The sequence below is a fragment of the Odocoileus virginianus genome, chromosome 14 (genome assembly GCF_023699985.2).
Source record: "Odocoileus virginianus isolate 20LAN1187 ecotype Illinois chromosome 14, Ovbor_1.2, whole genome shotgun sequence".
NCBI classification, from domain to species: Eukaryota; Metazoa; Chordata; class Mammalia; order Artiodactyla; family Cervidae; genus Odocoileus; species Odocoileus virginianus.
The window spans coordinates 46997635-47069723 of record NC_069687.1 but is presented as its reverse complement, the minus strand read 5'-3'; the positions used below and the strand labels follow the sequence as shown (position 1 = coordinate 47069723).

Here is a 72089-nt window from a genome sequence, read left to right as displayed (position 1 = left end):
CAAATACACAATAAGAGCCTTCAGACTCTATGGTGCAACATGGTTGTTGTTCACACAAGTTTAATGTGAGGCAGACCTAGATTTTCCTTTTCTGCTTTATCCCTTGCTAGCTATGGGAACTTGGGCAAGTTGCTTTCATCTCTATGAACCTGTTTTCTCATCTGTCAAAAAGAGATGATTACACTTTCATCATAGGGATGTTGAGAGAATTAAATTGAGCAGCAGATAGAGAGACACTGGTCTAGTGGCTGGCAGATTGCAGTGAAAATAAAAGTTAAACTAGATGAGTAGCAATAGTCTTCCCTTTTGCTATGTTCAGATTATCTATTTCTGAGGTGATAGCAGAAGGACCAGTACTAGAAGTGGTTATAATAGCAGTATTTACTATTCATAGTATGAATACTCTGTCATATTACATACTTGCATGTATCATATTGAGTACTGCCTATTTGGAGATATCATATTTCATGCTTTATATAAATGATTTCGTATTTATATAACCTCAAATTTACCTTCATGGGCTCAGGTGAATTCAGAGAGATGAAGGAAATTGTTTGAGGTCACACAGAGCTAGTAAGATGCTGAGCTCAAACTTAAACCCAGGTCTGTCTTACTCTAAAGTCTAGAATATTCATTATGTGATTCCTAAATAGTAGGTAAACATAGCTTGGATTCATACTGCTTCTGACCAACGGAACTCATAAATATTGCACAAAACAGACAGTATTTGAGCAGTCTTAGAGGATGGAGACCTTTTCAAGGTAGAAAGGGCATCCCAGGCAGCAACTAACGAAATCATGAACACGTTTAGCATGGACCTCAGGTGTGAGGATCTGAGCCCATCAAAGGGAGCCAATACATGGGTCTTCAAAAGTGCCCCAGCATTGATAAGAGAAAACAAAATATTGCCATTTGCTGCAACATGGATGGATCTACACAGTATCATACTGAGTGGAGTAATTGAGACAGAGAAAAACAGATATGGTATCACTTATATGTGGAATATAAAAAATAATACAAATGAATCTATATACAAAATAGAAAAAGATTCACAGAAATAGAAGACGTAAGGTCACCAAAAGGGAAAGAAGGTAAAAGGAGGGATAGATTAAGAGGTTAAGATTAACAGATAAGCACTACTATACATAAAACAGATAAATAACAAAGACCTACTTTATAACACAAGGAACTATATTCAATATCTTTTAATAACCTACAATGGAAAAGAATCTGAAAAATTATATAACTGAATAATTTTGCTTTATACCTGAAACATTGCAAATCGATTATATTTCAATAAGAAAAAAAAAAAAGTGCCACAGCTACCACCAGAGAGTCACGGGATGTTGAATGTAACTCTGTTGCCCTGGAATTTTGGCAGAGATGCAATGGCCAGGAACAAAATAACAGATAGCACATATCTACAAAGTCTAAAGTAGGGTGTTAAACTATCTCAGAAAGATTAGAAGAGAACTGGCTACAAGCCAGTGCTACCAGGACTAGGTGATCACTTTCTCCAACTATATAAAACTATATAAAAGGTTGAGGTTGAAAAAAATCCAAAGGGAAAATTTCTTTGGAAAAAATTGCTGCGTATTTACTTCTCCTTGGAGAAGGTAGAGACGGGCTGAAGCCTCCCTCCAGACTTAGTGTAACAGGTTGAAAAGTGATGAATGAGAGAGCCTGGACATGCATCTCCAGGATTATGGGGGACACAGTACTGGTGTTTGATGTTTAGAAAACGCTAAAAGGTGAAAGATTGGACAGTGAAAAAGGGAAAGAAAGACTTTGCTCTTTCATAACAAAGAAATGGAGAGTTGTGTGGGATGGAGGTGTTCCTTCACCTGTGCCTTAGTGAAGAGCTTCACCTCCCTATTTTCAGATGTGAATTCTGTGGGGAAGAAACCACTCTGATTCAATGCACAACAGACCCTCTCCAAGAGGACATTGTGTTCTCTGTCATGAAGTTGCCCTTGAAAAGCCCAAGGGATGAGGTAGACAGTTGAAAGTAACCAGCAAGTGAGAATTATTACTCACAAAATTTACTGCAGCCTGAGCTCTCCAGCAAAAGAACTCCAAGGACCCCACTATGTATCCCCCAAGGAAAACCCAACAGTCATGTATCCATCATCCAGAGAACAGAAACACAGACAGCTAGACTAGCCTCATTCTCATTCTATTGCTAACTACTCTTTCTGACACCCTCCATGGCCAAGATCACCTTTACAACTGGACCAAGCTCTAATCCTTAAAAGTAGCTGGAGTCTTTTTTATTACTTAAGAGTGACTGGAAAAGCTGTTTCAGCCAGGCATGGGGAACAAGGGCTTTATGCAGTTTACATTAAGGAGCAGGTGAGAAAACATAAAGTGGCTTTCAGGCTTGTATTCTACTGAAACCAGCTAATAGAATAATAAAAGTCAGAATTGCAGCAGTATCAATAAAAACAATAATCATAGGTCCATGCACATTCTTAACCTGCCATGTATTCTTCCCCATCTTTCTGCGCGGTCTCCTCATCATCCCTTGTGGTCCCTGTGTTTAATGCTTGTCCTCAGTCACTCTCCTTGTTATAGTCTACAACCTGGTGAGCCATGTAGACGTCTCTCTCTCATCACCTCTCAAACTGGTTTGGTTCTGCCACACCAGCACTATTCCTGACTGAATGGCAAGAAGTAGAAAGTGTTTGTAGGTGAGGAAGTAATCTGTGATGAAATCTGAAAACGAGGTTGTGTGCTTATTTTGAAGGCATATGTATGCCAGGATAATAGACTCAAACTTTCTTTTTTCCTTTGTAGATCTAAGGAGATTCGGAAGGATTTTCATATGAATAGTGACTTCATCATATCTTGGGGTTTTCATCTTTGATCATTTTAGGCAGCAAATATGAAAAGTAGATTGAATAAGGAGGAAACTAGAAAAAGGAAAACCAATTAAGAGGTAACCCTGAGATAGCTAACCTCTAAAATTAGTGGAATAAGAACTGGAATTCTCCAAAACCCACCTAAAGTATCTAAAGGTAGATACTGAAGTGCAGCAAGCATGTAAATAATGAAGAGACGGGCTAATAAATCAAGCTGGATAATCATCTGAAAATAAAGATTTTGATGTGAGCTTCAGACTTTGCATTGATTGATAAATTAATATTCCAAAGCTTCTAACTATCACAAATTTTATTTTCATGCACTATTCTGGAATCCTGGATTATAAATTTCAATGAGATTTTCTGTCTCATGGACTTAATTCAGATTATATGGATTTTCTCGCAAATTTAGGAAAAGAGAAAATAGACTCAGGTCTCCTAACTATCTGCTGTCCTTAGACCAAAAGGAAACTATTTTCCCCTCTCCTTCCCAAGTATTTTTACATCTAAATGGAAAATACATTTTTAATGAATCAGTCTTTTTTTTTAACTAAGCAAAAAACTATTTGTATTTGACTCCCTACCCCACCTGGAATGATTCTTTATTTTATATTACCTTTAACTTTGGCCTTATTATTTTCACAAACATTTTCAGAACTCCTTTGAAAAACATTAAACGCTTGAGGACATTAGCCAAGTGCAATTCCCTAGGAAACATCAAAGGAAAAACTGGACTTACTGAGAACAATTTTCCATTGTAATACCCCAAAGGAACAATAACATTTTTGTTAGAGAAAGAGCAAGATGATATTCTGTGCCAATTTATATGCCCTGCTTTCTCCTGTAATTAATGTGCCACCCATGCTTGCCTTAGTCCCTAAGAGCTATCTGGTCACACATTCAACATCTTTTCACCTTGTTTGTTCAGGCACAAACGCCATGGGGTTCAGCCTTGCACTTATTCTATTTTGGACATCTCTGTCTTTTTATTCTTTCCAAATCTCCATATTTGTCATCAGTCTTTGTTAGGATCATGTCCATATAAATTCAGGGAATAATTCAAAGATTAATACTAACATTTATACCATTTATTGAATGCCTACCATATGCCAAGTATCATGTTCAGGATTTTCCTACCCTCTCTCAACTTATCTGCACAACAAACTCAGGATATAGAAATACTATTCCCATTTTACAAATGATAAAACAAACTCAAAGAGAGTTAGTGATTTGCCCATGTTCCTACAGCTAGTGAGAAACCTAGCTAGGATTATAGCCAGACTAAAACTCTAAAGTACTGAGCTGTTTTGCCCCACTTATCTAGGGAAATCACTATGGTTTTCTGTGTTTATGGCACAGATCTGACCACAGAGATTAATTCAAGTCTCAAGGCCGAAATCGTTTACTGCTAATGAGGATTTTATTAAATTATTCCATAAATTAGAGAAGAAAAGTTTTGGAAGCGTATTCATAAGCAGAAACATTGATATACTTTGAAGGAAAAGTCATTTGAGTTAGAATCCACCCAAAGTAACCCCAAAGGGAGTTCTGAGGTGAGACTGGCCCACCCAAACTGAGAAACAGGTGTGACCTAGCTGAGGTTATGGACTGCACTCTATTCCAGTCCTCTGCGCTAGTTCATAGGATATAGGTTGTTAATATTAATAATGTTGAGTAGTCAATTTCTTTTTTTTTCATTTATTTTTATTAGTTGGAGGCTAATTACCTTACAATATTGTAGTGACTTTTGCCATACATTGACATGAATCAGCCATGGATTTACATGTGTTCCCCATCCCAATCCCCCCTCCCGCCTCCCTCCCCATCCCATCCCTCTGGGTCTTCCCAGTGCACCAGCCCTGAGTACTTGTCTCATGCATCCAACCTGGGCTGGTGATCTGTTTCACCCTTGATAGCATACTTGTTTCAATGCTATTCTCTCAGAACATCCCACCCTCGCCTTCTCCCACAGAGTCTGAAAGTCTGTTCTGTACATCTGGGTCTCTTTTTTCTGTTTTGTATATAGGGTTATCATTACCACCTTTTTAAATTCCATATATATGTGTTAGTATACTATATTGGTGTTTTTCTTTCTGGCTTACTTCACTCTGTATAATGGGCTCCAGTTTCATCCATCTCATTAGAACCTATTCAAATGAATTCTTTTTAATGGCTGAGTAATATTCCATTGTGTATATGTACAACAGCTTTCTTGTCCATTTGTCTGCTGATGGACATCTAGGTTGTTTCCATGTCCTGGCTGTTATAAACAGTGCTGCAATGAACATTGGGGTGCACGTGTCTCTTTCAAATCTGGTTTCCTTGGTGTGTATGCCCAGGAGTGGGATTGCTGGGTCATACGGCAGTTCTATTTCCAGTTTTTTAAGGAATCTCCACACTCTTCTCCTTAGTGGCTGTACTAGTTTGCATTCCCACCAACAGTGTAAGAGGGTTCCCTTTTCTCCACACCCTCTCCAGCATTTATTGCTTGTTGACTTTTGGATAGCAGCCATCCTGCCTGGCATGTAATGGTACCTCATTGAGGTTTTGATTTGCATTTCTCTGATAATGAGTGATGTTGAGCATCTTTTCATGTGTTTGTTAGCCATCTGTATGTCTTCTTTGGAGAAATGTCTGTTTAGTTCTTTGGCCTGTTTTTTGATTGGGTCATTTATTTTTCTGGAATTGAGCTGCAGGAGTTGCTTGTATATTTTTGAGATTAATCCTTTGTCTGTTGCTTCATTTGCTATTACTTTCTCCCATTCTGAAGTCTGTATTTTCACCTTGCTTATACTTTCCTTTGTTGTGCAAAAGCTTTTAAGTTTAATTAGGCCCCATTTGTTTATTTTTGCTTTTATTTCCAATATTCTGGGAGGTGGGTCATAGAGGATCCTGCTGTGATTTATGTCAGAGAGTGTTTTGCCTATGTTCTCCTCTAGGAGTTTTATAGTTTCTGGTCTTACATTTAGATCTTTAATCCATTTTGAGTTTATTTTTGTGTATGGTGTTAGAAAGTGTTCTAGTTTCATTCTTTTACAAGTGGTTGATCATTTTTCCCAGCACCACTTTTTAAAGAGGTTGTCTTTATTCCATTGTATATCTTTGCCTCCTTTGTCAAAGATAAGGTGTCCATAGGTACGTGGATTTATCTCTGGGCTTTCTATTTTGTTCCATTAATCTATATTTCTGTCTTTGTGCCAGTACCATACTGTCTTGATGACTGTGGCCTTGTAGTAGAGCCTGAAATCAGGCAGGTTGATTCCTCCAGTTCCATTCTTCTTTCTCAAGGTTGCTTTGGCTATTTGAGGTTTTTTGTATTTCCATACAAATTGTGAAATTATTTGTTCTAGTTCTGTGAAAAATACCATTGGTAGCTTGACAGGGATTGCATTGAATCTATAGATTGCTTTGGGTAGTATAGTCATTTTCACAATATTGATTCTTCCAATCCATGAACACAGTATATTTCTCTGGTTATCTCAATAGATGCAGAAAAAGCCTTTGACAAAATTCAACATCCATTTATGATAAAAACTCTGCAGAAAGCAGGAATAGAAGGAACATACCTCAACATAATAAAAGCAATATATGATAAACCCACAGCAAACATTATCCTCAATGGTGAAAAATTGAAAACATTTCCCTTAAAGTCAGGAACAAGACAAGGGTGCCCACTCTCACCACTACTATTCAACATAGTTTTGGAAGTGTTGGCCACAACAATCAGAGCAGAAAAAGAAATAAAAGGAACCCAGATAGGAAAAGAAGAGGTAAATCTCTCACTGTTTGCAAACGACATGATCCTCTACATAGAAAACCCTGAAGACTCTACCAGAAAATTACTAGAGCTAATCAATGAATATAGTAAAGTTGCAGGATATAAAATTAACACAGAGAAATCCCTTGCATTCCTATACACTAACAATGAGAAAACAGAAAGAGAAATTAAAGAAACAATACCATTCACCATTGCAACAAAAAGAATAAAATACTTAGGAGTATATCTACCTAAAGAAATGAAAGACCTATATATAGAAAACTATAAAACACTGATGAAAGAAATCAAAGAGGACACAAATAGATGGAGAAATATACAGGGTAGTCAATTTCTACTTCTTATTTAAAGCAAATTAAACCAACACTACAGACTGTTCTTTCTCTAGCACTAAAATACTATGTAGTGTACTAAACCTTCCTGTTACAGAGTTGCATGGGATACAGTAGGCAAAGAAAATCAATAGGTAATTCAACTCCAACAGGTTAGTATAACTTTCAACATTTGTTCCCACTAGGTATCTTTGTTAAGCTAAAGGTATAATTTTAACTGATTTGAGCCTTCTAGCCTATGCCAAGCATAAAAGACTTTATTTTCTTGGGCTCCAAAATCCCTGCAAATGGTGACTACAGCAAAAAAAATTAAAGACGCTTGCTCCTTGGAAGAAAAGCTATGACCAACCTAGACAGCATATTAAAAAGCAGAGACATTACTTTGCTGACAAAAGTTCATACAGTCAAAGCTATGGTTTTTCCAGTAGTCATGTATGGATGTGAGAGTTGGACCATAAAGGCTGAGCACTGAAGAACTGATGCCTTCAAACTATGGTGTTGGAGAAAACTCTTGGGAGCCCCTTGGACTGCAAGGAGATCCAATCAGCCAATCCTAAAGGAAATCAACCCTGAATTTCAGTGGAAGGACTGATGCTGAAGCTGAAGCTCCAATACTTTGGCCATCTGACAGGAAGAGTCGACTCATTGGAAAAGACCCTGATGCTGGGAAAGATTGAAGGCAGGAGGAGAAGGGGACAACAGAGGATGAGATGGTTGGATGGCATCATCTACTCAATGGACATGAGTTTGAGCAAGCTCTGGGAGATGGTGAAGGACAGAGAAACCTGGTATGCTGCAGTCCATGCGGTTGCAAAGTTGGACATGACTGAGTGACTGAACAACAACAAGCTCTATTTATTCACTGATGCATGAGTTTAAGAAGCCGGAAAACCTTTCAAAAGTTAAGAACAGAACTCAGTGGGGAATGAAGGCACTGGATAACCTAAGCACTGAAATGCCCCTCTTGAATAGTGGGAGTCAGTGATAACTTCTATCTTTGAAATCAGAGCACTAATTAGTTCATTGACTGGGCCTTGAAACACTAAATCCCCTTCCTGACGCTGACTCATTTTGTGTCCTGTGCTAGTCACATAACCTTGTTGAACCTCAGTTTCTTCACTTGCAAAATGGGAATAATAATATGTATGGTATAGAGTTGTTATGGAGTTTAATTAGTGCTTCTAAAATACTTTGAGATGATCAGATGAAAGGTGTACTTGAAATTTACAACATTAATTATTATTTTTATTGTATATAACCATTTCAAAATACAAGAAGCTATTGGATGTTATTTTATCATCACCTAACACATTACAGCACAAGCTTCTTTCTGAAAACTGTGCTCTTATAGTCAATATGACTTGCTCATTCATAGATTATTCGAATTGGGAATAATATGGAAAATAGGATAACTAACAGGGATAGGGAAAGGCATAACATGTAAGTATTGGTTTGACCAGTTAGAGTAGACACACCTAACAGTTGAAGTAAACACAAGAGCAGAAGGGATAATTGAAGGAAACAAAGATATAGCTTGATTGTGAAACAATATAATGGTGCTTCCATTTGAGGAGTGCCTTTCTTCTTAGGAACTCAGAGCAATTTAACAATATTATCTCCTTAATTCCCATAAGGAAGAGAGCTAAGAGGAGTCCAATTTAAAGATGAATAGATGAAGACTTAGTGAATAAGTGGCTTGCCCAAGGTCACCGAGTCCATTGCTAGCAGGAGGATTTAGGCTGTGCTCCTTCTGGACCAGGTCAAAGAGTTTGCTAGAGGTGGGGCTGAAACTAGAACTCAGATGTTTTGTATCTAATAATGGTCTGATGTTACCTCTCCTCAAATAAATGGGTTCAGTCTGAGCATAAAAGAACTTTACAAAAGAATCCTTTGCAATATCTAAATAAAAACTCTATTAATGCTTAGATATTCTTAGCAAGGTTGAATAGGTCTCTCCTAGTTTAGCAGTACCTGGTAAAGTATATTTCTTATTACACTGTTTAATTGTTACAATTTCTATTTCCATTAGTGATGGTGCATATTTCAAAGGAGTTTTATTTTTTAAGGTGCATTTCAGGGCACTGAGGAAAAACTAGTTTCCTCCAAGGGTGACTGGAACTTTAGAATATGTTCAGTAAGCCACTTATTTCATATAAGGAAATTTTCAAAATGCTTGATTCCAGCCCAAGAATCAGGAAGCAAAAGCATGCATTCACCTCAGATAAGTCAGACCTTAAAACTCTATTGCCACATATGCCTATGTTTTGACTTCCTAAACATCCTAAATACAATTTTCACCCAAACTTACAAGATATGTTATAAAATATGGGAGAAATCTCATTGATATTAGATTTGGGTGTCTTACAATATCTGAGGTCACTGGACTGTCAAAAATCACCAAAAATGCCATTATCAGTTTTTATTTTGTGTTAAATTGATTGGGCTTGTTAGCAGAAGTCTTTTATGTAATTAAGATCCATCATGAGACAACTCATTAATGATATTTCTGCATATTGGGCAAGTATTTCCTACTGATGTGCTATTTTTAAGTTAAAGGCATTCCCCCCTTCTACTCTTTCTTTCAAGGTATATTGTTTCAAGCTATTTCCTATAGTGACTCAGAAAATGTAGAAAATATAGAGACAACAGGTAAAAATTAAGGAATGGAAAGCATAAAGTGCCAACTTACTGAAAACCCACCAGAAAAATAATGTATTAAATACTTCTCCAATGCTATCAAACACACTGAGAAAAGAAATGAATTGATGAGGGCTTTGATTAGGTCTAAAAAACTGTCACATTAAGGATGTATTTATACACTTGCAATTTAAACAAATAATAACTCATAATTCCTTCTGTTTAATTCATTATGATTTAATTGGCATTTATTATTGAATAAACTTGTGAATAAAATTGTGTTGAGTGACAATATATTTCACCAGGAATCAGTTCTGAACTTTTTAACTGTCTTTTCTTTTTTCATTTCTTTTCCTTTCTTTGTTTAGCATCTGGATCCAAAATTGTGATTGTCTTTCATCTAGAATAGTAAGTATTATAGTCCTATTTTACCTAGTTGGCTGCCTGTGACTCACTCCACTCGGGTTCACAAGATTCTAATTAATTAGTGGGGCAAGTTTCTACCCTGCATTATTTATCTCACAATCTACAGCTTCAAGACTTGTATCAACTCTCTGGGCCAAACAATATAACATACAGAAACTTGTAAAGAGTTCTTTTCAAATAAACTCAGCTTCAAAATAACCAACACCCACACCAGTCTGCAACAGTTCATCCTCTGATTCCCAGACACAACATCAAACAGTACAGTTATGATATAACCTAGTGCTAATAATCCAATAGCTTGATTTCCCTAGAGATAAGTAAAAAGTATCTTTGTATGGCTTGGATTTTCCCAGCAATATTTAAGAACCTAGAAAAGGTATTGTGTTGTAGGTTTCTAAAAAAATGTTTCTGTGGGTAAATTTTCTTGGCCAAAAGGATAAATTGTGTTAATTGCCAAACACTAAGAATCTTCCTTCCCTCTGCCAATTGGCATTGCTTTGGATTTTTCTGTAACAATGCACATCAGCTAGATTTCCTTCCTGATCATAATTCCATCTTGGGGTAAGGGAAGAGAGAATGGCAATGCTTATATCTGCAGACAAAAAAATTACACTCATGAAGAGACTCAATGTAAAAACATAACTTATAGGAGAAAACCTAGATGACCTTGAGTATGCTGCTGACTTTTTAGATATAACATCATAGTCATGATTCATGAAAAAAATAATAAGCTGGACTGATTAAAATTAAAAACTTATACTCTGCAAAAACAGTGGGAAAATAAGCTACACACTGAGAAAAAATATTTGCAATAGACACATCTGAGAACTCTTATTCATAATATACAAAGAACTCTTAAAACTCAACAATAAGAAAACAAACAACCCAGTTGAAAATGGCTCAAGTATCTCAGCAGACATCTCACCAAATAAAATACACAGATGGCAAATAAGCATATGAAAAGATGCTCCACATCATTTGTAATCAGGGAAATGCAAATGAAAGCAATATGGTTCCACTAATGCTTATTAGAAAGACCAAAATCTGAACACTGACAATAGCAAATGCTAGTGAGGATGTGGAGCAACAGGAATGCTCATTCATTGTTCATGGGAATAAATATGGTATAGCCACTTTGGAAGACAGTTTTGCAGTTACTTGTAAAACTAGATATTTCCTACCATACAAGTCAGCAATTATGGCTCCTTGGTATTTACCCAAGAGAGTTGAAAACTTATATCTACACAAAATCTTACACACAGATGTCTATAGCAGTTTTATTTATAATTGCCAAAACTTAGAAGCTATTAATATGCCCTTCAATAAATAAATGGATAAATTAACTGAAATACATTTTCTTCTAGACAAAGGAATCCTATTCAATGCTAAAAAGAAATAAGCTATACAGCCATGAAAAGGAAGAAACTGAAATGCATACTACTAAACAAAAGAAGCCAATTTTAAAAGGTTATGTATTGTATGATTCCAACTATGTGACATCCTGGAAAAGGCAAACTATGAAGATAGTCAAAAGATCAGTGGCTTCCAGGGTTTGGGGGTGAAGGGAGCAATGACTAGGCAGAGCACAGAGGATTTTTAGGGCAGCAACAATGCACGTTATGCTATTATAATGATGAGTACATGTCAATATACACTGTCTAAACCCTCAAAATGTACAATACCAATATTGAACCCTAAGGGAAGCTACAGACTTCAGGCGATTAGGACGTGTCTGTGTAGGTTCATCAGGTGCAACAAATGTACCAGTCTTGTGAGGGATATTGAGATATTGATAAAGAGGGTGGGGGCTATGCATGTTGACAGGGGTGAGGGGGTATGAAGTACATGGAAAATCTCCATACCTTCCTCTCAATTTTATAGTGAATCTAAAGCCATTCTGAAAAAAAAAAAATCTTGAAATACATACACATATGCACACATTCATGTGCATGCACACTTATCCAGTTTAGAGAATCCAGTGGTTGAGAGCAGAATATACAAAAGCCAGAACTCAGTCTACATTTATGATGGTAAGAAATCCATACTAGATACAATCAGCATGAGTGTGCCACTATGTTGGTAAAATCCTGTGTAAAACATGATATTTTGTTTTATTTATCTGCCTTAAGAAGTTGCCCCAAAACAGTTTTAAGGGCCCTCATTTAAAGTTTTAAACATGATCTGCTCCACCTGCAAAATGTTGCATGGACTGCTTCTGGGAGCTACAGCTAAGATATTTAAAAGTTATGAGCCAAGGTATCTCTCCTTGGAGGTGATGAAACCTACCATACCATAATGTGGTAAGTCAGGGGTACAGTTGGAAGCTGTCTCCATTAGAGAACAATGGTGGATTCCACCCTGCTGGGACCTCAGCTTGCCTTACAGGGGAGCATCCTTGGTTCCAGTCCTTGGAGAGTCAATCTAGCCTCCCCAGGTCACTTTTATGAGGTTACATAAAGCTTCCTTATTAATGCTTCTCAAATTTCTTTAGTTTTTAAACTAAACATTTCGCAGGTGGAGCAGATCGTGAAAGCAGATTTTTGTAACTAAAGAAAAATCCCCCTTTTGGTTGAGGAGGCTGCATAATAGTGCAAACTGGAGATCACACCCTGGTCTACACTAACTCAGCAACTCAAAGATGAAGCAGAAAGAATCGCAGGCCAGACTGTCCTCACTCCCTACAAACCTGCTTCTGGCTCAGCTGGGTGTCCAGTGGACTGACTCATGTAATTACCCCATGGGAATCAGCCCCATGAAGACGGGACTGCCTTTAAATGCCATGGATGAATCCTTAAGCTCCATTATTTATTTTAATAAAACATGGCTGTGCTTGTTTAGTGTTTGTATTTGTTTTAACAGTAACCAAAACTATATGGACTCTGATTTTCAATGAATGCATGTTAATCACACAGAGGGATATAATTAATTGGTCTAGTTGAGGAAGCTTTCAGTTCTCAAACACTCTGTCCCTCTTGCTCCCTGGAGTCCTCTCACTCTGCTGTTTTTGGCCATGCAGACATTTAAATTATTTTAGCTTTTTTTTTTTTTTCACAGCAAGTATCAACAGGGACTTTCATGATCCTCCTATAAAGGGATAACAAAAGTAAACACTGACTATTTTATCATTTGCACTCAATTAAGTTTCCTAATATGAAGTTTTCTTGTGAAGGTCTATCTGGGTTTATCAAATATAAAATGATAAAGCTTATAACTCATTTGCATCCAAACACTGCAGAGGCTTCTTCTAAGGCCGTTGCTGCCTGTGTTCACGACTTACTGTTATGTGGGTAGATGCTTTCACTCTCTGAGGACTTCTTGGCTTAGATATTAAATCATGATCAGATACACGCCCTGAGTGACATTTTTCTCTTCTTAATTCCCACATAAAACTCCCACTGAAGAGATGGAGAAGATTCATGTGTGTGGGAGACTGACTTGGTATTCACAAAGGTTTTTAACCAACAAGGAGGAGTTGCATTTTGTCTGCTCACGAGGCATCAACGCATATAATAATCTCCCCTCCTGGCATCAACAACCCAATTTCAGTTCAGAAACTAGAATGATTAGTATTGCACGTGCTCCAGAATATAGGCATACAGTCTCTATTAAAAGCATTTGGTTTTTCTAGAATTTAACAGCACAACTATTAATGTAAAGCAAGCTCGATGTGGCAAAATCCTACGCAGCTTGAAAACTCAGCAGTAGGAGTTGAAATCAGCCTGCCCAGCTGACAAGTGACTCAATACTAAAGTTTAATTGTCTTTGCTGTTTGCCAGTAACTAGAAGCAGGTACTTATCTACACCTCACCATGCTGGTTCACCAGCATTTTTCAGTTGGGAAAGTAACTACGTGAACTACAGTGGCTATGCTGGATGAAAATAGGTGTATTATCATTGGCATTTTGGGCAAGCCTTTGGCATTTTACTGCTCTGGCTTGGCACACAAAAGCATTGCACTATGTGTGAAGAGATCAGCCAAGATGATGAGATGCTGGCCTCCCTCCAAAATTTCAAGTGGCTTACACCCAGTATCGGCTAGAAAGGCACTTGTTCACACATAGGTTGACATTCTCAGCTTAGAAAAGCCTGGGAACTTACCTTCTTTCAGTCACTCACACTCTTACACACGTTTACAAATATAAAAGTTGATTTCTATTATAAAACACTGTTTCCAACAGGAGGCTAAATCATGAACTAAACTCAGAGAATAAAGATTACTGATTTATGTGATTGAATAATATTCCATGTTTAAATTTTGAGTCATGAAACAGTGGAGGCTTTGAACCCTGAGTACTAATGTATTTTAGTTAAGCTCTCAATTTTTCAGTTATGTCATTAATATTTTAGAACAAATAAAATCCCCAGGAAATTATAAAAAATCATTTCAATCTTTCTGTCTATTGTCTCTCCTCACAAGCCCCCTACCAAACCACTAACAGGTGGGAAATGACTATGTTTTATCTCCTCTATTTTTCTCTCTTCCCAAGAACTGACTATGAATAGGAAAATAAACCAGCAATGAATGGGAGGAGCCATGAGATAACTGATCTCCTGAAAAAATCAAGAGCAAGAAGTAGTTCTCTGAAGAAAATAGCTTCCCTGTGGTAAATGAAGAGGATATTTTGCTCCACACAAGGCTTCTTGATTAGAAGAAACTCTGTTCTATGAAACAATAAACCTGACAATGCATTAATAGTTAGAATACTGGGGACCACTTCAGGCCATCAGTGGCCTTGGGCAAACCACTTGACCTTTTGAAGCTTCAATTTCTTCACCAGGATTCAGTTTACTTATTTTTAAGTACCCTCATACACCTGAATTCTTTATCACAACCTCTGGACTGCCATTTGTACAATGACTTTGCTATTGCACTTTCCTGGAAGAACTGGGGAATCAAATTCTCTCACTTTATCCTCTTATTTACAAATCCAGTGGTGAAGCCAAGATGGTGTTCATGCTTCCCTGTGCCTTTTTCAGAAGGAGAAATGTGTCTTCTTTTCCACACTATTGAGTTCTCTTATGGCTTTTAAAATTAGCACAGAATATCTGTAATATCAAAAATACATAGAAATGTATTTGCCACCACCAATAAACGACTGGATAGCACTCTCATTCCCTCCATTCCAGATCTTTGCATCTTTTTAAGATGTCATGGCCCTAGACAAATAATATTATGTTTTGACATGGTATTTTTTTGGTATAAGCCACTTTAGTATATAAATATACCACATTAGGATGGTAATTCTTAGTACTTATTTATCCAGAATTGCCTTGATGCTCCTTCTTGTATTCAAGGTTCAGGAAAGGAAAAAATGCTTCTATACTAAAGGAAAAGAAGAAAAAATCTCTTTACCTACCCTATATCAGCCTCAATCACAATTAATAACCATCTAACTACTTTCCAAAGCAGTCTTTTTCTTTAACATTACATTTATCACACCACAAAACAATGACCGTCTGGATCCTTTGAAATCCTGATAAGGCATTCTTATCTCTTATCACTAAAGTCTTAACACTTTCAGAATAAATCATATTTATAATAAGGAAAGAAAATTTATTATAATGGAGTAGGTCTCCCAGCACCTAGAATAAAGTACTAATTGAAATAGATCAGAGGATCTCAGAACTATAATAGCTGTTACTTATTTACACAAATCTTGTGCTTCCCTGGTAGCTCAGAGGGTAAAAAATCTGCCTGCAATGTGGGAGACCTATGTTTAATCCCTGGGTTGGGAAGATTCCCTGGAGAAGGAAATCTCCTTCCAGTGTTCTTGCCTGGAGAATCCCACACGCAGAGGAGCTTGGCCAGTTACAGTTCATGGGGTCACAAAGAGTCATTCACAACTGAATGACTAACTCACACACACACACACACACACACACAATATGCCTTTAACTTGAGCCGGTTTATTCTGTGGCCAAATAAAAACAATTTCTAGACAACCCAGGTTGATTCATGGTCAGTGTCCCAGGAGCCCTGGCTTCATTTCTCCTTTGACTCTCACACCTGCATTGGTCTTGCATTCACTTGACTTGAGGATACTGAATTTATTGTGGAATTTTGACCCCATACACTTACCTCTTGGATACATTTTGTTGTTAACCCCCAATTCTGGACACAAGTGGGCATAAACTCAAGTCTTATTCTACCTCAGGTCACAGAGGAAGTGACTTTCCTGATCTAAGTCCAATCCCAGAGCCAATGCAAAGGCAGGTCCTTTGTTTTATGCTCTGACAGTAGCTTAGTGGTCCTCTTGCAGAGGGATTGGCCCCTGTTCAGCCACCAGTAGGATATGAGGCCAATCAGCCCACAAAGGTTATGGCTGGGCACTGGGCTAAATGTACATATGAAATCAGTACAACATGACAGACCAAAGAATGCGGTCTGGCTGGGGATTTCTGAACTAGTTCTGTCAATTCACTTAGTGTGCACTTGGCATATTGTTATAAGGAAGAGAAAAGAAAAGGAGAGGAAATAAAAGTGATTCCAAATATAAACAGATTCATATCCACTCCTTTATTAAATATTTACCAATCCAGAAATCATCTTATATTAGTGGTTCTTTTGTTACACATTGAAATCACCTGTAAAGCTTTAAAAAACAAACAAAAAAACAAATTCCTGGTTCCCTCCTACAGATTCTTATTTAATTTGTTTAGGGAAGAGCCAAGATATAGGAATATTTAAATATCCAAATTTAGAATTCAGTACTTCTCGAAATTAGTGTATAAAAATCACCTGGCAATTTTGTATATTTTGTTCACACTTGCAATTCCTAGTGTCAAAATAGCAACTGAATCTACAAATCCTGATTCTGGAGATGAGCACTGGGAGCACGGAGAGATTAAATAATGCACATAAAGTCACAGAGTCAACAGGTGGCAGAGTGGGGATTCACACTCTGGTGTCTTAGCTTTGGTTCTTCTATCACAGAACAGGCCTCCAGTTTAAGAGAAGATCTTTTCTTCTGAATTCCATTATGTTCACCATGGCAAGTCTACCTCTTGCCTCTACTGGGTGTGGCTAAAATTAGTTTAAAAAACAAAATGAGAACTTGAGCGTGGAGACCTAGGTCTAGAATAGAAAAAGCAGTGTCCTTGTGCACACATAAATTGTTTCATTCTTTCGGTGATGTTGAGTGCTAAGTGCGATTGATCCCCTGAAACTTAGTAAGGTTCTCCAGGGGTCCAAATCACAAAACCAGTGTCTCACTTTGAGAACTTGAATTCAAGTGCTCAGATTCTACTTCTGGTAATTTTAAACTCTACACTTACCTCTTTAAGTTATAAAGCTTTCTTCTCTTTAATTCCTGATGATTTTGACTTACTTAAACTACGTAAGCAAAGATATTACATCTTTTCATTCATCTCTCAGTATATATTTATTCTGTGCCTGTTACCATCATTCATGAGTTCTGGAGACAGAGAAAATCCCTAGCCCTGAAAAGCCCAAGGCCTCAGCTGAAGGACAGATATAAAAACAAACAACAACAACAAAGGAGATGGTGGTCCCATCAAGCTGTATCTGAGACCCATGCAACAAAAGTAAAAATTCTTCTTGAAGGATCTGGGAAGGTTTTTCAGAAGATCCCATACAGAGCATGTTCAATGATGTCTTCATGACAACATGCTGGGAGCCTCATGGGGCTGCCTTCTTTTTCACGGCCCCCTCTAACCTGTGTTCTGCTCATATAGTTTAGAGTCCTCCAGTTTTCTCACTCTTCAGTGCCTCTGTTCATCCTGGATGCCCTTCAATTTCTCTTCTTCCTGAATCAGATCTGTACCTCTATTACTGGTTATGCAAGCCTCATCTTTTAATGAAGCCTCTTCTGACCACCACCCAATCACCAGCACTCCCTTTCTGCCTGAACTGTATCCCATCTCAAACTTATATTCATAAAATACTTATGTCATTTTTCCTGAATTGCTACATCTTGGTCTCCCTCTAGCAGACTAGAAACCATGTCTTCAGAGACTATATATCATCTGTTAGTCTCTGTGTATAGATTTTGATGATCCCATAGTGTGCTTTTCGAGGTGATCATCTTCGGTGGTTCATTTGTTCACCAGTTTCCAAATACTTGTATGGATCAGTTGTATTTAACCGAAGAGTACACATAACAATGGTGAAGAACCTGTGTCTGTGATTAACCACAGAGCTCAGAGCAAATGAAACATTTATAGGCAGCAAGAACAGAAGTGAACACAGAGTGACAGAGAAATAAATAGTAATAATTCCTGGCATTTGTACACCCTTTTTCTTACCCCAAATTCTTTCACATACCTTACCAGAAATGCTGAAGAAGCTGACGTTGAATGGTTCTATGAAGACCTACAAGACCTTCTAGAGCTAACATCCAAAAAAGATGCCCTCTTCATTATAACGCACTGGAATGCAAAAGTAGGAAGTCAAGAGCTACCTGGAGTAACAGGTAAATTTGGCCTTGGAGTACAAAACTAAGCAGGTCAAAGGCTAACACAGTGTTGCCAAGAGGACACACTGATCGTAGCGAACACCCACTTCCAACAACACAAGAGAAGACTCTACACATGGACATCACTAGATGGTCAATACTGAAATCAGATTTATATATTCTTTGCAGCCAAAGATGGAGAAGCTCTATACAGTCAGCAAAAACAAGTCTGGGAGCTGACTGTGGCTCAGATCACGAACTCCATATTGCCAAATTCAGACTTAAATTGAAGAAAGTAGGGAAAACCACTAGACTATTCAGGTATGACCTAAATCAAATCCCTTATGATTATACAAAGGAAGTGACAAGTAGATTCATGGGATTAGATCTGATAGACAGAGTGCCTGAAGAACTATGGACGGAGATTCATGATATTGTACAGGAGACAGAGATCAAGACCATCCCCAAGAAAAAGAAAGGCAAAAAGGCAAAATGGTTGTCTAACAAGGCCTTACAAATAGCTGAGAAAAGAAGAGAAGCTAAAGGCAAAGGGGAAAAGGAAAGATATACCCATTTGAATGCAGAGTTCCAAAGGATAGAAAGGAGAGATAAGAAAGCCTTCCTCAGTGATCAATGCAAAGAAATAGAGGGAAAGAATAGAATGGAAGTGTCTAGAGGTCTCTTCAAGAAAATTAGAGATACCAAAGGAACATTTCATGCAAACATGAGCACAATAAAGGACAGAAATGGTATGGACCTAACAGAAGCAGAAGATATTCAGAAGAGGTGGCAAGAATACACAGAAAAGCTATGCAAAAAAGATCTTCATGACCCAGATAACCACAATGATGTGACCACTCACCCAGAGCCACACATCCTGGAATGTGAAGTCAAGTGCACCTTAGGAAGCACCACTATGAAAAAGCTAGTGGAGGTGATGGAATTCCAGTTGAGCTATTACAAGTCCTAAAAGATGATGCTGTGATAGTGCTGCACTCAATATGCCAACAAATCTGGAAAACACAGCAGTGGCCACAGGACTGGAAAAGGTCAGTTTCATTCCAATCCCGAAGAAAGGCAATGCCAAAGAATACTCAAACCACCACACAATTGCACTCGTCTCACACGCTGGCAAAGCAATGCTCAAAATTATCCAAGCCAGGCTTACATAGTACATGAACCGTGAACTTCCAGATGTTCAAGCTGGAGTTAAAAAAGGCCGAGGAACAAGAGATCAAATTGCCAACATCTGCTGGATCATCAAAAAAGCAAGAGAGTTCCAGAAAAACATCTACTTTTGCTTTATTGACTAAGCTGAAGCCTTTGACTGTGTGGATCACAACAGACTGTGGAAAATTCTTAAAGAGATGGGAATGCCAGACCACCTGGCCTGCCTCCTGAGAAATCTGTATTCAGGTCAAGAAGCAACAGTTAAAATTGTACATGGAGAAGCAGGCTGGTTCCAAATGGAGAAAGGAGTACATGAAGGCTGTATATTGTCACCCTGCTTATTTAACTTATATGCAGAGTATATCATGTGAAATGCCAGGCTGGATGAAGCACCAGTTGGAATCAAGTTTGCTGGGAGAAATATCAGTAACCTCAGATATGCAGATGGCACCACCCTTATGGCAGAAAGTGAAGAAGAGCTAAAAAGCCTCTTGATGAAAGTGAAAGAGGAGAGTGAAAAAGTTGGCTTAAAGCTCAACATTCAGCAAACTAAGATTATGGCATCTGGTCCCATCACTTCATGGCAAATAGATGAGGCAACAATGGAAACAGTGACAGACTTTATTTTGGGGGGTTCCAAAATCACTGCAGATGGTGATTGCAGCCAGGAAATTAAAAGATGCTTGCTCCTTGGAAGAAAAGCTATGACCAACATAGACAGCATATTAAAAAGCAGAGACATTACTTTGCCAACAAAGGTCTGTCTAGTTAAAGCTATGATTTTTCCAGTAGTCATGTATGGATGTGAGAGTTGGACTATAAAGAAAACTGAGCACCAAAAACTGGATGCTTTTGAACTGTAGTGTTGGAGAAGACTCTTGAGAGTCCCTCGAACTGCAAGGAAATCCAGCCAGTCCATCTTAAAGGAGATCAGTCCTGAATATTCATTGTAATGACTGATGCTGAAGCTGAAACTGCAATATTTTGGCCACCTGATGGGAAGAACTGACTTGTTGGAAAGTACCCTGATGCTGGGAAAGATTGAAGGCAGGAGGAGAAGGGGACGACAGAGGATGAAATGGTTGGATGGCATCACCGAAGTAGTGGACATGACTTTGAGTAGGCTCCAAGAGTTGGTGAAGTTGGACAGGGAAGCCGGTAGTGCTGCAGTCCATGGGGTCGCAAAAAGTCAGACATGAGTGAGCAACTGAACTGAACTGAACCTTCTTTTATCTTAATAATAATGACATTAAGTACGGAGGACACTTTCTTCCAGTTTAGGGGAGGTGAAACTCAGACATAGGAAGACCAATTGACTTATCTATGATCTATTTATGACTAAATAGGGACTCAAATTGGATCTCTTAATGCTATACCTATGGCCTATAGTATGACATGAATGATGGTCTGATGGATTTGTGCATTTTTGACACATCATTCATTTAATAGTCATGACGTATGAAAGGTACAATACTGATTCTGGTCCTTAAGAACAAATGAATGAAAGTTACAACCCTCAAGAAAGTATAAATACAGCAAGTAACTACACAATTATATCTCAGTGTGATAAGTGTTAAAGTCATGGACTGAATGTTTGTACTGCCCTCCCCCCAAAAAAATTCACATGTTGAAACATAATTCCCAATGTCATGGTATTTGGAGGTGGGACCTTTGGGAGAGAACTATGTCATAAAGGTGGAACTTTCAAGAATGGGATTAGTGTCCTTATAAAAAAGAACCAGAGGACTCCCTTTCTTCCTCAGCCATGTGAAAATACAGCAAGAAGATAACCAACTATCGACAGTAAGAGGGCTCTCACCAGACATCACATCAGCTGGCACCTCAATCTTGTACTATGAGGAATATATTTCTGTTATTTACAAGTCACAGTCTATGGCATTGATATTATATCAGCCGGAATGGACTAAGATAGCTACATAAAGGCATATTTAAAGTGTCATAGGGACTCACTGGAGCCAGTGAGTGAGTTAAGCAAGGAGACAGGATTAGGGGTGATGAAAGAGGGAACTTGGTCAGCCAAGGCTCCCCTGGGGAAACAATGCTTGAAGAACATGTTCTGATCTGCCTTTACACAAAGGCAGAGAGTGGTATAGGTGGATGACACCATCTTTCTGCAAGTGACTGCCATTGCTCCTAAAATTGCTACTTCCCCCAAAGATTAGCTCTCATATCCAAATCCTTCTTCACTGGAAGACTCAATTCTTCCTGCTGTTGGGAGCGTTGTCAGCAGTCAGCTTTTAACTGTGAGCTCCTTCAAGCCTGTCTCAGCTGCTGAGCCCTCTCATCCATGGTCATGCCCTTCTCCACGAACATCCACATCCAATACTAGATCATTTCAAGAATACAAAGTCCTGACCATTATGGCCTAACTCAAGATACCTATGAACGACCATTTTAGTTCCAAGGATCCTTATGATGCTGACTGAGGCTGTAGTATATTTGCATTTCAGCTCAACTTTTCCTTTTGCCCAATCCTACTTCATTCCCCTCCCTTCTATAGGTGTCCATGAACTCTCTTTAATAAATAGAGCAAGTTCTAATCTCCAGCTCAGGGTCTGCTTGCTGGGAAACCTCACCCAGTGACAGTTGGTACCAGGAGTGCTCCAAAGATGTAAGACGGAAGATGGGGTTCTGGTGCTGGAACTTTAGCTGCCAATGAGAACTTCCTCCCTGATGGCAGATCAACAGACAGCCCTGGTGTTAGATGAAGGGCCAAGTATTCACATTATTACTGGTGAACTGAGATGGTATAAAAGTGCAGGAGATGTACTAGCCAGTACTATATGTTGCATTTGACCAAAAGAGGTAAAAGAAATTATAAACACAATGGAATTGACTGTTACTTTCTAAACTCTTTGCCTGGAAGAAAGATAACAAAAGTTGTTAGAAATTAACAGGTGATAAAAAGCTATTGTGTCTTCCCAGTTGGAATACATGTAACTCCATGGCTGATTCATGTCAATGTATGACAAAACCCACTACAATATTGTAAAGTAATTAGCCTCCAACTAATAAAAATAAATGAAAAAAAAGCAATTGTGAAAGTAGAAAGCCTTCTTGGTAGCATATAAAAAGGATCTCTTTCTCTGCTGCAGGAAGTCATAGAAATCAAAGGACCAGGACTAGAATATAATCATCAAAGGAGCCAAACTCTGAATCAAGGCTAAACTCCTAATCAAGACAGATCTTCTATGTTAAGATTAGGGCCCTCGCTAAGAAAAATAGGACCCTGGCACACTGATTAGGTATCTAAGTGGAGGCCCAAAAAATCCAAAATCCTTAGATTCCCCCAAACCCTATATGGCAGCAGAAGTGCCTGTTGCCCACCTATCATCAAAACTCACATCCCACTCCTCTTGCAAGAGGAAATGCAGAGGCCTTCTCTCTGCAGAACAATGTACATCCCTCAGGACACACTCCTACCTCACATGATAGCCACTGGACTGACAGCTAAGATTTTTTTTTTAATTACCACTTTTATTTGTTTTTTGAATGAAGTATTTTTTATTTGCAGATTTCCCAGATGGCACTAGTGGTAAATAATCCCCCTGCAAGGCAGGAGACACAAGAAACATGGGTTTGATTCCTGAGTCAGGAAGATCCCCTGGAGGAGGAAATGGCAACACACTCTAGTATTCTAGGCTGAAAAAATTCCATGACAGAGGAGCCGGGTGGGTGATAGTCCATGGGTCACAAAGAGTCGGACACAATTGAGCATGCGTGCACACACATATTTGATTTACAGCTTCACATTATTTTCAGCTGTACAGAAGAATGATTCAGCATTTTCACATTCTACTCCATGAAAAGCTTTAAAAGATAATGGCTATAATTCTCTGTGATGTATAATATATCCCTGATACCTATCAATTTTATACATAGTAGTTTGTATCTATCAATCCCACACCTTTAACTTCCCCCTCTTCCTTTCCCTCTCCCCACTGATAACCACTGATTTGTTTTCTATGTCTGTGAGTCTATTTCTGTTTTGCTATATATATTCATTCATATTATTGCTAGGTTCCACATACAAAAAATTTTATCATTATCTTTTTCTGACTTATTTCATGAAACATAATAATCTCTAGGTCTATCCATGTTATGATAAATAGCATAACTTCATTATTTTCTGTGACATTCCACTCTCAAGAGGCAGGTCCTGTGGCCTGGTATTCACATCTCTTTCAGAATTTTCCACAGTTTATTATGATCCACATAGTCCAAGGTGTTGGCATAGTCAATAAAGCAAAAGTAGATGTTTTTCTGGAGCTCTCTTGCTTTTTCGATGAACCAGCAGATGTTGGCAATTTGATCTCTGGTTCCTCTGCCTTTTCTAAAGCCAGCATGAACATTTGGAAATTCACAGTTCATGTGTTGCTGAAGCCTGGCTTGGAGAATTTTGAGCATTGCTTTGCTAGCGTGTGAGATGAGTGCAATTGTGTGGTAGTTTGAGCACTCTTTGGCATTACCTTTCTTTGGGATTGGAATGAAAACTGACCTTTTCCAGTCCTGTGACCACTGCTGAGTTTCCCAAATTTGCTGACATGTAGAGTGCAGCACTTTCACAGCATCATCTTTTAGGATTTGAAATAGCTCAACTGGAATTCCATCGCCTCCACTAGCTTTGTTCATAGTGATGCTTCCTAAGGCCCACCTGACTTCACATTCCAGGATGTCCAGCTCTAGGTGAGTGGGAGTGATCACAATTTCATGATTATTTGGTTCGTGAAGATCTTTTTTGTACAGTTCTTCTGCGTATTCTTGCCACCTCTTCTTAATATCTTCTGCTTCTATTAGGTCCATACCATTTCTGTCCTTTATTGAGCCTATATTTGCATAAAATGTTCCCCTGGTATCTCTAATTTTCTTGAAGAGATCTCTAGTCTTTCCCATTCTATTGTTTTCCTCTATTTCTTTGCATTGATCACTGCGGAAGGCTTTCTTATCTCTCCTTGATATTCTTTGGAACTCTGCATTCAAACGGGTATATCTTTCCTTTTCTCCTTTGCTTTTCACTTCTCTTTCTCAGCTATTTGTAAGGCCTCCTCAGGCAGCCATTTTGCCTGCAGCATGACAGGCTTCCCTGTCCTTCACTATATCCTGAAGTTTGCTCAGACTTGTACCCATTGAGTTGGTGATGCCATCCAACCATCTCATCCTCTGTCACCCCTTCTTCTCTCTGCCCTTCATCTTTCCCAGGATCAGGTATTTTCCCATGAGTTTGCTTTTACCATCAGGTGGCCAAAATAGGTTAAGTTGCACCATAACCAATAAAGGGACATAACAAGCCTGATGAGGGAAAGAGAGGATACTTTCTCAGTATACAGGACTCCAAGGGATAGTGCAGACTCAACTCTCTGTACCTGGCTATATACTTTGTGTAGAGAGAGAAGTGGCCTAAGGTTGGATTGCATATATGAACTCATGGGCAGTACCTATTGGCTTGGCTATTAAGGTTTGGAAAAGAAAACAGATGAAGATCAGAGACAAGGAAATCTAGGATAGAAGTATGTGAATGAATATGAGAGTGTGCATATATTATAAAAATCTTTTATCATATGAACACACCCACCAATAGCATCCAACACAGAGAAAATACTAAAGAACTATGTAGCAAAAATGACTCAGCCTGTTGACATCAGCCAGCCTTTATCATTGTCAATCCCAAAGCTAAAAAAATGGGTGTATACACAGAGTAAGCTGATGTGGTAAAAATGAAGGCTATACACATGCCCAAGAGCATGGATTTCCTGTTACCAAGGCTAATTTAGCTATTGGTGCTACTGAATATCCAACCTTCCAGAAACAGAGATCAATATTGACTCCCTGTTATTGCATCATCCCTTGAGAAAACCAATGTGTTACTTGTTTGCCTTTCTTGCTGGCAGGGGTTTAGCCAATATGACTATCCAAGGGTTTATGGAGTCTGATCCACTGGTATGGTATTTCATATATCATTGCATCAGAGAAACCCATGACAGAGAAAACAGATGTGAAAGTTGACCGATAATCACAGTATCCTCTGGGCATATCATACATCTCACTACACAGAAGCCTGATAGAGCACTGGAATATCTCTCTGAAGGCACAGCTGAAGTTTCAGCTCAATGATTTACCAGGATGGAGTGTCATCCTATTAGACTAGCATACACTTTGAATCAAAGGCCTTCATATGGTACTATAACCCCAAAAGAAAAATACATGGTTATAAGAACAGAGGAAAAGGGGGGGGTGGGGTGGGAAGTAGTTCAACCTCTCTTCTTTCCCGTAACCTGCTTGAATACTGTGTTCATCCTTTCTCTGCAGCTCTGCGTTCTGTGGGCCTATAGAGCCTGATTCTTATAAAGAGAACTTTTTTTTTTTTTTTTTTTTACTAATGGATACCGTAACAATCCCTTTGTATTGCGAGCTATGACCACAGCCTGGGAATTCAGGCTTCTGGTGGCAAGGAACCAGCTGGCAAGAGGAGGGGTCAATGTTTTGGCAGGGCAACTGGCCGGTCATCAGGTGGTAGGGCTGCCATTTCACAACGGGGCATAAAGGAATAAGTCTGGCACCTAGGTGATCTATTTGGGCATCTCTTGGTCCTTTCTTCCCAATTATAATGACAAATGGACAAGCACAGCAATCCTGGTTTGAGAAGGGCATTGAGACTGAGACAGAATACTCAGGGTTGAGGATATCGGTTATGCCATCAGGTAAGCACATGAGACAGACAAAGATGGAAGATGAGAGAGAGGAAAAATCTAAAATCAATAGTGGAGGAGGGAGGCGATGAGTATAAGTTGTGACCCTGAGACCAAGCCTTGGGCTGTAGTTTGGCCCACTAACTTCCTGAATTTAGTTTACCCTGAGTTTAGAAGAATCCTAAAGAGCTGCTCCTTAAGTGTAGATTGAGAAGTAATCTGAATAGAGCAAAGAGTAGGCACCACCCAGATCCATACACATCCTACTTCAGTAAGAGATTCTTGTCCCAGCTATTAGGAATGCTGCCAGCAGACAGTCATCAGCTTTCAACCAATCCCTTCAGCCTTTCCTTAGCTGTAAAGAGCGCTCTCATTCAAGGTTATTCCCATTCCAGGTTGCCCACATGTGATGACTGACTGACACTGGAATACAAAAGCCTGGCAATCTCAGTCTAACTGAAGACAAATCTGAAGGGCATAGATCCCCACGGAGTTGATCAAGGCTATTTTTGTGTCTGTGTCTCATCTCAATATCTTCTTCTTCCCAATCCTATTCCCCTTCCCAGCCTTCCTGGAATCTTGGTTCCCGGGATGCTCCATAATACACATTCCATACTCTAAACTCCATCTCAGAGTTTCTCAGTGTACCCTAATCTGCAACAGATGAGAATGACTGTAGAGAGAGATAAAAAATTCTGAGTCATTTGCCTATTGGAGAAAGCAAACACTTTTTATTTCTGAAAGCAGTATGGCAGTAGGGTGTGAAGGAGCCAAGAGTAGCTTTTTAATGGAAGCTTGGGCAGCTTTGTCTTCCTCTCCACTAGAAGTACTGTCAAGATATAAGGGATGGGAAATAGCACTTGGGAAGTGGGAAAGAATTGGCCATGTGACCAACCCTGTACATTGTGCAGATGATTGGTTGTCATAAAGAAAGATGCCTGATAATGGTTTCTGGATTTCTGCTCAACCAACACTTTGTATAAGGCTTTTACTTGAGATGGAAAAGAGACCCACGGAGACTACCCTGTGTCAACTCCAGAGCAAGCCCTGCCATTTAGATAGAATGAGACAAGTGCTCGGGCCTGGTGCACTGGGAAGACCCAGAGGGATCGGGTGGAGAGGGAGGTGGGAGGGGGGACTGGGATGGGGAGTACATGTAAATCCATGGCTAATTCATATCAATGTATAACAAAAACTACTGTAATGATGTAAAGTAATTAGCCTCCAACTAATAAAAATTAAAAAAAAAAAGAAAAAAAAAGAAAAAAAAAAAAAAGACATAGGCATGTCCTTTCCTCTATGCTGACAGCTCTCAGAGGCAGCACTTGACCCCAAAGACCCCAGAGATTCACAGGATCATGAACAAGGAAGCACAGGAATGAGTGTAGCCGTGAGTGCCTTAATAGAGATTGTAACTCGCCAACTTTCCAGCTCAAATGACTGTAATCTTGGCAGACAAGTAGAATTCTGAGGACAGACGGAAACCTTCAAATGTTTATGTAATTTTCTACAGGGGAAGAGTTTGCTGATTCTAGGAAGGGCGGTCCTCCCAAGGCTAGCTAGCCAACTCCGGTGATTACTCTGAGCCTTAATGCTTTGGAAGTTCACCTTTAAAATTTCTTGTCTGAGATTTAATGTACAATGGGCAATTCACTCATTTCCTCCCAGAGGATCTAGCACATGTGACTGTCTCCTGAGAAAGGCAATTATCACCTCAAGGTGGTCTTCCTGAAATGCTTCTCAAATACTGATTTAGAGGACATCAGCCCTCGTGACTATCTCAGGAGGCTAATCACAAGATTGGGAAACAAGCATCCTGAGGAATTTTCACAATATTCTTCTCAGTGAAGCAGACACAACTTCAAAACCCAGAAAATGTTTTCCCAAATTATCTGATTTTCATTTATTTCCAGGATACCAGAATTTCTGTCATTTTGGTATTATCATCTGTAAACTCATTTCCTTGGTAAACTCATTTCCTTGAGGCCTGAAATCATGTTTACTTTCTATTATAAATACACAAAGCTATCCATACTCAATACTTCATGGCTGATATGGTAAAGAATCTGCCTGCAATGCAAAAGACCCAGGTTCAATCCCTGGGTCAGGAAGATCCCCTGGAGAAAGGAATGGCAACCCACTCCCATATTCTTGCTGGGAGAATTCTAAGGACAGAGGATCCTGTGGGCTACAGTCCATGGGGTTGCAAAGAGTCAGACAAAATGAAGCAGCTAACATATACACACATCCATACTCAGGTGGCTCCTAGAAAACTCATATCCTTGATTTGTGGATGGGATCTTTGAAAGCTATATTTATACTGAAAAGGAACACTGAAATGGTGGGTGAAGGACTGAGAGAATGTGGCTCCAAGAGTTTTTTTTTTTCTCTGCAGGCAGTGATTCTATTGCTATGTATCTCCTTTCTGTAGGGTTCTGTCCAGTGCTGCCTCCTCCATAATATACTTCTCATCATCCCAACCTGATTAAACCTTGTGTGTGTCTGTGACTCAGGGTTCTTATTCTTTTATCACAGCATTTACTATAGAATTCCTGTTCATGGCTCTCAACCCACTTCCTCAAGGACGAGGACCATGTATTCTATATCTGAGGCTTCATTAGAGTGCCTTGCATATATTAAGTATTGCTTAAGTACTGTTGAAATAAATCCAAATGATGGGATTGTGCTATAGGAATGGTTCTTCCAAAACACAGAAGAGTGCAGAATCGGAGGGCATATTCCCCCTTGTTTTTGATAAAGACTTAAGCCAGCTCTCAGGATTTCTACATAATTACTTGATGTTGGCAATTGGTCTTTAATTTTCCATCTCAAAATTGAATGCTTATTTTTCTCCTACTTTTCAGTAGAAATAATATAAAAAATCACAATGGTAATGTTTGTGAGATGTTCTAAGGTCTTTTTAAAAAGTCTTCAGATATTGTTTCTCTACTAGAATAAAAGTCAGTTTTTCTGGAAGGACGTTCACATCCATAAAAGCAAATGGAAAGGTGAAATCATGAGGGAGTTTATATATTGGCAATAAATCAAATAAGGCTGACCTACACATGTTAGGGAAATATCAAAAGCCAAGAGATTAGCTAGAGCAGCTTGCTGCATACCTGTGTAGGTGGGCACACCAGTATCAAGGGGTATGCTAGCAAAGAGCAGGAAGGCAGTTTGAATGCCATGTTATAGAACAAAGGGAAGCACTCAAGTTGAGAAATATAATAATCGTGGAAAAAACTGCACAAGGTGAGCCAAGAGCAGTTCTGAGGAACCTGAGCTGTAGGTGAAAGCATCCAGGTTGGGAAAACAAGAAAAACAAATCTCAGAGAGGAGGAAGAGGCAGAGAGAAGCTTAGGTAAATATTAGTCAAGTCAGGAGAATGAGCTCTGCCTGGGAATAAGGGCTGAGTTCATCTACCCACGGGCTGAGTTCACCCCAAAGAGGATATAATATGGAAACCTGCCTTCATACAAGTCAGCTTCCCCCACCCACTACAAACAATGCAAAGTCCTAGTGAGGGACAAAGAAATATTTTTCAGCTTTTGATGGGAAAAAGAATGGTTATTTTTATGAAAATCAAAATTTATAGTGTGAAGATGTAGAGATGGAAAAAAATATGCCTCAACTTGAATTTGACTCATAGCTAATGATATGAAAGGCAAAAAAAAACATGTGATGGTGACATTTCCTGTAAGATGTCATCATTTAATTGCTCCATAGTTTTCACCTGATGGTACGAATTCTTTCTTTCCCACTTAGTCTTGCTGCAATTCATACTTCCTCTTATCAATCTTGCTGCCACAATTGCAAAGGCTCAGAAAATGGGGGCTCTCATAATTTCTCCAAATCCCATCTCATTGCTCTTTTTTTGGGCATCAGAGGTAACTGACCCAGAAGAAGGCAGCTAAGGACAGGGAAGAGATGCAGTGTTTGAACCTCAAAGACTCAAACAAAATTCTTCCCATTTAAAATTGCTGAGATCTAGAAAAAAGTAATAATTATCCATTGCACCAAGTTCATGGTAATAAATTGGCGATTATAGAGAGGGACAAAATTAATGACTTTCAATTCCAGGTTCTACATTCTCCTTAGTCAACCTCTGGGCTTGACCTAAAAGGAATCTTTCTCACGGAAATGAAAGCATGCTGAGACACGTCAGAGAGTATTTGGTGTCCACTAAACAAAACCCATTAATGATATGTTAGTGTTACAGGTTCAAGGCCACTGAGAAAGATACGTTTTCTTTCCAAAACAGTAGCATCACTGTGCCTTTCTATTTTTGTCCAGATTTTTGTTCCACTGTTATCTGGAACAAGGATTATAGAAAACAAGGTGTTTCACAGACTTATAATGATACTTTGTTTGCTATTCCTGGGCCAGGAGTTTACCAATTAAGTGCTTAAACTGATTGTTATAAAGTTTAAGAAAACAAAAAGCTGAAGACAAAGAATGACAAAGTCTGAACTCTGAGATTTGCTATTTAACGTTCTGCACGGTATATAAAAGTGATTTCACTTCCTCTTCCCAGTTCTGGCATCCAGCTGGCCCTGTGTTAAGAATCTTAAGCATGTTAACCACACCACACATCAAAGAAATAATTATTCAGTATTTCAGGACTCCATCCCACTGACTCAGCAAGCTAATTACTATGTCCCATCTCACTCCCCAGCTACTACCGTGTTGAAGGCAAAGGGATTAAAGAGCAAAGCATCCCAAAAGTTGACCACCAACGAATTCACTCTCTGGAAATATGCCACATAAAAATCTGTCAAATGTCACAAGCTTTCTGATCCAATTACCACAGATAATAACTTCAGCAGTTTATTTTTTAATGATACTTTTTAGTTTTCCAAAATATCTCATGAGAGTGACTCACTCATTTCATAGATTTTTCAAAGATGTATTTCAGTTTTTTGACTCCTTGAAAATAGAATGGCATTCTCTCTTCAGTCATATCCTTCTATTTTTACTAAGAAAGCTGAATTATTGCTCAAGTCTTTGGATTGAGGTTTCACCAGCAATTAACGACAAAATGAACAGGGAAGTCTGGTATGCAGCAGTCCATGGGGTTGCAAAGAATCAGACATGACTGAGTGACTGAACTGAACTGAACTGAAGGGCATCGCCGGTGGCTTGGTGGTAAGGAATCTGCCTGCCAACGCAGAAAATGCAGATTGGATCCCTGGGTCAGGAAGATCCCCAGGAGGAGGAAATGGCAATTCACTCCAGTATTCTTTCCTTGAAAATATCATGGACAGAGGAGCCCAACAGGCTACATTTCACAAATTGCAAAAGAGTCGGACACACTTAGAAACTAAACAGCAACAACAATAATAACAAGAAAAATCCTTCCACTTAAACCTAAAGCCCGATTCAGATTGGAAGCCACAACTGCACTGAAAACAATAATCATTATCACATAAAAGTTTAGTTTTAATGAATGGATCAGTTTAAAGGAGAGTAATTAATTAAACTATCATAAGTAGAAGAAAAGGAAAGGATTACTTGGGGTATTGATTTCATCTTAGACCTTACTCTATAGCAAAAGGGTAGAAAACCAATAGCCAAGGGGAAAACAGAATCATTGTATCTTCAAAACCAATTCTCATTGGCTGAAGCAATCAGCATTACAAGAGAAATATGTTTGGCTTACCAATGTATTAATATTTTAGCTCCTAAATAGTAAATGCTTTACATCTTTTGAAAGTCTGTATATCATTCCAAACCATCTCTTTGTCAGGATACCAGTTATATTTATGTTGTAAGAAGTAATACTTCCAAGTATATATATATATAAATTTCAAATAAATATATATGCACACTATATATATAAATATATAATATACACATATAGCATATATAATACATTAACATATATTTATAATATGTCAATATATATAAATCTAAAAACACTATATAGTCTAAAAGGACTATTATTATCCTACTGAATCAAGTATTAGTGAATTATACATGTAAATATGAATGGTCCATTTATTCATTCAACAAATATTTACAGACTATCAGATTTTGAAATTATCCTCAGCGATAGCTTATACATCTACCAAAAGCAAAATACTTGCAGGTCACAAGGTTGAAGTTAGCACATTCTTTTAGTCTTCTGAGATTGAATTTAAAGCAAGCTAATTGCTTTTGAAATGTGATATCTCTGAATAAGATTTGGTTTGGTTTGTTCTGTGGACCAATGGAAATTCCTAAATTGAACATTTGGGGTAAACATTGTACAGAATATCATCAGAAGGAAGCTAATGGATTGTAACTTCATTTCCCCAGGAAAGTAGTAAAGGGTGCTAAAAATAACTATAACCCTTATACCAAGCAAAATTATTCTCCTGGAAGAGACTCAAAAAGTTGTTCCAATTGGGTCATTAAGAAAATACTTAGGTTAAAAGTTGCCATTGAAACTGTTCTTTAGAAGAGCTGTGCTGTCAAGTAGGAAGAAATGGACCATGTAATGTTTGGTGCTTTCGAACTTAAAAATAGGAAACTAAAGTACCAAGAGAGTGTTGCAGGGGGAGAATTCTCTAATACGTTTGAACTAGATGACCTGCTACGTCTTCACCACCTCTCATCTCTGTGATTCACCTCTACTGCAGTTAAAAACACAATCAACATAAAGCCATGTGGGAACTTGACCGACAGTAACAACAAAAATAATAACATCTGAGCTCCTTCCTTAGATGAAAGGCTCCATGTTTTTACAAAGCACTTTGCAAACATTATCTTTTTAATTCTCACAACACCCAGCATGTGTGGGAGGTAAGTATTATTATCCCATTTTGCAAATGGAGAAGTTGAGGTTCATGGAGTTTGACTTGCCCATAGCCACAAAGCAAACCAGAGAGGGAATCTAATCTACTGATACTCATAAGTAAGCTGCTAGAAAACCAGATGCCCTGGTGAAATATTGGGGGTCCAGATAAAGTTTGCTTCTGGTATATAGCAATGATATAAACAATAAAAATGTGATAAAATCACAATACTATGTAAAGGAATTAGAACAAGATGATATGAGGTTTAACAAAAGCTAAAACGTATCAGTTCAGTTCAGTTCAGTCGCTCAGTGGTGTCCGACTCTTTGCGACCCCATGAACCGCAGCACGCCAGGTCTCCCTGTCCATCACCAACTCCTAGAGTCCACCCAAACCCATGTCCATTGAGTCGGTGATGCCATCCAACCATCTCATCCTCCGTTGTCCAGAGAAAATTAAGTAGGGCAGCTTCCTGAGTAATGGCTTTACAGAGGACAAGAAGAAGCAACAAAGAGTAAGGCTTCTGAATTATGTGACATTATTTCAAGAAAATTAAGAAGAAAATAAACATGAGAAAGACTGCCTGCTATTTCATCACAATGATAATCAAACTAACTGGAATTCTTTCACTCTAAATATCCAACTCTAACTTTTCAAACAATAGTTGCTGTATACAATACTAGTTCTGTACTTCAGCCTTAGAGCAAATACCTGGACTAGGTGACCATGAAACAAAACACGTGACTGAACTATAAATGAATGAGCAAATGAATGAATTCATGGATAGACAAAATATTTTTTTAAAAAAGAACAAAAAGGACAGGGAAGGACTAAAAGAAAAATGTCAACAATGAGGGAGTCTGTCGTTTTAGGAGGGCCAACATCTTCTAGAGTGCCTCAGGCAGCTGTATTTCTTAACTCAAAGCACAGCTCAACTCATGCTAGGTATGCATTCTATATACTGCAGCTCCACCTGAACAAATTGAAGGCACTTGTCCTTTCAATCACTGTGAACACGTTACATGTACCCTTTGGGCACCAGCTATTAGGTAGGGCCTATGCTTCCAGGAGCCATGAAAATCCTGAGTTGTCTGGATTGAGACTGCTGAGTCAGAGGCAGAGATGGCTGGAAGGCAGAGGCAGCCTAGCAGAGTCTTGTGAGCATCCAAGCACCAAACCTAAAAGGGATGGCTATGTTAGCCTCTGCTTCCTCTCTCCTTGGATGTCTGGGGATTCTCCACATTCACTGTCTATGGTTAGAGATCTGCCTTCTTAGACTTCTGGAATATAACTATCAGTTGATGGGAATGCCTGAAACAAGAAGAAGTTGATTAAGTAAGTAGAGGTAGGGCCAGTACAGTTTCTGAGGAATGAATGTTCTTCTTCTTTTTTTTTTTTTTTTAAGAGTTTACCACATGTTGATTTTATATTTTTTTTCTGTTTCCACTCATTATGTATTAGTCTTTAGAGTCGGCAAACATGTGAAAACCAAGTCAATAAGCATAGCACCATTCTGTATACACAGGACACTATCACATTCTTATTACTGGCACAGCAATAAATGCCATGGTGGTAAGAAGTGTGAGAGCCTCAAGAAGTCTTGAGTTTCTGCTCCCTCTTGGACCAGAGATGGGGACACTGTATTTTCAATCTGTAGGCCCTCATATGGTCCAATTTACAATTCTTTGAAGTTCAGCCTTCATCCTGATCTAGGTAGTTATTGCCTTTACCATTTGTCTATACAATAAATGTATATTTTACAATTATACAAAGCAAAAATTTATTCCTCTATTGCATGTATCTAGATATTTCACCACATATTGCATATCAGCACATATATACATTTATTGTATATATGACAGTTTATTAAGAATTGCATTTGTCATTGTGGTGAATGCTGTGGTGAGTTCAGCTTCCTTCTCTCTCTTCCAAGGGGCTGATTCCTAAGAGCACTACTTAACAAATGCTCCTAAATACCTGCCTCCATCTCAGAATCCACTTTTCCAAGGATGTTGCATTCCCAACATGCAACAATGATATTAACCAATGTTTCATACTGAAAACTCAAAATGATAAGATAATAAATGTATGCGTGCTCAGTCATGTCCAACTCTTTGTGGCCCCATGGACTGTAGCCCACCAGACTCCTCTGTCCATGGAATTTTCCAGGCAAGAATACTGGACTGAGTTGTCATTTCCTTCTCCAGGGTATCTTCCCAACCTAGGGATTGAACCTGTATCTCCTGCATTGGAGGTGGATTCTTTACCACTAGCACCACCTGAGAAGAGAGCAAATATTTTAATTCAAAGGCTGGACAGATCAAGGATGCCACAATAATGCCTAGATTTTGAGAGATGCAAAAATCTTCATGTTCAATAGAAAAATAAACCTTCAAAATGAATTCCATATTTTTCAGAAATCTGCCTATATAGCATTTTAGGGTAATCTTGTTTGGAAATATACCCAAATGTTATTTTCATGTTCTTGGTGAGAAAACTGAATTCATTACTAAGTTATTTTTACTTGCACTCCATCATGAGGGTTGCTTACTAAGAGACAAAAAATTTGGGGTTGTAAAAGGAGACCTAGGTTTAAATATCAATGCCTCCACTTGCTATGCAGCCTTGGACAAGTCATTTAATCTCTCTAAGTCTCATTTCCCTCATCTGTCACAGAAAAATTACCATAGCAAAATGAAATGCATTATGTAATCTGTCCAGCTCAATGCTTGGCACATTATGTTAGCTAGATAAATGTTTGCTTTCCTTTGATGTTGAAGAGTAATGTTACTTTTTAACTTCACCGAAGGGAGGTTCACATTACAGTAAGACTATCAGGGAACACAGAAAAGATTGATATATATATGTATGGTGTGACAAGATACTTTTAAAAGTCTAGACCATATGAAACTTCATTGTAACCTTGTCAGATATCTCAAACTCATGCTTTCTACTTTTTAATTTTCCTCACCATATCTTCTAAAACTTGATTGCTCCCTAGGAGGCCCATGTATGTTAATTACTTTCTTCATTTTAATTAAGGCCTCATGACAGGTAAATAGTATCTAGGGCCTATCAGAAGTGAGTCCTCATATTTATTCATTCTGCCAGAGATCTTTTGATTGATGGCATAATTTTAGTAACAATAGGCTAAGCAACATATTTAGACACTGACCTCCATTTTCATTCACACATAATCTCGGTTTCCTCAAACTTAACCAGTCTGGTGGATTTCACTGGTAAGCACTCAGATTTACTGACTCCTGCCCCAATATCCCATCAAGGCTCTTCCATTTCTTCTCTCATCCACTTTCCAGGAGCCTTTACAGACTGTTATGTGTTCTCACGTGCACTCACTGCAAGTCCTCTCATTTTCCAGGCACCCTCATGGTGGCCCCAGAAGCCACTTGAGAGTGCCGTCTCAGACGGCAGTTCCCTCCTTGACAGTCTGGATACTTGGGCCAGGGAGCCTCCTCTGAGGTCCACAAAGCAAGCGCTTGAGTAGCTGACACCACTTGGTGAGCCCTGTCGTCTTCAGGGCACTGACGCTGTGCCTGAAGGGAGCTGTAGAAGATGAGGCTAGAGAGGCAGGCAGGAGTGGGCCCTGTCCACCCTACTAACAAGCTTGGGCTGAGCCTGCAGTTAGCAGGGAGTCAGATCAGCGTTTAAATAGGTGCTTAATGTATATGTTTGTATTTGAGCAACATCGTTCTGATATGCTAAGTCACTTCAGTTGATCAGACTCTGCAACATTGTGGACTGTAGCCAGCCAGGCCCATTTCTCCATGGGGTTCTCCAGGCAAGAATACTGCAGTGGGTCACCATGCCCTTCTCCAGGGGATCTTTTCAACCCAGGGTTCGGACCCGCATCTCTTTCATCTCTTGCATTGGCAAGTCTGTTCTTTACCACTAGCACCACCTGGGAAGTCCCATCTAACAGATGGTGGAGGCTTTAACCCCCGGGGCAGGGACAGAGTCTCTGTGCTTTGAGAAAGGAAGCTGACCTCTCTTGGCTATGCTTACCATCCTTCCCTGTCAGCTGACTTCTAATTAGCTTGGGCCACTGATAGTTACTGGCAGGAGATCAGGAAGCAGGAGGAATAAAAATTCCTATATTTCATCCACCCTCTCTGGGTCTCAGGTGACAATTCCAGCAGCTGCTGCATCTCTTGCTTGGCACGTGAGCAGGCCCCAAATCTGGCTTCTGCCCAAGGATCCCGCCCCAGGCTCTGGGAACCCCACTTCCTCCTTTTGTCCCTCCAGTCCAGGGCTGGTTGTAGCTTCCTGCCTTGGCCAACATCTGAGTTGCTGCTTTGTCTCCTGTTTGGCTTCTCAACAGTTCCACTAGCTGTATCACTAACTTTCTATATAAAAACCCCTTTTAAACTATCTGGAGAGCTATTTCCTCTTTTGGATGCATTCTGATTGATACAGGAGGAGATATATTTGAAAAATATTTAAGTGACAGAATCAATGAGATTTTACAAAGATAACCCATATCACCTAACTCAAAATTGTTCTCACTCTTTCCTAGGTTCCTGAACCGAAGCTGCCTGTATTGATTCCTCAGCTAGCTGGCCATACCCTCTGCCACAGGAAGCTATCTGCAGTATGGCAGAGATCGAGAGTTTTCAAACTCCAGGTGACTATAATAAAATAGCAGCTACTGCATGAGTGGGGCGGACAAGCGTCCTCAGAGACTCACCTTCCCCAGGAGTCATCCACTGTCCGCTCCCCGGGCTTCAGCCTGCCAGAGTCCACCAATGCGAATACGAGCCCTGACAAACAGCATGCCCCGGACATCAATACTTGATTTAGAACCTGCTCCATGAAGATGGAACAGAACAAAGTTAAGATACCATGCTGTCTGATGGAACGAGGGTAAGGAATATAAGACACCAACGGCCACAAAGGAAAGTGGGAAGGAGATGGTGGTGAACACGTGGATACCCAGGCCACAGAGGATGGCACAGCTCCAAGGAAGGGCATGCCTGGCCTGGCCAGAAAGCGGCCTGGGGACAACTAGGCACAGCTGCCCCATGCAATACTGAAGATGTTGCCCTGCCTACGCAGCAGACAGAGGATCCAGAGAGGAGCCACCTCTCTCCTAGAGAGCTGGTCAGTGTGCAGCTAATAAGGGCTCGGTGAGGGTTGGTTAGACTGATGGATATTTTATTTTTTGACTAAGTGAACTTCTAACTTCAGAATAGTTTTAGAAGTCTCTAACTTCAGATTTAGAGAGAAGTTGCAAAGATAGCATAGAGTCCCCATATAGCCTTCACCCATTGTTCCCTACTGTCACACATTAAATTATGGTACATTTGTCATGAACATTGAAACTGACATTGGTATACCACCACTACTAAATGCCACAGTTCATCTAAATTTCACTATTTTTTCTTAACATTCCCCCTCAAAGGTTCTACTGTATTACATCTAAGAGCATTTCATCTTTATTTTCAATATATCTTAACTCTTAAAGAGAAAAATATTTGCCCTTATCTATTACATTAAAAGAGTACTCAAATAAACAAACAACAACAAAATCATTAAGATCTTTCCAAACTTCAGTATATTGCCTCAAGAAAGATTAGGGCAAATTCTCTTCCTTGGGAAAGTGTACTTGGGTATAGAGCACAAGAGTCAAGTTCAAGTTCAGTTGTTCAGTAGTGTCCAACACTTTGTTACCCCATGGATTGCAGCACACCAGGCCTGCCTGTCCATCACCAACTCCCAGAACTTGCTCAAACTCATGTCCATTGAGTCGGTGATGCCATCCAACCATCTCATCCTCTGTCATCCCCTTCTCCTCCAGCCTTCAATCTTTCTAGCATCAGGGCCTTTTCGAATGAGTCAGTCCTTCGCATCAGGTGGTCAAAGTATTGGAGTTTCAGCTTTAGCATCAGTCCTTCCAATGAATATTCAGGACTGATTTCCTTTAGGATGGACAGGTTGGATCTCCTTGTAGTCCAAGGGACTCTCAAGAGTCTTCTCCAACACCACAATTCAAAAGCATCAATTCTTCAGCACTCAGCTTTCTTTATAGTCCAACTCTCACATCCATTCATGACTACTGGAAAAACCATAGCTTTGACTAGATGGGCCTTTGTTGGCAAAATAATGCCTCTGCTTTTTAATATGATGTCTAGGTTGGTCATAGCTTTTCTTCCAAGGAGTAAGCATCTTTTAATTTCATGGCCACAGTCACTATCTGCAGTGATTTTGGAACCCCCCAAAATAAAGTCTATCACTGTTTCCCCATCTATTTGCCATGAAGTGATGGCACCACATGCCATGATCTTAGTTTTCTGAATGTTGAGCTTAAAGCCAACTTTTTCACTCTCTTCTTTCACTTCCATCAAGAGGCTCTTTAGTTCTTTGCTTTCTGCCACAAGGATGGTGTCATCTGCTTATCTGAGGTAGGTTATTGATATTTCTCCTGGCAATCTTGATTCCAGCTTGTGCTTCATCCAGCCCGGCATTTCGCATGATGTACTTGTACTCTGCATATAAGTTAAATAAGCAGGGTGACAATATACAGCCTTGATGTACTCCTTTCCCTATTTGTAACCAGTCTGTTGTTCCATGTCCAGTTCTAACTGTTGCTTCCTGACTTGCATACAGATTTCTCAAGAGGCAGGCCAGGTGGTTTGGTATTCCCATCTCTTTAAGAATTTTCCAGTTTGTTGTGACAGGAGTCAAACGGGTTCAAATCCCAATCCACCCCTTTCTTTTTGGGCCACCTTGGAAAAGTACATAAGTAATTAATCCCTCTTGGGCCTAATTTTCTCATTTATATAATGGAAATAGTGATAATAAAGGTGGGATGTATGGATTAAAGTTAATTGTAAGCGTATACTGCTTTCAAATTGTAGTGCTGGAGAGACTCTTTAGAGTCCCTTAAACAGCAAGGAGATCAAACCAGTTAATCCTAAAAGAAATCAACCCTGAATATTCACTGGAAGGACTAATGCTGAGGTTAAAGTTCCAATACTTTGGACACTTGATGCGAAGAGCCAACTCCCTGGAAAAGACCCTGATGCTGGGAAAGACTGAGGAGAAGAGGAGAATGGGGAAACAGAGGATGAGATGGTTGGATGGCATCACTGACTCAATGGAAACAAGTCTGAGCAAACTCTGAGACATTGGAATACAGAGGATCTTGTGTACTGCAGTTCATGGGGTTTCAGAGTCAGACATGACTTAGTGACTAAACAACACTTAAAACAGAGCCTGGGTACGTAGTAAGCACTGATTTGATCTTAGTTGTCATTAGTATTATTATTGTTATATGAATGTAGAGGATTCTGTGTATCTGTCTTCCTGACACTCACCATACTTTTAACTATGTGTTTCATATCTGTCTCTACTTCTATACTATGATCTTCATGAGTTTAAAGACATTCCTGTCTAAGCCAGAGTAGATGATCAGGGAATAATCACTTAATTGTTTTACATGCTGAATGCAGAGCCATCAACCAATCACATGAAATGTAACAGCTTGGAGGAAGAGAAAGTGAACAAGATGCAGTTAGATAGTAGAGATACACATACACATACCATTAAATGGGAGTGAAATATTTAGATTTTGCGTCTCAGCATTGGTATATGACACCCTGTCCTTGCTCATATTTAAACTTAATTTTCTCTTGTGTGTTGCAACATACTAAAAGAGAATGTGGCTTTCTGGGATTAACAATTAAGTACATCAGGACACCATCCTTTCAAGCATTGCTAATAAACAGTGGCAGAGGGAATTCTAAATGTAATTCCCAACTATTGCTTTCTGGTGAAACTGGCATTAGGAATACTCATGAAATGAACCACTTTTATATTCAATTGGCTTCAATAATCGCATTTCTTGCCAAATGCCCTGAAAAAACTGAGTGTGCTTCATGTATAAATGCACACTTGGGCTCTGGGAAGCCCAGGCACAGATGTCTGTAATGCTATGTATATTTCTGCCATAAATGCAGCTTTAAAACGTGTTCCACTCCTATCCAGACCTCCAGACAAGGAAGTTGTTAAATGCATTTTTTTTTCTTCTTTCCTGTAAGTTGCCTTTACCTTTGAAATATTGCGAAGCGGTTGTCCCACAGGGTGGAGCGGGAACCCGCAGCTGCAGCGCTTCTTACACTGCCGTCATCTCTGTGGTATGTGGCTTCCTTTCACTCTCAAGCTGGGGAAGATCCCACCCATCCTTTGCATTCCTCCGGAGCAAGTTGTGTCAAGGAAAGGCAAGAGAGGAAGCGATTCCCATCCTCCAGGGTGTAATCAAAAAGGAAGGTTTTAATTAGTTTCTCAGGATGTTCTCAGTTTCTGCACAGAACAGCCCCTCCCTTCTTTGGCATCAGAGTTCTTCTTGGATTATTCAAGAAATACACACAGACTCACAGAAATAGAGAACAGATTTGTGGTTGCCAAGGGGAGGGATGAAGTAGGAGACTGAGATTAGCAGATGTAAACTATTATATAGAGAATGAGTGAACGGCAGTGTCCTACTGTACAGCACGGGAAACTATATTCAGTATCCTGTGATAAACCATAATGGAAAAGAATGTATGTATGTATAACTGAATCACTTTGCTGAACAGCGGAAATTAGCACAATATTGTAAAGCAACTATACTTCAATAAATTTAAAAAGAAAGACACAATTTTGCTCTCTCTCGAGTTAAACTCTACATATTCTAATGTAATAAGGGGCCATGTAGCGTGTCTTTCCTAGGACTTATCAAGTTGTAATCTTATACTTATTTGTATAATTAGTTGATTTGTGTCCATATCTACCACTATGCTGAGGATTCCATGAAGGCAGGGACATGTCTGATTTTGGTCACCATTATATCCTGAGCAGAAGTTTGAACATTCCAAATTGGGAAAGGAGTATATCAAGACTGTATACTGTCACCCTGCTTATTTAACTTATATGCAGAGTACATCATTAGAAATGCCAGACTGGATGAAGCACAATCTGGAATCAAGATTGCTGGGAGAAATATCAATAACCTCAGATATACAGATGATACCACCCTTATGGCCGAAAGAGAAGAGGAACTAAAGAGCCTCTTGATGAAAGTGAAAGAGGAGAGTGAAAAAGTTGGCTTAAAACTCAATATTCAAAAATCTAAGAGCATGGCATCTGGTCCCATCACTTCATGGCAAATAGATGGGGAAAAAATGGAAACAGTGACAGACATTATTTTCTTGGGCTCCAAAATCACTGCAGATGGTGACTGCAGCCATGAGATTAAAAGATGTTTGCTCCTTGGAAGAAAAGCTATGACCAATCTAGACAGCATATTAAAAAGCAGACATGAAATTGCCAACAAAGGTCCATCTAGTCAAAGCTATGGTTTTTCCAGTAGTCATGTATGGATGTGAGAGTTGGACCATAAAGAAAGCTGAGCGCTGAAGAACTGATACTCTTGAACTGTGGTGTTGGAGGAGACTCCTGAGAGTCCCTTGAATAGCAATGAGATCCAACCTGTCCATCCTAAAGGAAATCAGTCCTGAATATTCATTGGAAGGACTGATGTTGCATCTGAAACTACAATACTTTGGCCAACTAATGTGAAGAACTGACTGCTTAGAAAAGACCCTGATGCTGGGAAAGATTGAAGGCAGGCGGAGAAGGGGATGACAGAGGATGAGATGGTTGGATGGCATCACCAACTTGATGGACATGAGTTTGAGCAAGCTCTGGGAGTTGGTGATGGACAGGGAAGCCTGGCGTGCTGCAGTCCATGGGGTCACAAAGAGCTGGACATGACTGAGTGACTGAACTGAACTGAACTGATAACTGGAGAACCAAGCAGTATGTCTGGCATATATTAGACGCTCAACAAATAGTTGAAAAATAAAACAATAAAAGATGTTATTGAATGAGCCTCCACTGTAGCAAACAAAACAGTCCTTGAAAGATAGGAGGCTCTCAGAGACTGCTTCCTCACAATTTTGCTAGAAGGAAAATGGTTGATGCTATGAAGTCTCTTCCATGGTCCAGACACTTAAATAAGTGTCACATTTGTTGTATATGGTAATAACTCAAACAATCCTTACAACAATATTATGAGCTAGATTCAGTCATTAGCCCCATTTTACAAATGAGAAATATAAGACAGAGAAAATGCAGGGCAGTGAAATTTCCCAGTGTCAAAAAGCAGCTCAAGTAGAGCCTTGAAGAGAACACGGTCCAACTGGCTTTAGAAACTGGAACGCTCTGCAGAGACTACTTTCAGTCACAGAATACAAGTGGCATAAAATGATAACAGTCTTAACTGGCAAAAAAATCAATTCAGTTCTGGACAGATGTAGATAAATATATAAATTTCAGGCTGCCCATATATTATATAATATAAACACACTTTTCAAATTTAACAAAGTGAGAGACTGTGTTATATCTATTTTATCACAATAAAAAATACTTAATAATGGATTATGGACATAAAACCTAACTCCATAAAACTCAAACAATAAAACTAAGAAAATCTTTTTAAAAAATGATCATGCACCATTCACGGCAAAAATTTGTTGTTCAGTCGCTCAGTCATGGCCAACTTCTTGTGAGCCCATAGGCTGCAGCATGCCAGGCCTCCCAGTCCTTCAGTATCTCCCACAGTTTGCTCAGGCTCATGTCCGTTGACTCAATGATGCCATCCAACCATCTCATCCTCTGCTATCCCCTTCTCCTCCTGCCTTCAATCTTTCCCAGCATCAGGGTCTTTTCCAATGAGTTGGTTCTTTGCAGCAGGTGGCCAAAGTATTGGAGCTTCAGCATCAGTTCTTCCAATGCATATTCAGGACTGATTTCCTTTAGGATGGACTGATTTGATCTCTTTGCAGTCCAAGGAACTCTCAAGAATCTTCTCCATCACCACAGTTCAAAAGCATCAATTCTTCGGCGTTCAGTCTTTATGGCCCAACTCTCACATCTGTACATGACCACTGGAAAATCCATAACTTTGACTATATAGGCCTTTGTCAACAAAGTGATGTCTCTGCCTTTTAATATACTGTCTAGGTTGGTCATAGCTTTTCTGCCAAGGAGCAAGCATCTTTTAATTCCAGGGCTGCAGTCACCATCCACAGTGATTTTGGAGCCCAAGAAAATGAAGTGGCAAAAATAAATAGATGCAAAAATTCTCTTTTGAATGCCTTTAATATCAAGTACACTCATAGATATTTAGTGAGCCAAAAATCTGTCTTTTTTCCCTAAAATATCATCTTAAGAAGAGTTATTATTCAGAAATTCAAAAATGATGAGGTACAGGAGAAAAGAAACCTGGGGTAACCCTGCCTAATAAAGCTGCCTCCTCTAGACAGCCCTGCTACCTCTGGACTGTTGCATGAGAGACATATAAACTTTATTTAGTTCAAGGGTTTTTTTTTTTTTAAGAATAGTTATTATGTGAAGATACAAATTAACTGTGTCCTTCGTCCCAGACTCTATGCAATCCCAAATGACCAAAGAATAGAGGTTAAATCCCATCAAAATAAAGATTTCTGTACAAAAAAATGACTGCATAGTACTACAAAATGCATACTTCAATTCCAAATGGGATTTCGGACACAAAGAAATGGGCAGGAAAACAATTCTCTCACCTCCGAATTTCCATTGCACAGCAGTTCATTTTTCTTGTTCTTGACGTTTAATATATTGTATTCTGATGGCCGTGCACCTCTCTTATCTCTCTGCAAAACTGTAAAATCCTTAAAACAGGAACTGTGTCTCACAGTAAAAGGCAAGGTGCTAGAAAGAAAAGAATAAGATTTTTATTAGTAAGTAGAATCACCATTCACTATTTGTACAACTTTGGGCAAATTATTTAACTTCTCCCATCTTTGTTTTATTCATCTATAAAATGGGGTTGATAATCCCATGGAGAATTATTAGGTAGGCTTTTAAAAGAATACTTGAAACTTGAGTTAAACATGGCAGATTGAAACATACATGCTTTATTCCAGAAACACATTAAAATTTCAGCAAATAAAAGCTTCTTAAATTGATAAGGGCAAAGAAAGCAAGGAAAAGAGATAAGAGAGAGGAAAACAAACGAAAAAAAGAACAGATGTATAGAAAGCAATGGACTGATTTGTGGTAACTGATTAGCCAGACCAGCAAGCATGGAAGCTCTTCACCAGATAAAGTCAGTAAGAAAGTCTGTTTGCCTTTCAGGATCTCAGAAGGCTCAGGCTTGGAGGCAGGAGGAAACTTGGAAGTGAGTGTTGGTGGGGGAAGAAAAGAACACTAATGGAAAGTCTTTGTAAGGAGCAGTGAAACCCTGGATACATTCTGTTCCCCACATACCCAGGTGTCTACCCGGCTTAATGTGACTATTGTTTATGTAAACCTAGAAATGTATAGGCTGAATAGTTATCTGACAGAAAATTATATTATAAAAACAGAAGGTAGAAGTGTGTATTAGGGTGAGATGAGATATTTGACCACTACCTTTCGCTGTAGAAAGTTCACAGGCAATATCTAAAGCTGACAAATAAAGAGCAGTGTAGCATATTATGTAAAACTATGGAGGCAAATACCAGAAGATTACAGGATTAAAAGTGTTTTCCTGCAGGAGATGAGACTTGAGATGGGCAGGGTGAGACAGGGGCTGGTGTTTTGCATTATGAGCCTTGAAGAATTATTTAACTGTTATATACATTTTTAACCATAAGTATTTTTTTTTTTTAATGAGAGCTGGGCTACAAAAGGGAGTCAATAAACATCAGTGGCAGCTCTCTTAATTCCTGTGCATTTTTCTTTTCCTCACGTATTTATTTATGTTCATTTTTATTGCCCTATAGGTTCTCCTTCAATGTTTACTAAGTGACTAAGCAAATGAGCCATCAGGTTCATGTACTGAATCACCAACAAAATCTTCTGAAAGAAAGAAAGGAAGGAATGCAGCTATGACCTTAGCTTTTATAATGGAAGGAATGAACTATCACCCAGGAGTCAAATTTTCAACGGTTAATGATTAGTCTTCTTGGCACTATTTATGGGAGGGAAAGAGAAAGAAGCTGATCTAAATAAGAAATCAGGTACCTGTACCAAAGGTGTGGCCTATGAAATATGAGAAGTATGTTCAACCTGAAAAACTCTCTTAAAATAAGATCAGCTATCTAAAAATGAGTGTTAAATTAACCTGACAGCATCAACCCTTAAAACACCCTTCGCTATCACCACTGTGACTTGGGTCCACATTTCCCTGTCCCCATTCCTTATTCTCCACAAGTATGCTGTTAATTGGTTTATCGGGGGTATTAATCAGGTGATGTAATCCCTGAGTCTGGGCATATTTACTCTTGGGGAGCCTGATACACAAGAGGATATTCACAGAGGTACTCAGAACTTAACACAGCACAAACCAGCAACCATCACTTTCAAGAACCGATTTCACATTTTGGTTTTGTATTTGGTACTGGGTTCTCTTAGGAGTTTTCCATCCCTATAGTTCTCTCCTCCAGCATACTTTCTTGAGGATGAATGAGGACAAAGAGATTAGAGTAGAAACAGAACAGCAGATCCACATGGGCAAGCTGTTTGCTTCCAGAGTCCGCTCAGTTGCCTCATCTATTTCACGACCCCTGCCTGCAACTTCTTCACTGAAACACACATCAATGGGGGTCAATGATCTGGACATCAACCAAGGAGGAATTACAAGGGTCCACTACTTTGTTTGTATGTTTGCTTTTTTGTTGAAATGAATGAAGGAAAACTAGCACACGAGGACCATATAGTAGATCTCTTTTTTTCCCAAAAGAATTACTTCTGAAAATCCAGATGATGTGCACTTTTGAAGGTTTTTTAAAATTATATTTTCAGTAATAAGAATAAATTAAACTCTCCCTCCCAACAACCATGAATGCAGCTTAGCAAAGCTGGTAACTTATGATTTTAAAAAATCCCCTCAGAAATACAAAACCCAGTCAAACAACAAAGGTTCAGATTAAGCCCGAACCAAAACAACAGATGCCTGGCACCATGTCCTAAATGCCACCAAACAGAGGCTCCCGTGGAATGTATGAAGGAGGGAATTCCAGAGACACTGAGTCAGCCAGAGACACAGGAGCCAGTTGGCTGCTGCTGGGCGTGCCATGGGACTGGGAAAGTCCCAGGTGAAGAGTTCAAGTTTTACCCAACCTATTTTTTATTGAAAATCTTCAATGATAGAAAGCTTTTAACCTTTGCATAATTATCTAAATGCTGGGCTACATTATTTAATAATGATTAAAGGTCCACTTGAAACTAGTATTATAAATCAATGTAGTTTAATAAAACAAATTTAAAAGATGATAAGAATGGCAGTCCAAAAGAGAACAAAAGATGTGAAATTATGGAAAAATGTTGGTGGATATGAGCTGTGAATTAACCTAAGCCAATTTTGCTGTTCAGAGTTATTAGGTTCTGGTTCTTTTTAGTAGGTATGTCCTATAGTAAAAGGTATGTGGGTGTTCTTGGTCTCCTTCCTTCAACCCTGCTACCATGTATGACAGCAAGTCTCAAGCTGCTATACAAGCTTCCATACATTTATCATTAAGCCGCCACAAACTGTATCATACACCCAGTACAATAAGCATTATATAGTTCCAGCTTTCTGAACTTGTAGGTACTTGGACTCTATGCTGTGTGAAGTTTCCCCAAGCCAATGCAACAGTATTTGAGAAGCAGGATTTAACTAAGTCCAGGGAAATAAGTACTCCAAATCAGCAAACTAACTGGAGACTGTCAGAGATAAGCCTAGGATACCATGCTGAAGGGAACAGACCACATGGTTTTCTGTATTTTTATGCATCATCCATGCAAGAATGAGAATTGCTACTTTCATATTTCTAGCTGGTCTATATATCCAAACACCACTAATTTCATAAATGAACATCTATTTCTAATATTTGTTATGCCACTTTACAAACTTTTACATTCATTGCAGCAGAATTTCTTACAATAGCTAAGAGTAGGGCAGGATCTTCTATTTACATGCTAACTAATAAATCAGGTACTGGATTGAAGAGTGTCCCCTCAAAATACACGACCTGACCACTAGAATTTGTGAATGCCACTTTATTTGGAAATAGGATCTTTGTAGATGTAATCAATTTAAGACAGGATCATACTGGATTAGAGCCTACTTAAAAGGACTGGTATCCTTAGAATAAGAGATGCGGACACAAGGGAGATGTGAACACAACCACATACAGAGGGAAGAACACTTTGTGAAGACTGAGGCAGAGACTTGATGCGTCAATTAATCCACGCCAATCAAACAATGCCAAGAACTATGGGCAGCCAGCAGAAGCCAGGAGGGAGGAAAGGAGGAAATTCTCTTGGAGCCTCCAGAAGGAATCAGCCTTACTGACACCTCAGTTTTGGTCTTCTAGCTCCCAGGACTGTGAGAGAATAATATTCTATTGTTTTAAGCCTGTGTGTGGTAATTTGTTACAACAGTTTTAGGAAACTAATATACCATGAAATACGCATTTCCAGCAAGGGCCACTAATCATCCCAAGGAACAGATTGAAACTAACCATTATATCACAGTGTTAATGATGAAGTATTTCAAAGTAAATTATAAGCAACATCACAATACATTAGTAGTGTTGATACACACACACACACACACACACACACACATATATATATATAATATATATATTTTAAATAGCTTTACTAAGAAACTAATGACACACATAAGATCTGGATAATCATTAAGTCTGTATTCCAAGTTTTATTGGAAGACACAATGATTTCTATCTCTTCTTTTCCAAAGTTTTGGAGCTTTTATAGGACTTGGCTCATTCATAAGTATAGTTTGCCATTGATCAACAGATACTATTTACACTGCTAAAAGAAGTGAAACTCAATATGTAAAACATCACCTAGCTACACCAGAAATTTTGCTTTTTGAGATGAGGAGATGAACATTTATTTGAAAAAATCCTTTGTGGTTATTTTTTTCTGTTGTAGGCACACCACAAAAAGAAATAAACAGCATCAATTCTTGGATAGAAAATGAGGAATACAATTTATTGTAATTTATCTACATTTTTATAGTTTCTCAGCAATACACAATTTTATTTAAATTCTCATATTTCTGTGCCAATTCAATCTTTGCTCTTAAATCATCCTAAGTCCCAGTTCTGAAATTGGTTTCTGTATGACCTGCAGAAAGCTGTTTGATATCATACAATAATTTGCACCTCCCAAGCTCACTGTGAGGATTCAGTGAGACCACATATGTCATGTGTGAATTTCACATAGTACACAGTGTGAGATAAATATTTGCTTCTTTCTTCCATTAAATACCTTAACCTTTCTTGTCAGATCTCATTTGTTTCCATTTTCTGTTACAGGATCTAGACAAGTGAAGGCATGAGCAAAAGTCACAGGAACTCACTCTCTCCTGCAGTTTTACCTGTAGACTCCACAGAGTTGTGGAGCAAGAATGGGCAAGCCCCCAGCCCTGGAAGAGGCAGGGCCCTGCAGGAAGGAGGCTCAGTGGGCTTCCTGCTCTCCTGCCTTCCCCCGCAGAGTGACAGTGGTTGGAAGAGTATTCAGCTGGAATACCTTCAGGACAAGCTCAGTTCTGCCCTTACACTACACCCCCACACCACCCCACCCCATAGCCCAGCATCTCCTCTTAGGACCACAACTATAATGAACTGCATGCGCTACAAAAGTGGGCTCCACCGTGCATGTTAAGGGCCACAGCACTGCCCTGCCTCAGGAGCCAGAGAGAATGGATCCCAACGCAGGAACCACCTTTTACCTCCTATGTCATCATTTTTCTTCACTTCAGAAACATATTTGAAGCTCCTCAGATTTAACTTCTCACCTGGAAAAATCGAGGTCTTATTTCCCATATTGTTGCCTTGCAGTGAAGACTAAATATGCACAACGTACTTGGCACAGTGCCTAACTCATATGAAGCCCTCAACGAACAATCAGTTCTGCCCCCTACCCCAGTCCTGACCTAGTAAATACTCCAATCAGTCTGCCTTTCCTTCTCTTCTACTCTGATAGAAGTATCATTCTTCACCCAAAGGCTGGCTTTTCACAACTTCTCTGTTTCTTTATCCTTTCTGCTTAGTGAACACTTCTGTGCCATTTTCCTGGTCTCACTTGTAATGGTATGTAGAGATCCCAGGCTTTTGAGCCTTACAATTGCTAAGATCTCCATAAATGTTCTTAGACTCTCACTGCCACCCTCCGATATAGGTCATACTTTCCTTTACTTACATTTAAAAAAAAAAACCAAAGCTAGGAGAGATTAAACTTGCCAAGCAAAACAAGTGAGTGAATCAAAATTCACATCCTTGTGTCCAACTCCATACTTCCTACACCATATTTTCTGTAACACTTAGGCCGTACTGCATTTCATGTTACTTCAAATTTTAGGTATGTGATTCATATGCCAACTGATAGCATGCATGAGGACAGGCTTTGCACAAAGTTTAATCTGTAGTAAATACCAAATATATGCTAATAATTATTATAAATAATCACTAATTAATTCATTGATGATGACTAATTGTAAATGTGTTTATCATCCTATAGACATTTTCAGGTCAAAGAAAATCCTGATGCAGGAAAGGGATGACTCCTATTTCTTCAGAAAAGAAGTTTTTTAAGTTACAGATTAAACCAAAATCCATTTACATTTGTTATAAAGCCAGATATTTGAAAGAAAAGTAGGAAGACAAGGGACCATTTCAGAAGAGTGACAAAGCTCTTCCACAACATATCCTGCAGTAATGTTTCCAAAGGTGGTATGTTATTGTGTTGATATGACAGTTGTTAAGGCTATGGTGAAAAGATATTGAAGAAGGATGAAAACAAGACCACTACAAGCCATGTAGACATGACAGTCCATGTTTATATACTAGTTCACCTCTCCAATCAACAGGGAAAGCCCCACCCCATCCTCACTCACCCTATATTAGAATCTAGCTACTGAGTTAGAATAATACAAGAGCAATTCTACAGCGATGAGAATCAACGTCCTTCAATCCTGCTTATAATAAAGATTTTGTATTATCCATCAATTTCAACAAAGCTGTTCTGAGATGCTTTTGGTACCTGTATCCTGACAATGTGGCTTCGTCTCCTAATGCAAGTAGGATTTATTTCCCCTCTGTGTTAAAGACCAAGTGGCCAATGACAAAGGAAAACCAGATTCTACCTCGGATCTTACAGAGGAGCCCCAGTGAGTCAGCACCCAGGACTCCCATGATCTCAATCAAGAAAAGCCCACTTAGTGTCTTTGCTCCTGTGATGTAGGAATGAGCTACTCTGATAAAAATCTTACCACTGATTTCCTGAGGAAGGAGAAGTAAGATGCAACGTGGCTGGCAAAGCTTCTGATGCTGAGTGGTCGTGGGAGGTTGTTATTGCTTTGTTTCCCCACTGCAGGAGGTGAATGCATGCTTTGGCTTTACATCTGGAACTCAGCCCTATCCCAGGGAAGGACTTGTGATTCACGCCGGCAATGGATTTGCCTTTGACCAGATTTTATTAATCTGAATGGTCTTGCATCCAAATCACAAGCACAAGTTAAGCCAAAGCCAGGTGCAGGGTGCCCACACACCCACTGTCACTAGGCTATGTGCTGAAGACAGTCTGGAAGACCCTATGACTTTGGTCCACTCTAACTAATGCAGTCACAACTAGAGTTTCCTAGACTTTTGAAGTTTTGAAGTTCAATAACATTAAGATAATTTCTGGCGAGAATGAACATTAAAAATAAGAAAACATTAAAAATAAGAAATATCAAAAACCTACCATGATCTAAAAACCATCATTGTATATAACAAAGACATTTAAACAACATAAAAAAATAGGAGGAACATAATCTTAGACTAAAAGATAGTCTTCTAAATTACTAATTGAATATTATCCAAAAGAACATTTAAAGATTCAGCATGTATTATGCAAAAGCTTTGGACTGTGTGGATCACAACAAAATGTGGAAAAGTCTTCAAGAGATGGGAATACCAGACGACCTGACATGCTTCTTGAGAAATCTGTATGCAGGTCAAGAAGAAACAGTTAGAACTGGACATGGAACAACAGACTGGTTCCAAATTGGGGAAGGAGTACATCAAGGCTGTATACTGTCACCCTGCTTATTTAACTTATATGCAGAGTACATCATGTGAAATGCTGGGCTTGATGAAGCACAAGCTGGAATCAAGATTGCCAGGAGAAATATCAGTAATCTCAGATATGCAGATGACACCACCCTTATGGCAGAAAGCAAAGAACTAAAGAGCCTCTTGATGAAAGTTAAAGAGGAGAGTGAAAAAGTTGGCTTAAAATTCAACATTCAGAAGATGAAGATCATGGTATCCAGTCCCATCCCTTCATGTCAAATAGATGGGGAAACAATGGAAACAGTGACAGACTATTTTCTTGGGCTCCAAAATCACTGCAGATGGTAACTGCAGACATGAAATTAAAAGACATTTGCTCCTTGGAAGAAAAGCTATGAACAACCTAGACAGCATATTTAAAAGCAGAGAAATTACTTTGCCAAAAAAGTTCCATTTAGTCAAAGCTATGGTTTTTCCAGTAGTCATGTACGGATGTGAAAGTTGGACTATAAAGATAGCTGAATGTGGAAGAATTGATGCTTTTGAACTGTGGTGTTGGAGAAGACTCTTGAGAGTCCCTTGGACTGCAAGGAAATCCAACCAGTCTATCCTAAAGAAAATCAGTCTTGAATATTCATTGGAAGGACTGATGCTGAAGCTGAAACTCCAATACTTTGGCCACCTGATATGAAGAACTGACTCACTGGAAAAGACCCTGGGGCAGGGAAAGATTGAAGGCAGGAGGAAAAGGGGATGACAGAGGATGAGATGGTCTGATGGACATGAGTTTGAGCAAGCTCCAGGAGTTGGTGATGGATAGGGAAGCCTGGCATGCTGTAGTCCATGGGGTAGCAAGGAGTCGGACATGACTGAGAGACTGAAATGATACTGATCATCCTTATGAGACTACAAACCAGTGACAAAACAAAAAAACACAAGTAGTATTTCTTACATTCTGGGAAACCATTAAATATTACTCAGTGAATGATCCTGGATGAGAGTATCTCACCCATTACACACATGTAAGGTGTGCACATAGGAGTTGTGTTGTGGAATTCATAAAATTGTAAATTTGTGTTGATGAAATCCTGGAAATAACAATGAAACACCTGAGATAGATTTGTCTGCTGCAGCTGAGATCACAGGTGACTCCAATCCTCTCCTGTGTCATTATTTATGCCTCCAGCCCTGGAATAGGCAGGACCCTGCAGGGAGGAGGGTAAGTGCATTGCTTGCTCCCCCACCTTCCCTTGCAGAGTGACAGTGGCTGGAAGAGTATTCAGGACAAGCAAGAGGATTTTGTCCTCACTTCTGCTTCCAAACTCTCCTGTGTGGCCATGATTAGCCATCCCTCTTTGCAGTGAACACACAGCACCTGTACCACCTCTGATACTGAAGGCCTACAGCACTTACTTACTCATTTTTACATTCCATACATATTTTCTAGATGAGTAGAACATCTGAGAGTCTTCTTTATACAACAGTAAGAAAGTCCCTGGCAAATTATAAGGCTGAAACATAAATATGGCAGCCTCTGTGATAAGATTAGCAATTTCAAATACTTACATGAGCAGGAAGATAACATGAAAAAAAAAGAAAAAGACATCTAAAAAAAGTCTGGAAGCCAAAACCAGGTTTTATAGGTATCTTGTCTTTTCCTAAACCACCCTTTCTTCCACCCTCCACTCAAGTCCTTCTTCCTTTGAGGTCCAGCCTCTACTCAGAAGCCTTTTCAACTATCTCAAGTTTCAGTGATTTTTTTTTTTTCCTCCCATGAGTTTCTGGAATAGATACTATCTCTTCTCTTCTCCCTCAAAGCAAGAATGTAATCTTTCTATAGCCAAAATGAGTACTAAATAATAGGCCTTTTCCCTTCCTGCCTCCATTTCCCTGAACACTAAGCAAGATATTCCCACCCCTACGTTCTACATACCAGGAAGATCCTACTCACTCCTCAAGGTCAGATCAGCACAGTTGCTTCCTCCTTTTATGTACCTCTCTGTGTTCTCTTCCCTTCAACACCAGTTAATTACTTCCTCCTCCTCCATACTCCCCATGTAAAATTTTCCACTGAGCAAAAATAGCACTGACTGTGAAACTGTTGAAATTAAAACTCAGATGGGCCACTAATGCTGCCTGACATCTTCCTCAATTGTTCAATCCAATCTGCAGTGACAAATTAAACTGTCTCTTCTTCCTTCAAATCTCTGAAATAGTCTTGTTCCTTCTGGTATTTAGTCTATGAACTTGCCTCTTAGTCTAATGAAAAGATAGAGACCACCAGATGAGAATTCCCACACACCAACAATTTCTTTAATAATAAATACACAAAACAACACACACCAAACCCTTACTTCCCTCTTATCTCATTACAGTGGAGGATGTGCCTCTTCTTCTAAGGTTCATCTCTTTAGATACCATCATTTTTTTAATCTTCTTGTGAGCTATAAATATTTGTCTTCTCTTTTTCCCCCTTGTATAATCAAACTCTCAATAGGAGTCCATCATTTGGCTCTTGCTATGGTCTGAATGTGTCCCCTGCAAAATTCATATGTCAAAATCCTAATCTCAGAATGATGGTTTTAGGAGGTGGGGTCTTTGGGAGGTGCTCAGGTTATGAGCATGGAATGGACTGAGACAGTTCTAAACATACATAAATCTCTTACATTTCAAAACAAAATTGCTGATCCTTGCTTGACCCTTCATACCTCTATTCCAACCCCAGTTCCTCAGCATCTCTCCTAGACCTTCCAGAGCCAAATAGCTGCAGGGTTGCCTGTACCTGCTGTCACCATTTCTTCATTTTCCACAAACTCAATCTACTTCATTCTGGAGTGAAATAGCCTCTCCATACCTTCCACCATGTGCCCTCTCCATAAGATTGCAAACTTTAGCAAATAAAATGACAGGCTGACCAGTTAAATTTGAATTTCATATAAAGAGTTTTTAGCAGATATTTAGATGTACTATGGGACACACACACACACACAAAGTGTTTATTTATCTGAAATTCAAATTAGTTGACCTGATTTACTCAGCAATTCTACTTCTTCTACATAATAGAATCTAACAATTACAGATGTCTTCTGATCCTTTGATTTGGAACCAGTTTTCATTGCCACAGGGCCTTTATTGTTGCTGGTTGTATTCATTTCCTAGGGCTGCTATAACCAAGACCTATAAACTAGGTGGCTTAAAACAAGAGAAATTTATGATTTCACAATTCTGGAGGTTGGAAGTATGAAGTCAAGGTGTTGGCAGAGCTATGCTCTCTCTAGAACCTCTAAAGCAAGATCCTTCATTTTGCATCTTCCTTCTGGTAGCCATAGATAATCTTTGGCTTGGAGCATCATACTTTTAATATCTGACATAACTTCATAACTACACTCACCAACTCAGTATATATACATGCTTGGCTTTGAGCATAGTACGTTATACTGAGTAGGTAAGCGCTTAATGAGGACTTGTCCTATGAATGGAGAAATCAATGGATGAAATATTTTACAGAGCAAATGACTTGAGGGCAGAACGGATTCTTTATATTCACAAAGTCTAATAGAGATCTGCTAGGAAACCAGTGTTCATTAAGAGATTTCTGAATCAGTAACTAGTTGCTATCATCCCTACTCTTTTGCTGCTTTTATCCCTAAAAGAATATCAGAAAGACAATTCCGTGGTCAGGACAAAGAATATGTTTACTAAATGCATAAAATACCTAATCCATTTTCCTCCGAGTCTCTTTTTTTTAAAACTGAGGTAAAACTGGCATACATCATTATATTAATTTCAAGAGTACAATATAATAATTGAATATGTATATACACTATGAAATTTGTTTCTTAGATAGATCCAGATTTTGTTCCCAAAAGACCATGCTTGACCTGTGTTTCAGTGCCAAAAGTTGACTCTATTTTGAACATTTATAGGAAAAATATGGCCAAAAATTTAGTTAAGAGATGTTTGCTGCTGCTGCTTAGCTGCTCAGTCACATCTGACTCTTTGTGACCCCGTGGACTGCAGCCTGCCACGTTTCTCTGTCCATGGGGATTCTCCAGGGGAGAATACTAGAGTGGGTTGCCATGACTCCTCCAGGGGATCTTCCCAACCCAGGAATCAAACCGGGATCTCCTGCACTGCAGGCGGATTCTTTACCAGCTGAGCTATCAGGGAAGATTCTACTACTTTGGATTTTAGGTTTGCTTCCATTTCTTCTTATGTTCATTAGATATCCATCTTCCATTGCTTTTTAGGTGCCATAGAACTGAATTTAACTAAAATAGTGTCTTCTAAGAATCTGTGAAGTTTGAGTAAATCAATGCTAGAAGTTGAACTTGTAAACAGAAGATGTAAATGATTTTTCCCTTAAAGAACTCAAGTAGACTATATTCCTAATGTAGTCTGATACTTTAATATGCTCCAGAGCTGTTGATTCCAAGCATGTTTAATAGATACTTGCTTAAATCATGTTAGTTATGACAACATGCTATTGCACGCTCAGTAACTTAATGCATGAGTTGAAGAACCTCTAGGTTTCCTTCTGTGTTTTTCACTCTTTCACTACTACTATACTCACAACACTTCTGACATCCGATATACAGTTTTTTTCCCCACACCACCAAGCAATTCTGTGACACCAGTTGGGTATTCTATAAAGTAAATCAACTCTGATACTATTAGAGCACATCAGATCCCACAGGTTAAGTGCTCAGGCCCAGGAGACTGCCCCCCTTCAACTTCACATGCCAATTGCAAGCAGTAGGTCCCTCAGCTAATCACAACTTCTGTCTGATTTGGTTGCCAATCAGAGGTTCCCATGTTGCTCCTCAAGCTTGGTTAATTTGCTCAAGCAGCTCACAAACTCAAGGAAATACTTTACCAGCTTATTAAAGGATATTGTAAAGGATCCAGATGAAGAACAAGATGAATAAATAAGTAAGGTGAAGCCTAGGAGGGTCCTGAGTGCAGGAGCTTCTGTTCCTTTGGAGCTGGGGTGCACCACCCTCCAAATCAGCAATGTTCACCCACCTGAAAGCTCCTGAACCCATACTTCAGGGATTTTGTGGAGGCTTCCTCAGGCAGGCATGATCAGTTATTAACTCCATGTTCAGTCCTTTCCCCCTCTCTAGAAAAGGGGGTGAAGGTAGAGGAAATGGCTAAAAATTCTAAGCTTCTAATTATGGCTTGGTCTTTCTGATGACTAGGCCCCATGCAGGAACCATCCAAGAGTCCACCCAGAATTCCCTCACTAGAACAAAAGATGCTCCTACTGCTCTTATCACTCTTATCCAAAAGTCATAGGCACAGACCTGTATATCTATGTTCTGTTATCTTGCAATAAATAAGTCAATTTCACATGGATCTACCCTTACAATGCCATTAGCCCAATCATTTTATCTCTGTACAAGTTATATTTTAGTGATGAGTCAGGGTTTCTTTCAAAGGCAGCACTTAAGGAACACTCTAGAACTTGCTTTTGCTAAATGAGTCTTTAAATAATATCCATGTTTTCAAACACATTCCATTGCTTTGTCCATAGTGTCATGCATACTTTGTTACAATTGATCTAGCTCATTACTTATAAGTTTTTTCAATAAATTCCAGGAGTACAAATTTTTTTCAGAGAAACAAAATAAGTTACTCTAGCCCTGTTTTCTCTTTGTATATAAATAAGGTATTTTAACTGTAAAGGTATTTAAAGTTTTTATTAAATCAGATGAGGTAAAATTATCCAAGTTATATCAACTACAGGGGAAAAAAGAAATTTTCAATGATATCTGTTCTAAAATCTGACTTTCATCTAGAAAGCCACTGGGTGAAGACTGGGGTGGTTATAGCTGCTCTTAGTGGGTTATTGGGAATTGGCATAAGCACCATCCCCCCACCAGAGAGCCTGACCCAATAAATATTTGTTGAAAGAATGAGTAAATCAAGGTACAAATGCTAGACTTTCCTGAATTAGAGCCTCTAAGAAGATAAAACCTTTAGTAGACAAACAGGCAATACTATTTAATAAGACCTTCTAAGGAAAGATATTTAATTTCAAATACTGTTCTGCTCATTCCTGTTTTTGAATAAAAATAAGAAGTTATTGTATTGGAGAATTTTAAAAGATATGACTAATCTCAAGGATGAAGGATAGTCCTGAAGAGTTTTAAGATGAGATCAAGTTATAAACACACTTCCCCAGGTACTCTGTGCTCTCTTAGATAATATAAAAAGCTGCAAACAGATACAGAGCTGAAGACGGTATTCAACTCTTGCCTGGATGAAGAAAAACAGCAACACACAACCCTACTAATACCCATTTACCCAAGCATAGTAACCCAGCGATGTCCAGGATACTAATCTTGTCCAGTGCTTTATCATCATCACCATACAATGGCTTTGGATTAAATTCAAATGCAGCAAGCATTCCCGTCCATGAACAGTACCATCCAGCTATGAATGAAGCAAGATCTTCTTCAGATTGTTACAGAAGTCTAAATAAAAGCCTAAGCTACCCAAATAGAAGCATCATTTCTCAGTTCTCCTTACACTGGACATCAGGGAGGGCCTTGTGGTTCTCTTAATGCTAACTTTTTGGTGCTGTATAAACATGGGTATAGTATCTGCATATAGTATCTGAAGGTATCCTATGTCTGAAGCACCAACCAGAAGTGTTGTCTCTGACACAGGACTAATGAATTTGATATAGGCATGGATTTGCTCTCTTGAAGAGATATGCACAGGTGACAAGAAAGCTAAGTGGTTATCAGTACTTTTTCTGAAATAGAAGCAGAATTCACTAGTTCTCTGGGTTCAGAGGAAGAAAGGTTGGAACACATGCTTTGCTCCTAGTTCTTTCATTTTACTAATTTTTCTAATTGCTTCTAATTCTTTCATTTTACTGGAAATATTGACTAATAAATGCTATATTGTTTTAAAGTAGCTATTTGGAACCAACAGATAGATGAGATCATCAAGTTTATGAGTCACAGGATAAACAAAATTGAAAGGAAAGACAGGGAAGCACTACTGGAACTTAAAAGTGTGGGCTAGGCAGTGGAAGAGAATCAGAGTCATGGTTCTGCCACTTCTGAGTTCAATGGCCAACAGCTAGCTGCTTAACTGTCTGACTTTCCCTTTCAATGTCTACCAGGTGGAGGTAAAACTATCTACTGTAAAGAGTAGTTATATGGTATAAACAAGGTAAAGTATGCCTACTGTCTGGCATACAAAGCAGGGATCTACCCATGCGAAAAGGAATGCTGTTGATGAATCAGGCAAATGTGCAGTGTTTGGGCTAAATGTCTGTGTCAGTTCCTGAGAGTGGAAAGAACTGTAAGATGAACCATTTCAGCAGACTCACCAGCAACTGGTTTTCAACTTCTAAGAACTATACTTTGTTAGGTACTCATGAAATTTGTTGAAACTACTAGCAGTCATATCCAACTGGCAACTGTGGGGATGAACAGTTGGTAAGAAAGAGTTTTTGTATCTATGCCCTCATCTTTTCCAGGCATTTTGTTGCCAGTAACAATAAGTTCTTCATGTCCTTTTCGTCTGTGTTTACATTTATCAATGTTGAACTAATAAGCAAATGGAAGGGGAGATCTGACAGAAGTATGGTTTTTCTCATCTTCTATCCTCTCTATGTACACAGATACACGCACAGACGCATAACCCCCTCAGAGATATACACTGTCAGACACATGTACACAGCTACCTATGAGACTGTCTTCCTCAATATATAATCTCATTTAAATTATAAGGAGCTAAAGGGGCTCTCAAAGGTCCAACTAGTCAAAGCTATGGTTTTTCCAGTAGTCATGTATGGACATGAGAGTTAGACTATAAAGAAAGCTGAGTGCCGAAGAATTGATGCTTTTGAAATGTGTTGGAGAAGACTCTTCTTTTTCTTTTAAAGTTTAAATTAATTAATTTATTTTAATTAGAGGCTAATTACTTTATAATATTGTAGTGACTTTTGCCATACATTGACATGAATCCGCCATGGGTGTACATGTGTCCCCATTCTGAACCCCCCTCCCACCTCCCTCCCCATCCCATCCCTCTGGGTCATCCCAGTACACCGGCCCTGAGCACCCTGTCTCATGCATTGAACCTGGACTGGCAATCTATTTCACGTATGGTAATATACACATTTCAATGCTATTCTCTCAAATCATCCCACCGTCGCCTTCTCCCACAGAGTCCAAAAGTCTGTTCTTTACATCTGTGTCTCTTTTGCTGTCTCGCATATAGGGTCATTGTTACAATCTTTCTAAATTCCATATAAATGCTTTAATATGCTGTATTGGTATTTTTCTTTCTGACTTACTTCACTCTGTACAATAGGCTCCAGTTTCATCCACCTCATTAGAACTGATTCAAATGCATTCTTTTTAATAGCTGAGTAATATTCCATGGTGTATATGTACCACAGCTTTCTTATCCATTCATCTGCTAATGGACATCTAGGCTGCTTCCATGTCCTAGCTATTGTAAACAGTGCTGCAATGAATATTGGGGTACATGTGTCTCTTTCAATTCCGGTTTCCGTGGTGTGTATACCCAGCAGTGGGATTGCTGGGTCATATGGCAGTTCTATTTCCAGTTTTTTAAGGAATCTCCACACTGTTCTCCATAATGGCTGTACTAGTTTGCATTCCCACCAACAGTGTAAGAGGGTTCCCTTTTCTCCACACCCTCTCCAGCATTTATTGTTTATAGACTTTTTGATAACAGCCATTCTGATCAGCATGAGATGGTACCTCATTGTGGTTTTGATTTGTATTTCTCTGATAATGGAGAAGACTCGAGAGTCCCTTGGACTGCAAGAAGATCCAACCAGTCTATCCTAAAGGAAATAAGTCCTGAATATTCATTGAAAGGACTGATGCTGAAGCTGAAACTACAGCACTTTGGCCAAAGACCCTGATGCTGGGAAAGATTGAAGGTGGGAGAAGAAGGAGACAACAGAAGATAAGATGGTTGGATGGCATCACTGACTCAATGGATATGAGTTTAAGTAAACTCCAGGAGTTGGTGATGGACAGGGAAGCCTGGCATGCTGCAGTCCATGGGGTTGCAAAGAGTTGGACATGACTGAGTGACTGAACTGAACTGACTGACAGGGGCTCTCAAATGATTTCCATAAGAATATGAGATACACTTGATTTTACACATCTATAGATCAAATTCTAAAACAGATTTATGAAAAATTTTTGGAATCTAGCTCCACATTTGTTCCTATATGACATTAGTTTGTGCTGCTCTACACACAGATGTACATCAGATATCTTGCAACTTACTTGACTTAATAATTTTTTTCTAGCTATCAGGACTGTCAGCATGAGAATGTTCTGTTTAAAATATGGCAACTTGGTAGCTCATTTTAATAAAATAATAGATCTATATCTATATTCTATATTTGGGCAATAAGACTATTTGGGGGAGGGAACAAACCTACATTTCACTTACGATGCAAGACAGTGAAAATATGGCAGGGAAACAAAGAAGACAGAGTGCTCTCCTATAGGGAGTAGAGGCAATGGAATGAGGTGGAGCCGACCGCAATCGAGTGAGCAATGTTGCTGACAGTGACTCTCACACGAGTCACGCAGACCAGACAGACCACGGTTGGAAGGCAATACCTGAAGCACACAGTTTCCATATTTCTATGGTGACACAGAATCAAGATGTGAGGGCAGAACTTTAAAATAATAGTAAAAAGGAGTAAGAAGTAAACAAATCCAGTAAAATGCCATGTATTGTATCTGATCCATGATTTTACAAACCTCTCAGGAAAGTCCTATTCCTGCATTTAACTGCCATTGCATGTACACAGGGAAAAGAACATCTTGTGAACATTTTGGAGAAAATATCTTCCTATTGACATATATTCTATCAAGGGTGCCCTGGAAATACCCCTCACTGGCTCCTGTTCTGTGTTGCCTCATCTCAGGGATTTCGGTGCATGCAGCAATTGTGTGCCCAGCATCGTGCATCCTGCCTTGCCTGGCGCATTACTCTACATACAAGCTTGCTTTCTAATGCTTCAGGGGGAAATTTACTCCACCTTCATTCAGTTCTTCATTTGCCTTGAAAACACAAATGTTGATGGTGAATGCAGGAAAGACTGGCAAATGGGAATGATCTTACAGACCAAGCTGCAGTTAATGGGCCAAAATCAACACACTGAGAGGACTAAATGAGATAATGTCTGTGAAAGTGCTTATAAACTAAGGCACACGAACAACTGTTCTGAAGATAGAGTTGGTGAAACTTCAGAGACGCAAATGCAAATCCTTGCATCCACGTTACAATAAAGCCATTGTATAAGTGTCAGATGAGGGAGATTTGGCTGGAGAATATTTCAATAGAAACCAGGAGTCTGACTGGGCTGTTGGAAAAACTTAGGTAATCTGCAATTACAGGTCGGCAGATCACATCTGGCTGCAGTGTTTATTTCTGGGAGCCGCGTTTTAAGAGCTATGGGCAAACTGAACCCCAGCCCCCTCACAGAAGAGAAGGACCACGTTAATAGGTTGGAAACCCTATCACATGAAGAATGGTTGAACAAGATGGAAATAAACAACTCTTCAAATATCTGAAGAGAAAAAAGTTGAAGTATGAAAGAACAGAACATACCTGGGCTAGAAGTTATTTAGAGGAAGATTTTAATACAGGAAAAAACTTTCTAACCATGAAACCATGAGCATGTTTCAGGATAACGTTTCAACGTGGAGGAGCCTAACACTATGTTGGAAATGCTCTCAAACGGTATCGCAGGAATGAGACATTAAAAAAGAGCTCGGTAAGGCAGTCTTTACTTCCGCAGAAGGGTGCCCTACAGACAAGCAAGCACACGGAGTAGGAAGGCTGCTAGGTTTTTATCTCTAAGACGCAGGTTCCCCTGACCCATGCCAGGTTCCTCATAGGCTGAGGACTACAAAGTCACAATCTTCCCCGAATGTCGCCTACATTTTATTGATCAATGGGGGCTATGAGTAATATGTGCAAACTCCTGAGTGGATGATTTATATTAACTATTTTCCCCACCTCTTTAGTTCTTTGCACATGTCCAGGGTAAAGCTCGCAAAGCCAGCCAAATTGTTCTTAGCAGGAAGAGGAACCAGGAAGGGAAGAGAACAAAGGACTGACAACAAGCCATCATCTTAGGAATCTTACCCTCCTATTTAACTATTTTTAAAAAATGAATATGAATCACTTCTTTATTTCTTACATCTTCTTCTTTGATAGAAAAGACCATATTTTTCTTACACACTATAACAGTATCAGAGTACAGACAAGGAGAAAGTAACTTCAGAAAATCCTAACAGCCCTACTCTAGATAGAAAAAAAAGTTAGTATTTGGCATGTGTCCTTTTGGTTTTTATGTGTGTAGCCAACTTTTTCACTCTCCTCTTTCACTTTCATCAAGAGGCTTTTTAGTTCCTCTTCACTTTCTGCCATAAGGGTGGTGTCATCTGCATATCTGAGGTTATTGATATTTCTCCCTGCAATCTTGATTCCAGCTTGTGCTTCATCCAGCCCGGCATTTCTCATGATGTACTTGTACTCTGCATATAAGTTAAATAAGCAGGGTGACAATATACAGCCTTGATGTACTCCTTTTCCTATTTGGAACCAGTTTGTTGGTCCACAAAGGTCCATCTAGTCAAGGCTATGGTTTTTCCAGTGGTCATGTATGGATGTGAGAGTTGGACTGTGAAGAAAGCTGAGTGCCAAAAAATTTATGCTTTTGAACTGTGGTGTTGGAAAAGACTCTTGAGAGTCCCTTGGACTGCAAGGAGATCCAACCAGTCCATCCTAAAGGAGATCAATCCTGGATGTTCATTGGAAGGTCTGATGCTGAAGCTGAAACTCCAATACTTTGGCCACCTCATATGAAGAGCTGACTGATTGGATAAGACCCTGATGCTGGGAGGGGTTGGGGGCAGGAGGAGAAGGGGATGACAGAGGATGAGATGTCTGGATGGCAACACCGACTCGATGGACATGAGTTTGAGTAAACTCCAGGAGTTGGTGATGGACAGGGAGGCCTGGTGTGCTGCGATTCATGGGGTCACAAAGAGTTGGACATGACTGAGTGACTGAACTGAACTGAACTGAACTGATGTGTGGTTCTTCACGGGAAAACACTTACAAACACACATACACACATGCATAAAAAGGCCATATAACACATACAATCCAGGAAGCTGAAATTTTTACTCCAGTTAACATGATAATCTTTCTGTACCTTGAGATTTATCTTTTAAAGTGACTGTATAGTATTTCCTTACATTATTATATCATTATATTTTTAAACAACATTTGTGGTTTTTTTGAATTTTTCACCTTTTTAAGAAGCACTGTGTTGAATGTTCTTATAGATCAACTTTATACATCCATTGACAATTCCTTTGGGTAATATCCTAGCAGTTCATATCAAAAGATATGAGCTGTTTAAGACTTTGGATACAGATTGCCAAACTGCCGTCTAAAAGATTATATCAATTTCTGTTTCCAGTTATGGTAGGGTGGGGGTGGGGGCGGGGGGGGGGCAGGGAATTGAACTAAAGAAAGGGACTGAAGTGATAATCATCTTTTAGAGAAATTTTGGAAAAGTTTCCTGAATTTCCATGATGGTTGATATAATGCAAAAGCACTAAATATTATATCACAAAATATCAAGCAGCTAAAAATATGATCAATATCTCTTTTTTGAGTTTATATATGTTTGTCCACATAACATTCTTAAAAATATTGAGCTTCAGTCTTATTATTTCAGTCCCTTTTGTAGGTCCCTGAAGTTTCACCACTGTAATCATCTGAGAGTAGATTCAGGTTAGATTGCCTATATATCTGAAGGTACCATTGAGTGTTTCATAAAGACAACTCTAGTATAAAATAAATCATAAAATCTTTGTACAGTCTCTGATTGACCTAAATACAGTTATGAACAATAACAAAAATTTATATCTAGCACCAAACATGTATCACATAGCTGATCAATGGGCACATGCTGAATGAATACATGAATGATTAAATTAGTATTTTTATTAATACTTGAGATGTGGACACTTATGTTCGTATGATTGTGTTTTTGAAAGTAAAAAAAAATTCTCTCGTATAAAATGAAATGAAATGTATTAGTATTTGATTATATTCCATAAGAAGCTAAGGTGGTTATTTAGCTATCTGAGCAAATTTGAAAGACATTGATTCAACCACTAATAGGCAAACAACAGTTGTCCTTCTAGTTCCTTTAAGAGATAATGAACGTTACAGATTTTAAAGAAGAAATCAAGGAACCAACACATTTGGAGGGATAAAAGTAGATAAAAGATTGTAGTCTCAAGGAAATTAAATTGAAAAGAGATCTTTGGTTTACACAGTAGCTATGATAGCAATGAATGTATATAGATAAGAAATACTCACTCTTCTTAGTTCTTAAAATCAAATTAATTTACTTCTACTTCTGGATTTACTGTCCTCCCTGAAACATCCAGAAAAGCAAGATAAAAATACTTGAAAAAATGATTTTCAAGATATTGGATGCTAGGCAGCACATGTCAGTGATTCCTAAGAGATAAGGAACAAGCACGATGAGCCCAACTCAGTATATTCTGGGCTGTATGTGATACAGGCAGAGCCTGAGAGCCCTTATGTTGAAGAAATACAGCATAGAACCCAGGGAGACAGAGAGGCCAGAGTCACAGAGCGACAGAGAGGAGACAGTTGAGTAGAGAGGCCTAGAGATCTGCAGCCCTCACTCATGCATTCTGCAGAGTAAGATAAGTACCAAGACTGGAGATAAAAGTGTCCAGAAGGATTAGAAGGACCAGGACTTCATGCTCCCACAGGGCTAAGAAGAGAAGCTTCTCCACAAGGCAAAGAGCATTCAGAAGAGTCTTGCATTTGTATCAAGGAATAATTAGCCCAAGTCTCAACAATGCTTCACTCAACCCAACACCTCTTAAGATCAACACTCACCTTCCCCCAAATCAAATTTTTCCAAGTAACAAAGTTCAAGGTTTATAGAAATATGAAAGCATATAACACCCAACAAGTTAAAATTTGCAAAATATGACATTAAAGATTACCAGGAATGAAAGAAGAAAGAAAATATGACCAATAACGAGGGTGAAAAATAATCAAAACCAACCTAGAACTGACACAGATAATAGAATTACAAGATTTAAAAAAAATTAAAAGAGTAATTATAGCTGATTGTTGATGTTTAAACCATTAAGTAGTGACATGGAAGATATAAAATGAGTCCCAAATTTCGACAGGTGAACTCCATAATGAGTAAGAAAAAATACACTCTGGAGAGAACTAACAGCAATTAGTCATTACAGAAGAAAAAAATCAGAAATCCAAAGACATAGTAATGGAAACTATCTAATCTGAAAAGCAGATAAAAAATGTTTTTGTTAACTGAAAAGATTGCCAGTGAATTTAGGGCAACTTTTAATAACATAATATAATATAGTTAGAGTCCCCAGTGAGAGGCAAGAGAAAGAGAGGCAGAAAAAAAATGGAAGAAATAATGAGTGTAAAAATATATAAATTTTATATAGATATTTCTGTTATTGACTTTTAATTTAATTCCATCATGGTTAGACAGCATAGTTTGTGTGACTCAGATCTTTTATATTTATTGAGACATATTATGGCTTACCCAGAGTAGGTCTTTCTTGGTAAATGTTGTCTAAAATAATATGCAGTCTGCTCTTTGGGGGTATAGCCTTCTATGAATGTCAAGTAGGTCAACTCTATTTTTGGTGGTTTCAAGTTTTCCATATTTATTTGTATATTACATGATCTCTTTGTAAAAAATGCAATAGAATCTATGAGAAAGCTATTAGAACTAAAACATGAATTTAGGAAGGTTGAATGACACCAGATCAATATAAAAATAAATCATATTTCTATATACTGGTAATAAATGATAAGATATTTAAACTTAAAAACCAATACTAGGTACAATAGCATCAAAAATACTAAATACTTAAAGATAAATTGTACTAAAGATGCATGAGACCTGTACACTGAAAACTACAAAACACTGCTGAGAGAAATTTTACAAGGCCTAAACAAATAATAGTTTATTCATAGGTTAAAGTACTCAATATTGTTAAAATGCCAATTCACAAATATCTATAGGTTCAGTGCAATCTTATTAGGCATCTCTGTAGAAATATATAAGTTGATTCCAAAAATCATATGGAAATGCTATATGGAAATTCACATGGAAAAGTCAAAGGATCTAGGATAACCACATCAACTTTGTAAAAGAACAAAGTTGGGAGACTAAAACAGCCTGATTTCAAAATTTATAATAAAACTATAATTAAAAAGGCAATGTAGCATCAGCATCTAAATGACCAAATAGATCAATGAAACATAACAGAGACTAGAAACATGTGTGTTCATATATACATGGACAAATGATTTTTGACCAAGACACTAAGGTGATTTTATATAAAATGAACCAGTCTTTTCAACAAACAAAGCTCGAACAATTGAATATCCATACACAAAAAGTGCATAAAATAAACCTTGACAAATACCTTTTATCATATATCAAAATAACTCAAAATGGATCATAGTCCTATTTTTAAACCTAAAACTATGCAACTTCTAGTACAAAAAAGGAGAAAATATTTGTGATGTTTCTCACCTTTGATTAGTCAAAAAATTGTTAGATATAAGGCTAAAAACAAAATCCATAAGAGAAAAAAATAATCTGTACGTCTTCAAAGTTAAAAACTGCTCCTCTTTGGAAGATTCTGACAGGAAACTGAAAACACATAGACCAGGAGGCAATATTTGCAAATCACATATCTGATAATGGACACGACATCTACAGGAGCTTCTGTAGTGTCCAGTTAAGAATATATCTAGAGTTATGCTACCTATGACTGTTTGTGTATAATTCTTTGCATGTTTTTAAATTACTTCATGTTTTTAAATCATTTCTAAATGATTCAATTATTTTATCTGTAAAAACAGGAAATTTAGAATCCCTAGTCAAAGATTGTTGTGAGGACTCAATGCATTAATTAATGTAGAGCTCATAGGCTAGTATCTTCCCTGGGGGCTCAGATGGTAAAGAATCCTCCTGCAATGCAGGAGACCTGGGTTGGGAAGATCCCCTGGAGGAGGGCATGGCAATCCACTCCAGTATTCTTGCCTGGAGAATTCCGTGGACAGAGGAGCCTGGAGGGCTACAGTCCATGGGGTCGCAGAGAGTTGGACACGACTGAGCGATTAAACACACAGCCCAGCATGGTCACTTTCACTGTTAAGTGGCTCAGTTGTGTCTGACTCTGCAAACCCATGGACTACAGCCCACCAGGCTCCACTGTCCATGGGATTCTCCAGGCAAGAATACTGGAGTGGGTTGCCATTCTCTTCTCCAGGGGATCTTCCTGACCCAGGGATTGAACCAGGATCTCCTGCACTGTAGGAGGATTCTTTACAATTCGAGCCACCAGAGAAAGAACAAATAATGAGAGAGAAAACAAATCTATAATTATTTACCTGTATGATATGTGAAAGATTAGAATTACAGTCATCTCTAGTGGCACTCATACTTTTAAACATTGGCCTGAGAATTAGTTTCTGTCAAAATATAAGCAAGAAAACCTATTGTACTGACTCATTGGATGTAAATGAAATCTGCATACATGAAAAACATTTGTCTTATAAGAGTTAAAGCAAACAAATAGTCAAAAATTCTATTCTTTGCTATGACCATCATTTTTCTGGGTGGCTGAGAAATCACATGAAGAAAAGGAGAATCAAACATTTGCCTTCAAGTGAAGTTTAACCTAGGGTATAAGACAGCTAATCTTGGTCTCAAAAAGCAGATGTGTTGGGAAATAAATCCTGAACAGGAAAGCAAAATGTGATTCTATGAGTTTCTGCTTTTGCTAAGAGTTGACAAAAATGCATTATCTGTGATTAAAAAAAAAAATCAGGAAAAATTTCACACCTAATAAAAATGTTGGATTGACCAACTTTTAAACAATCTATTGACTTACCTATTAATAAAAGAGATCACAGATTTTTAAATAGCCTCTATGGTTCCTGATTTTATAAGTGATACACAGATTCAAAGTGCTTTACAGTTCTCCATATGAAAGCTGTAGGGAAGTAATGGCTCCCAGTGTGATAGTCACCATGTCCAGAGCCCACCTCACACATCCACTTCCAGGGTCCCTTTCAATTGAGCTGTAACACCACTGGGATTCATGTACCTTCCCAGTTGTCTTTGTAGTTAGTGGGTTTCTAATAGCACAAACATATTCATTCCGAGGAACAGAGCTATAAGTTGGCTATAAACTGAACAGAAGTTAAAAGAGAAATAACAGAAGTCTGTGGCACTTCAAAAGTCAATTTGGGAGAAGTATTAGATTGCTTTGGAACAGCTATATTTCCATATGCAACTGAATTTCAGCATGAGGCACTGTGCTGCTCAAAAGTGAAGATTGTGTCATACACTTCTGCACTGGAAAGCAATCCTCACATTAATTTCCAAGCTATTATTCACATATCTCTCATTATTTCTTATGAATTAGTCTGGACTAATTAGTCTGGATTAATTTCTTATGAATTAATCTCTTTTAAGCAGAAATGGAAACATTTTCAGGAACAGAGTTTGTGAATCTCTTGTTTACCTTGGAAAACTGGTATTGCAGTATCCAAGCAAACATAAACTACCCATGGCTCTCTTTGGGACCATTGCATACTATGCTCTTAAAAGCATTTACAACTGTTTGGAGATGGGATGGTGAGCTTTATAGCTCAGACATGCAAAGGAAGCACTCTCCTTCGGCATATAAAATGTCTAGACTCAGAAGGATGATCTCAGCCATCACAGCAGCCTGGCTTCTGCCAGGAAGTTTTTTCTTCAGCAGAGAGTGTCCTGTAGATGATATAACATCTCAAACCAAACCTAGCAGTGTGAATGGCAAACCAACAACATTCTTTTTGCTCAGATCTTGCATGTACTCATTCAAAACTGCAACTTACCAAATGTTTCCCACTTATCTATTAGATTGGTAAATATTTATTAAGCATCAAGTAAGTGCCAGGCACTACTATACAACAATGAATAGCACAATACCAACTCTCAAGGAGCTTAGGATCTATGGCAATGATTCTTAAGGGCAGGACTTTTTCTGACTAATGGAGGTTTATCTTATTCCTAAAGGTGTGTTTTCTTTTTTTTTTTTTTCCCCCTTTGTTTTTTAAAGAAGGAGACTTGTAGTGATGGAAATCAATGTATCAGGTTTACATCTTAGATCTCCAGAGAATGTTAGTGAGTCTTCAGATGGAGAGGTAAAACTTGCTCTATTCTGTCCATTTCCTGAGAAATAAGATAGAAAAGATGAGGAAGGGGCAGAAGACAAAGAGGGCCAGACCTCTTTGATGATTTGCATGTGGAAGAGTCCCTTTAGAACCTTCCCACCCCTTTGCATAAATATGCACTGAAGCCCAGTCTAGTTATAAGCGTCCAGCCTCCCCTTACTGGGTGTGAAGACTGAAGTCAGCATTGCAGAATCTGGTATTTCAAATTGGCAGAGATGGACAGGGAAGCCCCACAGAGGTTTCACAGCTGCTTGACTGTTGCTGAAGAAGTGACTCACTCACCTCAGAATGCGTTGCTAACTATGAGGTCAGCTTCAGAGCAATCAGCTAGAGCTCCAATGGGGGACATGAATTCTTCAGACATAAGAGAGAATCTTTCCAGTCAAACAGAAAAAGAGAAGCATGGCTAGAGAAAATAAAGTGAACTTTTACCAGAAGTTTATGAACAGAACCAATTCAGCAGGTCTAGGCAAGCTCCTTCTGACTTTGGGAGCTTGAATAAAATAAACATTTTTTTTTTTTTTTTGCCAAGAAAATAAACAAGTTTGTAGAAAGTGGTACACAGAGGTTATAAATGAAACTGAATGAGCTTATGTAGGAACTCTTGATTTTCGCTAATGATGCCCTAATATGCTGTTTTTTATGCCATTCTCATGGTTGAACTGTTCACTAACCAGCTCCATATGCTTTACCAGGGCCATTGTTAAGATGTGCCCTTCAGGTACTTCACCTTAAGAATGCTTTTGAATCATCAAAACAACTGTTCAATGCTGCTTTGGGGTCAATCCAATTTTATTGACTACTGGATGACTCTCCTTACAAAAAATCAAGATAGAATTTAACAACAAAAAAAATCCAAACCTGGACTAGAAGGACTCTTCTCCAACTTCATTTTTGAGTTACTTCTTTTATTGACAAAATACAACTTTGGGTAACCAAGATCCAGAAAGGTTTTATGATAGAATATTTTCAAAAAGAGTGAAAATAATGTTTCTTGAGTTGCCAGATTGGAGGTGACATGCTAGTGAGCACTAGGGACAGCAACCTTAAAAAAATTACTGATAACAGCCTCGATGATGGGAAGTCTGCCTTCTCTGGCCTCACCCTATTGGGAAAGGCTCTTTGTCTACTAAGCATCATTACCAGGTGAGGATACAGAAAACTGCTGACTCTATACTCCACCCAATACAAGAGAGATTCCATGCAGCAGAAATTTTGATTGTTTTACTCACAGCCATATACACAGTATCAAGAACAATGCTTATCACATAGTGTGTACATAGTATATATTTGTGACTGCATTGGATTGATTGAGTGGCGGTTTTTACCTACCTAGGGATATTGTGATTCAATTACCAAAGAAGCTTAACTTCTTTCTAGTTAACGCCCCTTTATTATTTGAAGGACTCATAGATCCAAGCTACTTGACACAGAGTTTTTCTGAAAATGTATATATTTCTTTTTGGTCAGATGTGTGTAGGATTATTATAACCAAACTTGATTTGGGAAGTAGGGAAGACCAAGTGAT

At 38.8% G+C, this 72089-nt stretch overlaps 1 long non-coding RNA gene across 1 annotated transcript; it reads right to left on the bottom strand.

Moving 5' to 3' along the window:
• Positions 1-15282: 15282 nt before the first annotated feature.
• LOC110152711 (uncharacterized) lies at positions 15283-70811 on the bottom strand. Its single transcript, XR_002318469.2, has 3 exons — positions 70722-70811; positions 44702-44849; positions 15283-15354 (listed from the first exon to the last, which is right to left on the bottom strand). It is a non-coding gene; the product is annotated as an uncharacterized lncRNA (long non-coding RNA).
• Between the last annotated feature and the right edge of the window lie 1278 nt (positions 70812-72089).